We start from the raw sequence: 54,288 nt of genomic DNA, 5'->3' as shown, positions 1-54,288 counted from the left end.
GTCTTCCTGCCTGGCTGACAGCAGCGATACCCTCCTCCAGAGCTCGTCGCGCCTCCTTTTCTCTCTACAGCCGAGCTGCCCCGTGCAGGACAAACCCGCCCTTCCTGCCTCCAGCTCCGGGGGGGGCTTCAAACGTGCCCGCCTCAAACCCAGCCCCGCCGCTGTTCTGGCAGCTCGGCCGGGCCCCGCCGGCCCAGCCGGTGCAGTAACCGCCGCCCGCGTGTCGCACCGTTCACGATGATGGTTGCGCTGATGTTTTGGTCCCGGCTCTGCCCCCCCCGCTCCCTGCGGCCTCTCGCCGCCGCTTCCGCCCCCGGGGCCTTCCCCGCGCAGGCGCCGGGCTGCCCGCCGCGCCGCCTGATCCCCGCCGCGCTCCCCAACCCCCTCCCGCCGACCCCGCGGAAAGGAATAACGCTCTTCCCGGCCGCCGTGGGTCGGGAGGAACCGAGCTGCGGGGCGCCGCTGGGCCGAGGGGGTTGGAGGGGAACGGGGGGGATTCGTCAGGCGAACGCCGGGGCTGCTCGACGTAGGCCCCTCAGAGAGGGGTCCTTCGCAGGCGGGGACGCAGGGAGCGGGACGGCGGCCGCGATGAACCTGGAGCTGCTCGGTGGGTGCGGGGGGGGGGGGTGTCCGGTCAGGCCGGGGAGGGGGGTCGGTCAGGCCCGGGGGGGGAGGGTCGGTCGGGGCAGGGGGTCGGTCGGGCCGGGGCGGGGGGGGAGTCGGTCGGGCCGGGAGGGGGGTCGGTCGGGCAGGGGGGGTCGGTCAGGCCGGGGAGGGGTCGGTCGGGGCGGGGTCCGAGCCGCGGGGGCGGTGGGAGCGCCCCCCTGAAGCTGCGTCTTTGCGTCTCGTTGCAGAGTCCTTCGGCCAGAACTACCCCGAGGTAAAACACCCGCCCTCCCCGCCCCGCCCCGCGGGGCCGCCCCCGGCCCGCCCGCCGCTGCCGGCGGGGGGCTGACCGCCCTCCCCTGCGCTGCCCTCTCCCCGCAGGAGGCCGACGGCACCTTGGACTGCATCAGCATGGCCCTGACCTGCACCTTCAACCGCTGGGGCACCCTCCTCGCCGTGGGCTGCAACGACGGGCGCATCGTCATCTGGGACTTCCTGACCAGGGGCATCGCCAAGATCATCAGCGCTCACATCCACCCGGTCTGCTCCTTGTGGTGAGAAACAGCTGGGGGCGGGGTTTTTTCCCTCCGAAAAGCTGACCTCGGTGTTTACTCCCTAATGAAGCTCCTGGGCCCTGCGTGAGGTGTGAAAGGCTGTTCTCGTTTGTGTTACAAATTCTCTGGTGGTTGTGTTTGCTGAGCAGCAGGTGCTGCCCGGGTGTGGGGACTGCTGAAGTGCCAGCCCCCTGTGGGAAACTCAGACACAGCTTGGGACAGTTCCCTCTGAGAGAATTTGGAAACCTGTAATGCCCACTAAGTGTTTGGGTGTTAGGTTATTTTTCACACAGATTTGTAAGGCTGGGGGCAGGGCTTTTGACCAGGGCTTGTTGTGATGGGACGAGGGGTAATGGTTTTAAGCTGGAAGAGGGGAGATTTAGAGTAGCTATTGGGAAGAAATTCTTGGCTGTGAGGGTGGTGAGATGCTGGAACAGGTTGACCAGGAAGGTTGTGGAAGCTCCATCCCTGGCAGTGTTGAAGGGCAGGTTGGATGGAGCTTGGAGCAACCTGGGCTGGTGGGAGGTGTCCCTGCCCATGCAGGGGGTGGGAACTGGATGATCTTGAAGGTCCCTTCTGACCCAAACCACTCTGTGATTCTGTATCTAAGTCTGATAACTTGGTCTGGTCATTTGAAACTCTGGGTGTATGTTCTGCACGTGTGAGGAGTAACTGTTACTCCAACTCTGGTTACTGTAGCTGGAGCCGGGATGGCCACAAGCTGGTGAGCGCGTCCACAGACAACATCGTGTCCCAGTGGGACGTGCTCTCCGGAGACTGCGACCAGAGGTTCAGATTCCCTTCACCCATCCTGAAAGTCCAGTATCACCCTCGAGACCAGTAAGTCCTGGGAAAAGAGGGTCGAATGCTCTTATTTTCATAGAACTGGTGATTATTGAAATGTTGCAGTTGGTGTTGTTTCAATAAACCTGGTCGATGCTGCCAGTGCACCTTCTTTGTTGTGATTAGAACCCGAACTGGGTTTGTTATGGTTTGTTTTATTATGGAAACATCAGAAAGGGAGGAGATTATACAGGAGAAGGGTTCTTGGGAATGTGTATGGGAACCTCTTGTTTGCAAGTTACTGCATAAACTTGGAGAAGTTTCCAGAGAAGGAAAGTTAATGAAATAGACACCAGCTCGATGTCGTGTTGTCATCAAAGTAACAAACACAAGATAATAAAAATACAGAAGTATCCTGGATCTCTTGATATAGATTGAGCTTTTTTTTTTTTCTGCTTCTAAATCTGGACACTTCAGAGAAAAAAATAAAACCCAAAACCTCTGAATTGTTCTTTTTCTGCTTTTCAGAAACAGAGTTTTGGTCTGTCCCATGAAGTCGGCGCCGGTGATGCTGACGCTGTCAGACTCCAAACATGTTGTCCTGCCTGTGGATGATGATTCTGACCTCAATGTTGTGGCCTCTTTTGACAGGCGAGGGGAATACATTTATACAGGCAATGCCAAGGGGAAGGTGAGATGTTAGCAGGCAGCACTGGCTGTGAACTTCCTGCTTTTCCCAAGTTGCTTAAGGTTTCTGGGTTGTGTTCTTCGTTTCGATGTACAAATAAGGTGTCCTGAATAGTTGATGTCCTGCTGATAAGATCTTCTGGACAAAGCATCACACTTTATCTTTGAAGATCTCTAGATTACAGTCTTTGTCTCACTTAGGTCTTTGTCTTGCTGTTGACTTTGACCATAGTTGTTGGATTCTTTTCCAGTATAAATAAACCAATTACTATGTCACAGAAACTGCAGTTGCAGAATCCCAACTATTCCTGTGTAGATTGCTGAGGCTTCTCTTGCCAGGGTTAGCAGCTAAGGTGCAAGGTACCAGAAGGAGAATGAGATACAATGAAGACACTAATTGCCTCCTGTCTCCTTCATCTTCAGATCTTGGTCTTAAAAACAGACACTCAGGATCTTGTTGCTTCCTTCAGAGTCACAACTGGAACCAGCAACACCACAGCTATTAAATCGATTGAGTTTGCTCGGAAAGGAAGGTGAGTTACTTCACTGATCAACTGGTATCTTGAAAGATGAATTGCAAGCTATAGGATAGTCTTAACCCCCCCCCCCAAGTTGTTTAATGGAACGTATTCTGATTCTTTTTTATTTTAGCCTTTTAACCCAATATATGTTCTGTGCCCTTCCTCCTGCAGCTGCTTTTTAATAAACACAGCTGACCGGATCATCAGGGTGTACGACGGCCGTGAAATCCTCACCTGTGGACGAGATGGGGAACCTGAGCCCATGCAGAAGCTGCAGGACTTGGTGAACAGGTAGGAGGCAGCAGAATGGCTGCTCAGCCTGACATGAAACAGTTAGGTTTGTGTGCTCAGCAAGCAAAGGGGTGGGAGGCTCTGGAGGAAAGGGTGGCTCGGTATCTTGTTCAGGGTAATGGACAGATAATTTCATTTGAAACCTGTCTGCCACAATTCAAGTTTAAGTATTTGTGGGTGAAGAACAAGCCAACTCCAGAGTCCTCCATCCTCCCTGTGGTGCTGCTGTTGAGCTTGTGACACTGTCTTTGCACCCAGGACACCGTGGAAGAAGTGCTGTTTCTCTGGTGACGGTGAATACATAGTGGCAGGTTCAGCACGACAACACGCCCTGTACATCTGGGAGAAAAGTATTGGAAACCTAGTGAAAATCCTCCACGGGACCAGAGGAGAGCTGCTCTTGGATGTAGCAGTAAGAAAACTGTCTGCTCTTACTATGTTTCTTGTTATTTTGGAAAACTAAGCTTCATTTCATTTACCAATTAAGCTCCTCCTCTTTTCTCTTCCGTGTAAATCTAGTGGCATCCTGTCCGACCCATCATAGCTTCCATTTCCAGTGGTGTTGTGTCCATCTGGGCTCAGAATCAAGTGGTAAGTGGTGTATATTTTTTCCTTAAGAGGATTCCTTGGGGGTCTCCAATCCTGGTAGATTGAATGTTGAAATCCATTATTAAATCCCCATCCAACAAGCTCTTTAGGCCCACCTGCCTAACCTGACCTGTGTTTGCCATCTGGTTGAATCTGAGGAGGGGACTAGTGCTGCAGTTGCTGAACTAGTTAAGCTTTGCATTAGATCTTAAATATAATCACAAGGACATTTAATTGCCCTTCATAATAAATAAATGTCCTTAATAACAAAAAAAAAAAAAAAGTGGGAATGATGTCCTGAATGTGTCTTTCAAGTGCAGGAAATCTGAATGGGCCCAAACTAAGTGGCTAAACATGAACATGCATCTTTTCTTTTAGGTGTCATTATTACATACATTGTAATATTTAAGGAATATTGTGTCATATTTTCAGTAGGACCTCATTCCTGCAGTTCCTAATTTGCCAGGTGACTGTGGAGCCTCCAGTGAGGCTTGGTTTTTGTGATCTTGCACGTGGCTTGAGAGTTTTGATGCAGAATGAGGTGGTGATTGCAGGAGTCCTCACTGTGGCTGCTGTTCCTTTGCATGAGGTAAAAATCCCTCTGAATTTGTGGTTTAGGAAAACTGGAGTGCCTTTGCACCTGACTTCAAAGAGCTGGATGAAAATGTAGAATACGAAGAGAGAGAGTCAGAGTTTGACATTGAAGATGAAGATAAGAGTGAGCCAGAACAGACAGGTACTGCAGAAGGAGCTGCTGTGCAGCAACTGGTTTGTAATCCCTGACTGTGCAACTGTAATAAAAGTTAAAACTGGTGGTGACAGTAAAATTAAAACTGGTGGTCACAGTAATACATGTGAGTGTTAAATAACAAATCAGAAGTGGATAAATTAAGATGTATGAACTAAACAGGGTGTGGTTCCTGCCATGGAAATGCAACTTTTTTTAATTTTTATTTTTTTAGGAAAGCCTCCCCTCTCCAATATGTACTTAAGCAGTAAAAAATAGCCCTGGATCACAGCTCCTCAACAGCAGCAGTGCTGTCTCAGTCAGTAGCAGCACAACCTGCCACTTGGTGGTGCCAAAAAATTGTGCTATGGAAGGCTTGTGGGAGTTAAGCACGAAAATAAATCTCATCTGATTTAGAACTAGTTGAGTGAAAACAGCAAAACATCTAGAATATTTAAAATAATTTATCCAGCTTCATTACTGGTGGTTTGTAACAATAGGTCTATATAGAACATAGAAAAGAAAATAAATACCTGATGGATTTAAGAGGAAATACTTTAATTTTTACTTCTGTATGCTTAGACATTTAAGCACAGCCAGTCACCATCTTTTTAAGTAGTTTGTCTTTTCCTTACTGCCTTTAATTCACATTTTTCCCCTGGTTCTTAGGTGCTGATGCTGCAGAAGATGAAGAAGTGGATGTAACCAGTGTGGATCCCATTGCTGCCTTCTGTAGCAGGTGCAAGAATGTTTTATTTAAAGTTTCAATACAAAAGATACCACTAAGATTCCCTGTATAATATAGTAACTCCTAGTTTTAAATGAAAGGAAATGTTTTTCCTTCGCAGTGATGAAGAACTGGAGGACTCCAAGGCTCTGCTTTACTTACCCATTGCTCCTGAAGTGGAAGATCCAGAAGAAAACCCCTATGGACCTCCACCAGATGCAGTTCAGAGCTCTTTAATTGATGAGGGAATAGGTTCTGAGAAAAAGAGGCAGTCCTCCTCCGATGGACCTCAGGCACCAAAGAAGAAGCCCAAAACCACCAACGTTGAACTCCAAGGAGTACCTAATGATGGTGTGTAGGAGCTGCTGTTGTTTTAATGCCTAATTTTGCACTTCAGATGGTCTGAAGACCAGAAGGTCACTCCTTCACAGGAAGGAGGAGATGACTGTGCAGCAGTTATTAATGGCCACCAACTCTGTAATTATTCCTGGCATTTGCAAACTGGGAATCGTAGAGTCATGGGATGGTTTGGGTTGAAAGGGACCTTAAGGATCATCTAGGGATACGTCCCACCAGCCCAGGTTGTTCCAAGCCCCATCCAACCTGCCCTTGAACACTTACAGGGATGGGGCAGCCACAGCTTCCCTGGGCAACCTGGGCCAGGGTCTCACCACCCTCATAGTGAAGAATTTCCTCCTAGTGTCCAACCCAAATCTCCCCTTTTCCAGTTTTGATCCATTTCCTCTAGTCCTGTCACCCCACACCCATGTCCCAGGCCCCTCCCCAGCTTTCCTGGAGCCCCTTCAGGCACTGGAAGCTGCTCTAAGGTCTCCCTGGAGCCTTCTCTTCTCCAGGCTGAACACCCCAACTCTCCCAGCCTGGCTCCAGAGCAGAGCTGCTCCAGCCCTTGGATCATCTTGGTGGCCCTCTCTGGACTTACCCCATGAGCTCCATATTCTTATGTTGGAGGCTCCAGAATGGGATCGTAATACTTAATAACAGCAACATCTTCAGGAAATCATTCACTCTGGTAACAAGTTGTCTCTCCACAGAAGTCCATCCGCTGCTGGGTGTGAAGGGAGATGGTAAATCCAAGAAGAAGCAAGCAGGCAGGCCTAAAGGATCAAAAGGTAAAGACAAAGATTCTGCATTTAAACCGAAACTCTACAAAGGGGACAGAGGTTCTTTACCTCTGGAAGGAGCAGCGAAGGGTAAAGTGCAGGCGGAGCTGGGACAGCCCTTGACAGGTAAGGAACACCCTTGCCTTGCTTGGTGGCCTTGCTTTGTGCACACCCTGACTCTAGTCATAGCATTTGACCTGCCCAGGTGGCACTTGCTCACTTCAATATTTCCCTGCTGTCAAGGATAGGCAAAAATTGTGCCATTTGTCCTTTTTCCCAAGTAGAAGTGCTTGCAGGATTTCTAATAAAACTTCTCCATGCCTGTGGATATAAAGAGCATGTAGAGTTTTTAATAGAGGTTGAGCCCTATTTCAAAATGATAACAAATCTTCTGGTAACTAATCTTTTCTTCAATAATTTGTCATGGAATAGATGGAAGGGTTTGGTTTGGTGTTTTTTCCTCACACTGCTGATGAACGTGACCATCTGCAGAAGGCTATAAAGGAGAGAGGATGGTGCACTGTCAACTTTTACATGAACAGTGATATTGTTTGGGTTTTGTCTGGTCGATTTTGAGGGGGGAAAAATGTAAATAGTGAAGGATTCTGAAGCTGGAAGTGACACTTTGTGCCATCAATACAAGGCAGAGTGATAAAGAGCAGAAAGGTTCTGTCAGCAGAACTATGAAATGGAGCATCAATAATGGTTTGTTTGATGAAAAAACAATCCTGAGATAAAATTTAGGAGCTGAATTTTCTATCCCAAGCTTTAAAGCAGCTGTAGTTACCTTTCAGAAAGTGCAGCTGCTGTAACTGGGGATGGGTTTTGTGGACTTTTATCCTTTTTTTTTTGGGTCATATTTTGCTGCTCATGTACTAAACCAGGACTCCTGCAGTCACCTTTGTTGGGGACCAGGCTTAGCCTCAGAGAGTGTCAGTGTTCCCCATCTGTCTCATTTGCTGCTTCAGCTTCTTATTTTGGGAAAAGCTCATTCAAACACAGCAAGGAAAGCTCATGTTTGGATCAAGTGTTACCAGCTCCATTGTTTTAGATTGTAATGAAGAACTCGAGGTTGATGCATAAACAAAGACACAGTGTCATTGATGATTCAAATTTTGCATTTTCTTGAACTCAGCAGCTGCTGTTGTGGATTTTAAACTCTACAGAAGTGATTATAATAATTTCCACCCCTCCTTCCTTCCCTCACTGCTGGTCCTGTGCTGCCCACCTCGCTCATTGTCCTTCCTGCTCAGCTCCTGTTATGTTGCTTGTACCAGTACTGATAATTGCTATTGCCAGAAAAAGGGAGTGGGATAAAAGAAACTTAGTCCATACATGGAAAAACGTGGTGGATGTTTTCTGGGCTGCCATTTAGTCCTTTCACCCTTCACTTTTCAAAATCCAGCAATTAGAGAGCCAACAACATCCTTGGCCCTTGTGGAGTTACTGACAAACTTCTAGTGTGAGATTTACCAGACAGGGTGATTCTCTTTTGGCTTCCCAAGTCCATTAGGGGGCATCCAGTATGTTGTAAAGGTTGAGAGTAAGGAATTGGCTGGGTTGTGTGGATCCTCAGGTGTCTTTGCTGGCATCTGTTCCACATCCTGACTGCTCTGTTGTGCTGTGCTGGATGGACCAGGAGTCTCACTGTTCCTTGATTCAGCAGGCGTGTCCATTGCTTTCTTTCATGCTGCTAATTAACATGACCAAATACAAAAGGATATAAATGAGAAAGGATAGTGCACTGGAAACTCCATGTGGCTTCCAAAACGAGTTCCAGTCATCATTTGTTTTTTCTGACATCCTTGCCAAGCCCCGTTTGGAAGGATTTTTGTCAGATTTTCCTTGTACTGCTCCCATGCAGCTTTGCCAATGTGGTCTGACTTGCTATAAAAAAAATGGGATCTCAAAGACAAGTGCAGAAATACTGGAGATCTTACTTTGTCAAAGGCAGCATCTTGATTATATCTCCTTCTGGAAAAAATGTGTTCATCCAGAAAAATCTGGTTCTCTATCATAATTTTTTTCTGGAAAAGTTCCTGTGTTTGGTTGTCTCTGGTTTTTGGTGACATCTGTTTGAGTCTGGTTACTTATATTTCACTTGTCTTTGATCTCTTTAGCAGGTGGTGCAATCTCAGAATTGTTATGAAGACACTCTTTATCTTCCTTTATCTTTCCTGTGCTGGCACCATCATGTGGAAAATGGATGAAATGCTCAGTCAGAGTGGACTGACTAACACAGCAGACTGATTGTTCATGGATTCAGGGAGTGACTTTTGTAAGAGGTGAACATGGAAGAGGAATCAGCCCCTGTTCCTCCTGAGTTGCCTCTCCAGTGAGCAGTCTGGGATGCTGACTCTCAGGTTGTGCAGTTTGCAGAGAGACCCACTGGACTGCCCTTGTGTTGGTGTATGGACCTGGTCTAAAGTGAGCTGGTACCCAACACAGCCACTCCAGAGCTTATCAGCCATTGTCTTTTAAATATATATGTATATTTTTTTTTCCCCTGGATTGAAGTCTACCCAAAGTGTGTATTTTTATTCCTGATGCCATGTGACTGTGTATCCTGCAGACCTCCCTTTCTTTGCTGTTCATTTTGCTTGTGGTGAGCTGTAAGTCCCTCTGTGCCAGCTGCACTGCCTTGGCAGCCTCTCTGGGAGCTCGGTGTGATGTCTGCTGTGCTGCCATGCTCAGTGAAGTGCTGCTGCTGTGCCAGGTTTCAGTTCCTCTCAGGTGGATAGAGAATCTCATGTGAAGAATCAAGACACCCTCTGAAGTCGGCAAAGAATGAATCTTCATCTTGTGGATATTTTAGACATGAAGGATGACTCTGCTTCTGGGAGAAGGGACAAGTGGAAGTAGCTTTAGATGAAACTCTCAGTTTATATGCTTTCATCTAGCCCGTGGTATGAAAAGCTGTGTTGGCAGTTTCTTTCTGTTCTTGCAAGTGCTTTTATTCTGCTGCTTTCCTGTGTGGTGCCCTACCAGAAACAACTGGCTTCCTCCTCAGCTGGTGGGTGCTGGAAGTTAGAGGAAAATACAGAACCAATATTTCTCCACATGGAAATGGTAGTTTTTCAGGTTTTTTTTCCCCCCCACTCCTGGGTAGGAGAGGTGAATGCTGACATCTCATGGGCAGCCAGGCTTTTAACCTTTATTTTGTAATATTATCCTTGTAAGAATGGGAAGAGAGACTTTCTCTACCAGTGCCTGCAGCCTGGCACCTCTCTGTACTAGACCAACTGTCTGTTAAAATAAAGTTTTCATTCCCAGGTCCCCTTGTTTGATAGACTTTTATAGTTCCCCTGCAATTCCTTTGAGTTTTTCCCAAGATGTAATGATGGGGATTATCACTATGTATTTAAATTTTCAAAGTATCCTGCAGACACTGACAACCAAGAAGAAGAATCATAAAGAGATTTGTTAATTTGCAGTCGGAAGTGGTTGAGACATGAGCATAGGAAGAGAGGGGCTATTTTAAATCAGAAGGGTTTTTTTGGAATTGTTTTCATTTCAGGCTTTGGTTCAGTGATCTGCTTCTCTTAATGAAATCCATTCCCCCATGTACAGCATCAGTTTTCTTTGTTCTTTCAGCTTGGAGAGTGACTTGCATCTTTCCTGTGTCCAGTCCCCCCCCTGGGTGATGTGCCTGAGCCCACCAGCTTTCAGAGCTGCACAGGCAAAGGTTCTCTAGGTTGTTTGAAGGCAGATGATTTGCCACAGGCTCCAGCCTTCCTTTCTGTTAAAACTTCTCTGTACAGTGTATATGTCCTTGGTTTATTTTCTCCCATCTCTTCTTTTTTTGGTATCTGTAGGTTTGTACAATATTTGTCAGAGACTGGCTGGGTGGTAGTGCACTGCAGTGCTGTTAGTTTCTGTGTTTGTAAATAAAGATGTATGTTTTATTTCCTAAAGTCCGTGGGTAACTCTGTTTTTCCCTGCAGTGGTGATGGTTTATGTTGTGACAATGTTTAGGAATCTGACTGAGAACACAAACATTGTGTCTTCACCACAGCTGGTGGTGGTTGGTGGTTGTTTTTTTTTTTTCAGTGTGGCATTTGGTTGGTGGTCTCTTTTCAAGAGAGGGGGGTGAATCTTTGGTCTGGTAAAAGCCCTGTCCCCCCAGTGCAGCCTCACAGTGCTGGGTGTGGAGGGCACTTCCAGGGCAACTGCATGTGGAAAACACAGAGACTAGATCTTCACAAGTCTTTGTTTTTAATAGATGAAGGAGTGTTAAGCAGAGAAATAATTCTTCCACAGAGCTGTTAAAAAATGTGGCAGCCCAAGTCCTCCATAACTCCATAACTCAGTTGCTGGTGAGGAGACATTGAACTGGAACTGACTTGACCACATGTCAGTTATTTCATCAAAACCAGGTTTTTCCATGAAGAACTATTTTTAGCAGTGCATTACTCTTTTGGGATGCTTACAGACTGAGCGAATTACACTGGGATGTCCTCCTCCTGTGTTCTGCAGTGGCAGCACATGAGTGGTGTCTGTTTTGCCAGACCCAGCAGGTGAACACGAAGATTTGGACTCAGGTCTCTCTGGAGCCAGTGGCTGGATGGGAGGCTGAGCAGGGGGCTTAGGCTGGTGGCTCCTCTGTGGGATCCTGTGAGGTCCCTTTCCAGTCTGAGCGTGACTGTCCAGAGCCTAACATGATGCTGTTGTGCTGAGTCCTCATCTCAGAGGACTCACTTTGTCTTCAGGGGAATTCTCTGTTCTCCTTTGGAATGTTCTGACCCAGGCAACCAGGCTGTGACATCAGGACATCCCTGGGCTGATGGAGATGTGAGTAGCTTCACTGAGCCCTGCTGGGTGTTGATGGGGATCATCAGTGGTAAAACACTGCTCAGGTTGCCTTTGACATCAGTGCCATCAGATACAGAGTTTGAAATGTTGGTTTTCTGACCTTGGAACTTAGTGCAGTGCTTCAGATCTGGGGATATGCAAGTATCAGACAAGTGTGGGTGCTGCACAAGGAACTGGGGTGTCCTTGTGCTCAACAACACCATTTTAAAAGTTCCAGTAGTGATTACATTTATTGTTTCATAGTTTGGCTGGAAAATTAAACTGGAACTACTTTACAGTGGAAATTAATCTCCAGTGGTGTGTAAAATCTTACTGGGAAGGGAGGGCTTCATCTTTTTTAAATTGCCCTCTTACAAGAAGCGAATTCAGAGTCACATTCTGACCTGTAATGTGTTGCATCTCTTTGAGCAGTGTTGTACTTCAAGCCTGTTTTGGAGGAGTTTTCCTAATGGAAGGATTAGGTGTTGAAGATGGTGCTCGTGGGATTTCAGAAATGTCTAGTTTGAAGATGTGCAAGGAATGAATTTGTGTGGCTTTGGGAGGAGGCGTGTCTGACATGAAGACCTCGGGGAACCACCCCGTCCTTGGGGTGTTCTGCTGTGCTTTCTGTTTGCCTTTGGTAGCTTCCTTTGAAAAAGTTACCATCCCAGCAGAGCTGAGGACAGCCGTGGCAGAAATCGCTGTCAACACCACGTCCTGCAGTGTCACCTGTGGCCCGGGCTTCAAGCTGGAGAGGCTGTGCGAGGTGACTGCCACTGGAGAGAGGAGGAACTGCACCATGCGCCGCTCGGGCTGCCTGACCACCTGGGCTTGTGGCATGGTGCACTTCACCATCCCGGTGGGCAAACCCTTCCAGTTCAGCTGCCTGACCTCGGATGAGGTGGGCTTTAGGAGGGAAGTCTATTTCTATACCTGGAGGTTTGCCCAGAGCCTCATCACCATGAACGACATGATGTTCAAACCTTTCAGAAACTCCCAGGCTGTGGTCAGGCTTTCCCCTGCCAGGGAGTCTGATGCAGGGACTTACCGGTGTGATATGCAGATGGTGAAGACGTTCAGAGTCATCAAGAGGATCTACTTTGGGGTCAGAGTCATCCAGAATGAATTAGTGAATCTGAACTTCCAAAAATCCTTGACTTGGGAACAGAAGTTAGCAGCCGACAAGGAGGGAGGAAGCACAGAAAACAGTGCCCAGGAAGAAGGGCAGGAACAGCAGCAGTGCTGGCAAGGAAGAGTGTTTTATGACTACCTGGTAGGAATTGGAAGTGGAGTGATAGGGGGTACCCTAGTGGGCATGATTCTCTGCTGTGTGCAGAGGATTTTGAGGAGAGCTGCAAATAAACCAGCTAAGATTTAGTGCAATTTCTTGTCTCTCTGTCAGCACTGATGCAGTATTTCATGGCAATGTTTGTAAGGTGTGGTTTTTTTTTTTCCCACTGACACAGTTTGCTGCCAAATATTTTCTTTGGAGTCTGGTATGTTAGTATAGGGCTGTAGCACCAGAGCTTGAGACAGTAGCTCCAGATGGAGCAAGGCTTTGGTTCCACCTTCTGTAAAAGGATGATCTGGAATGGTCCAGACAGGAGCTAGAGGACACTGAGTTACAGAAGCTGCCCCCTGCTTCCTGCTGACTCCTTTGCTGTGATCCTCTAGCTGGCCTTTATTTTAACTGAAAGTGGATTTTTTAAACTTAGTTAATAACTTCTGATCCTGATTCCTGTCTTATTTCCTCATGTTTCTTCTGATTGGTCCAGAACTCTGTGGTGATGTGAGCTACCTGCTGTTTGGTAGATGGTGTTTCTGCAGCAAGAGGTGCAAAGAACTAAGGATGCTTTTGAGGTGGGCTTAAAAACCAAATTTCCTGGCTACCTGGTGTCCTTCCCATCAGATCCAAGTGGTCCAGTCTCGGGAGCTGTGGGGCAGTGTGGGGATGAGGGGTGCACCACCACTGCCTGCTTCTTTTAGGGAGATTTATCTCCCTCTGCTAGAGCCCAGAAAACGGTAAAGTATTGTTAAGTGATAATTTGGAGCTTGTCCAGCTTCCTTTGTAGTGTAGAACAGCACATTCAAACCTTCAGTTGGAGCACTGCTGCTGGGGAACACAACTGAGTGATTTTAATCATGACTCAGAGCTGAGCTCACTCCCAAAATCTTTAAAGGGGGAGGAAGGGAAGAGTTCAGTGGGCTTGTGGATCTCTCATTTTTCCTGATGATTAATAAGTATAAAACATGAAGCAACTCAGCAGGGACTATCATGTCCCTGTTGGCAGCAGAATCCACAGAGGGACCTATTAAGTGTCTTCTCTTTCTTCTTTTTGTCTCTTATTTTACAGTAAACAACTATATTTACTAAATCTATTTCCCCCCCCCTTTTTTTTTCCCTGTGAACTGATGTACAGGAATGCATGGCACACCCTATTCTGGGGAAAATAATGATCCAACTCTCCCATTAAAGATTGAAGCATACTGTTATTTCTTCTCTTTACCAGAACAACAACAAAGAAGCTTCAATATATAGAGAGATGGATATAGAAGTAAATACTTTATTTGCAGTGAATCCTATATGAAAAAAAAATCCTAATCAGACATGAAATGCAGTGAGCCAGATCTTCATGGACAGGGAAGTTGGTAATAACTGTAACAGATCAATGATCTGTGGACCCTGGGATTGTCAAGCTGTGTGTGAGTGGAGAAACAAGTCTGTCATCAGGCTTGAATCCCCAGTTTGTAGTTAGTATTACTGAGTTCCCTGTTTCTGCTGGGAGACTTTAATGAGCACAGTAACCAGCAGAAGTTTGGGAATGTTGAGGGGAACCATTCAGCAGTGACAGCAGGTGCCTTTGGGAAGATGCAGTGTCCCTTCCCAGTGTTGGAAGGGTCAGGAGGGTTGTTGCTACACAGCTGTGACAGACAGTAGGGGCTGTATGTCCTTCCTCCATCCTGTGATCTGGTCCTGTGGGTCAGAAGCTCCTGGATGGTGATCCAGTTGTCCAAGATTTTCTTGCTTCTGTACTTCATCAGTTTCCTCTGACTCAGCTCCACAATAGTGCAGTTTCCTCTGTGCCCAGTGCTGGCTTTGTCCTTGCTGGGCTGGGCCCTCTGGCTCTGCAGTGCTTTCCCCTGTTTCTGTTCCCTGGCTAGGAGCATGTGCTGCTTCCTCTGAGCCTTCTTCCAGGATTTCCCAGCTCACTGAGGGCATCCTCATCTGTGGTCAGTCCACATCATTCCTCTTCAATTCTCAAGGCCCTGGCCTTTAGCAGCCGCTTCTTGTGTTGTGTCTCCAGGGGCTGCTTGCTCCTTCCACATGCCAGTCTCCATCTGTTCCCTTCTCCCCTGCTCTGCCCTCTGGGCTCCCCGTGCATCGCCCTGGTTTTGCTGACACTCCAGCTGGGTTGCTGAGACTCTCTGCAGGAGCCTCATCCTGCAGCAAGCTCCTGGAGCTCCTGTACCATGTGTGGAGAGGAATTGTGAGTTCTGCTGGGCAGGCAGTGGGGTGGTGGGCACACAGCTCTGGCCTGTGCTAGGGGCTCATCCTCCCTGGCTTCATCTCTGTCCCTTGCTTCCTGTGCTCTGCAGGCAGAGCTCCCCCCTGTGCTGCTGCCCTTTCTCTCCTGGGGTGTATTTCCATCAACCTGCAGACACTTAGGGGGCCACTGGTCCTGTCTGTGTTGCTTGTAGCCCTTCTCCTGGCCCCCTGACCTGTGAGGCATTTCTTGTTCCCTGGAAATGGGTCCATCCTGCCTGCATCTGCTTTCCAGGAGCTCCTGAGATCCTCTGCACTGCTCTGCTGCAGAGATTGGAATCACTCAACTCTTCATCAGTGGGGAAGTCCTCTATAAGTAATCCTTTCTGTGGAGGTGTCCTGGGACCTTCCTGGCCACAGGCTGGTTCTGCTTCTGCCTCAGGCCCTGTGTTGTCCCCTGGCTGAGTGCTGGTGTCAGTGAAGCCCAGGCCACTGTCCCACTCACGATGAGGAAGCACCTGTTTTGCTGCTCCACTTCTGCTTTGACTTTCTGCCTAAAAACAAACCAAGGAGCTGTTGGGTATATTTGGGGCTGTCCTCCCTGGCTGAGCAGGAACCATCTCTCTAAGCATCCTCCAACCATATGCAATGGCAGGATTTCTCCCTTGCCTCAAGCTCTTCCTGCTCCTGCTGTAAACAGCCTGAGATGTGGCCTTACCAAGCTCCTGGAGAGCTGGTTGCAAAAATAATTCATCCCTACTCACTCATCTCATGTTTTTCTCAATGTAGAATTCCTTCATCTTGCCAAAGACCTCCCCTGTCCCTGAAGCTAGTAGCTCTACTACAGAACTAACTACTCAGAGGCTCAGCAGTGTCTCCCCAAACTGGGGACTGAGCTCCATGTAGGTAGAACTTTTAATTGCTTCCTCATTCTGCTGCAGAGGTGGGAGGTGAACTCATCTTTCTATCTCAAGTGTGCTGGGAAGATCAGTGTGAAAAAAAGGTACAATAAACTCCTGGTTTGCACTGGTTTACTGTTAATCTGCCCTGGTGATACCAGCATTGGGTTATCTGGCTTCTTTTATCTTAAAACCTGTTTCTAATCTATTTAAGTAAAAGCACAGTGAGCCTCATCTGTGCAGGCTGAAGCAGTTGCTGACTCAGCCTTTTCATCTCACACCCCGGTGAATGAACTCTGCATACGAGGAGATTTGTCCTGCAAAATTATTCTCACCCCCAGGAAGTTCTGCTCTTTCCACAGTCCCTGAGCAGGGGAACAGACATTTGATGGTTTGGGAGCTAATGGCTAAAATCAACAAAGAGGAGCTGGCCCATCTGAAACAGCCTCTTTACACTTTGTAATGTAAATGCAGGAGCTTCCATCCCGCCGGGCAGCTGCGGTTTAGAAACGCAGGAAGATGACATGAAAGGTCCAGGACAATCCTTTTTCTCACTGCTTAGCTGGGGAGGTCAGGGTGGGGGCCAAAATGGTCCTTCATCTTTTTATTGTGTCCTCTCTTTTTTTTTTCAGAGGGGAGCCAGATGCCTGGAGCAGGAAAGATGAATATATTTTTTAAATGCTTATTTGGAGATGGAGAGCTGTGATGGACAGTTGGGACTCCAGCTGTCAGAAAGGGTGGGACTTGGGCCCGTTATTGGCAGAGCTGCTGTTTGAAATGGCACTTTTCCTTGCATGGTTTTTGAGTTTAAAAGCAATCTGTGTGTTGGGTGATGTTTATAGTAGCAGATCTGCTGGGGGATGGAGGAGAAGGAAGGGAGAGCAGCCTGAGCTGGGGGAAAGAAAGGTCCCAGAGAGGGAATGGGGGAGGTTGGAGGTGCAGAGAGGTCAGGGAAAGCAGATGAAGCAAGAACCCTTCAAAACAGCAAACCCTCCCCATCCCTGTATTTCTTCTTGTCGTTTCCTGTGATCTGCATGTCTTCCCTGTTCTTCCCTGCACATCTGTCCATGTTCTTCCCAACATAACTGCAGCAAAGAGGTGTCTCTTTCTTGCTCCAAGTTGGTAATATGGTTCCTAAGCTTCTTTTCCCCACCCCTGCCCATTTTGTCTGCCTCACCTGGAGGAGAGGATGGCAGGGACTACACACAAACCCTGCCTGCTGCCAGTTTCCAGCTGGAGGGTTTTTTTTTTGTGGTACAAACTTCTGCTGCCTGCTGATGGTTCTGAGTACTAGGAAGCAATTAGTATTGTACACACTAAAGCCAGACAGATTGTGTGAGGGAGGAAGTCAATTTGCTAATGGCATTAGCACTTGGAAAGAAGGAGGGAATAACAGGGTGGTGAGGCACAGGCAGCTGTTTAAATTGCTGTTAGCTGCTGAAGCTTATCTAAATTGAATAACTAGATTGCCTGAACTGCTGGAACTTGAATGGCAGCAAAGAGGAAAACAAACCCCATATGCTGCTTTTGGAGATGGGGCTGTTGGGCTCTTCCATCCTCTGCACGTTGATCTGTTAATTCTTTCACTGGTCCCTGCAGCAGCTCCAGGCTCTGCCGGGTTGTATCGAGCTGTATCAGGGGCTGTTCCCTTCCTGTTCCCTCCTTTCCCACTCTCTGCTGCCTCTCACCTTGCTGCTTTTCCTCCCCCTGTGGGCCATTTATTCAGTATCTCGTTTACTCCAGGCATTCCCTAAGCCTCACACAGGGTAAAGGAAACAACTAGAGGCGCAGGAATTCTCTGTCATGACCTTTGGTTTTGTAAAACCTCTCTCCTAGGCTGATGTTTCAGAGCGTTTTCCAAAAGAGCACTGACCGTGGTTCTGACGCATTTTCTCTAAGAAACTGCAGCTGCTTCTCCCGCAGAACACTCCCTGAACATGTGCCTTTGCTGCCTGTCTCTGGTGGTGCTGCCTGAGCCTTGTGGAACTCGTGTACAAAGCCACAGATTCTGCTCAAGCCCTCTGAGCACTGGAGGTTTAGTTCATGCATCATCTCAGGCTGAGCATAGAAGAGCAAATTCACTTTTGTAGCACTAACCCTGATCAGGAGTGTTGTAGTGAACTCTAAATTAGTCTATGCTGAGTCAGATATAGACCAGAATCAGAGGGTTTTTGAAGGTATTTAGTTTTGATGATAATTAGTTTGTTGCTGTTGTTGTCCTGAAAGAATAAATGGCAACACCAGGATTGAATTTAATCAGAACTTTTAGACCAAAATGATTTAGCAGCATATAAAATACTCATTGTTTTGACTGGTTGGAGGTTTCTTCTTCTTGAGCAAAAGTTTTACCTTTGGCTTTGGTGCAGGTCAATAAATCAATACTGCTGAACATCTACTGAGTGCCAAAAAGGGACAAATTCTTTTTAGGCAGCAAAATAAGGTTTTAGATCTTTTCAGGCATTACTTGCTGAGTTCTATGGAAAATCAGGCTGTTGTGGTAGGTAGTAAAAGCCCGAAATCATAAGACAGAAGCAAATAATAGAGGATATTACGAAACAAACCCAACTGTAGCAAAGATTTGCACAAAGCTCTTAAGATGCTGTCCCCCCGTGGCCCTGGCAATGTAAGTGTTGATTTGGTTTTGCACCCTGCTGTCCACAGAGGGAGAGAAATCAACTCCTTATTTTTTGAGTAGGACTTTTATGAAAATGCTGTGTATGAAGCACCTTTAGAGTGTGACGAACCATCTTAGATATCTTGTCTTTGAAGATTTACTCCCAGGTGATGTACGTGTACCTTGTTTTGGTCCCAAAAGGAGAGAAGAACCATCATTTTCAAGCGGTTCCTCTTGCTTGGAGTTTCCTCCAGCAGTTTCCCAAGGATGAAGCAGGCTCTGCTGATGCTACAAACCTAATCTGACTTCCCTCTGCTGCAGCTTCCTGTGTTCTCTCCAACCAGCACCCTCTGTCCTTTGCTTCTTCTGGGCCCCTTACATTTCAAAAAGCTGCTCTTGTTTATCTCCCCGAGGCAGAATCTTTCATCACCCCTGATCACCAGGCCTGCCAAAATACCACAGCAAGGGCTGGACTCAGACTGGTTACAGCCTGAAAGCTGTGTAGGAGCCTTTGCTGGAAAGACACTGGCACTCCTAGATGAGCCTGGTTTTTGTTCTTCAGGGCAGGTGAGCTCTCCTGGGGTTCTGGTGCTGGGCGGTTCTGGGGCTGCTGGGCACGGGAGCTGCCCCAGCCCCTGCAGCACAGCTTGCTGGTTGCTCTCCCCACAGGGCTGTCAGTGCCTTTCCCGTAGGACCCTCCTGTTTGTCACTGAGCAGACATTTGTCTCCTTGAGTTATATCATCTGCAGCAGCCTTTAATGATGGCTCTTGAGAAAGCAGAAGTGCCCTTGTGGGGGATGGCCTGGGGAGGGATTCATCTCAGCCTTGGCTGCTCCCTGCTGCTGTCTTTAATGATGCTGCCCTCCCCTTTACAAAGCCCCGTTGCAGCATAAATCCCTGAGCTAATTAGGGCCCTGCTGATGAGTGGCCTGCCCTGCAGCTCTGCAGAGCATGGGGCAGGAGCCTGCCTGGGGGCTGAGCACAGCTGAGCCCGGCCTCTTGGGGACCTTTGTGTTTGGCATCTGGAGACCAGGAGCTGGGCAGGGTTAGATGGCACCCACATGCCTTGATTCCCTCAACCTGTAGCTGCTGGGAAGGGAAGGAGCTGCTCAGTGTCTGGCCGTGGTGCAGGCTGGCTCCCTGATCTGCCCAGAGCCACCCATCCCTCTGCCCTTCCCTCCACCCATCCCTCCAGCATGACTGTATCTGCCTTCATCTCGGCTCCAGTGGAGACCCCCAGGCCTGTTCTACACACAGTTGCTGGTCTCTTGACATCCTTCCCAAAGGTAGAAGGAAGACAGTAGGTATATATATATATAAAATTTTTATATATATATATATTTAAGGCCAGAAGGAAGGACTGTGATGAATTAATCTGCCATAACACGGGTGAGGTGATTTCATGCAGTGCTTCCTGCAACGAAGGAAATGATTTTTTATAATGTAAGTCAGCCTTGCAAGGCTGCTGGCTTTGTGGCTGAGCTAGTGGGTATCTTTCCTGGCAGACTCCCAGGCTTGGTTTAAAGGCTGTGATTGATGATGAAGCTTTTTGGCAAGCTATTCCAACAATCAGTTACCCTTTCTGCTAATAAGGTGGATGGAATTTTTGACTTGGAGTTTTCTAGCATTACTTCCTAGTCATTGGAAAACCAGCCAGAGGTTTCCCAGCCACTGAATTTACTGTGTCTTCATTAACTTTTGCTAAGGGGGATCCAGCTCCACGTGGATGGGATCTCCCTGGGCTCCTTGTTTGTGTTGGTACATACAACTGGGAGTCAGGAAAATACCTAGCCCTGAGCCTGGGGGACTCCTGAGCAAACAAGGTACTAATTGCATTTAAAGGTGGACAGAAGTATCCTGGACTCCAGTAATTGTCTAAAGTCTCTGAAGATCTTTATTTATGAGCTGTGTGCTACTGTAGCCAATCAATAACCACTGTGGCAGTGAGCAGGGTTTGCTTACAATGTTTCCCATTTGGTTTTCTTAAAAAAAAAATAAGGTAGAACAAAGTTACTGAGAAGAAAACTGCCCTGTTCGGGTGAGTGAAGCTGGATGGAAACCCAGAAGAGGGCTTCTGCAGGGGGCTGATCTTTGCAGGGTTAGAGCAGATGGGATTTAGACACCCCCAGGCAGTAGCTGAATGTGATGCCTGTGTTACCCAGCTGATGCCTTGGGCAGAGATGCAAGTGTCTCCCACTCAGGGCACAACATCTCATCTGTCCTGCTGCAAATGTGAGCAACTCATAGATCTGATTCAAACCCATAGGTCTGATTCAAACCCATAGGTCTGATTCAAACCCATTGGTCTGATTCACACCCATTGGTCTGATTCACACCCACAGAGCTGAGGGCTGCAGGTAGCCCAGCAGCATAAAACCAGAAGCACAATCTTCAGTGTGCAGGTTCAGTCGTGCCAGGTAGAAGATCATTTTCAGTTAAACGTGGATGAATCAGCTCTGTAAAGCTCCTCTCATTTGGGAGGCTCAAAACATCCCACCCTGGCTGTGCACTCCTCACAGCACCCGTGTCAGGCTGGTTTTACTGCTGACGAGATGGACCCTGTGAAATTAGATTACTTTCCTTATTGAGCCATTACGGTGCTGAGAACAAAACCCAGGGCACTTAACTCATGGCTGTAAGTTAATCTCTAAAGCAAATGCTCAGAGCAGTGAAACGCAGGGGAGTCTTAATGAGACAGGAAATTGATTTGCAACTTAATGCAGTCCTGGAAAGCCAGTCAGCTCTGTTAAGATGTTGAAATCCAAGTCAACCCTGTCTAGTGGGAGGTGTCCCTGCCCATGCAGGGAGTTGGAACCTGGTGATCTTTAAGGTCCCTTCCAACCTTCACTGCTCTATGATTCTGTGATTCTAAGTTTCCTCTCCCAGCTCTGAACACCTTTTAACCCTTGTGTTGTAGTTTGGGAAGCTCTAACTGGCTTTGCAGAAGGCTTCTTCCACATTTTTTCTCCTGTTGGTGGCTCTGGCTTGGCTGCATATAATAATATAGTGTTCTTGGTGCCCAGCTGGGTGTTTGAGCCCACCCTGGTTCTCTGCAGGGAACCCACAGCTGTGGGAATCCACAGGTACTTTCAAACTGCAAAGAACCTGCAAATACCCAGTGACCTGCTTGTGCCTCACTTTCCAGGAAGGGAAACTGAGGCAGTGAGTGGTGAAATAAAGGCTTGGAACCATAGATGGGGTCAGTGTCAGAGCTGGGATTAGAACAAGTGGTTGTAAGGCCGTTGTGGTTATCACCAGGTCACACCTCTTGGCTTCTTTGTTTAATCCTTAAAACATTGCAAAAGCTCAGCAGTGTGTTGATTTAAAATGCAGACTGATGGAACTCTGTGCAGCCATGATTTACGTTTTCAAAAAAAGAGGTGTAGCTTGATTTCAGACTGGAGACATTTGACTTTAGAGGAGATCTACTTGTCACCTGGAGGCATTAGAAAATACTGTCCCATCAGTTTTACAAATCAGAGAATATTCAGCCCATTTGCAGTGCAGAGATAACTGGAACACTTGAAAGCCAACTCGTGTCATTTTATCTTATATGAAATGTGCCCATGATCTAGTTTAACAGAGAAATGTATGGAAAATGTATTCACCCTTCTGGGGCAACGTTGCAGGTGTCTTTTTAAAACCCAGTGTCCCTGCAGCATTTAGATGCTGTCTAACCAAGCAGTGGAGGGTCTTCCTTTCCAACACTGTGAAGCTGGATACACCAGAGAGCCACAGGTTGCCAGACACATTTGGAAGCATCTGTTGAGATCAAGTTGCTGTCAGCCATTGCATCTCCTGCCTGGTCAGACCTAGGCTGGTGCTGCCCCTCAGCCCTGGGGTTTCACAGGAGTTCCTCACTTCACTTTGCTCTCTTCTCAGAGTTCACCCAACGTGGGGTCCATCAAAGCCCATTCTCTGCCCCACGGGTGTCTGGTGTGCACCTCTGGATGGGAATCATCTGGGTGCCTCCAGCACCTGCATCTCTGGTCAGTGAAGGCTCTAAGCACAGTGTTTGACTTTGCAGCTTCTGCTTGGTCTTCTCCTGATCCAGGCTGATCCTCCTGCAGGGCTGCAGTGGGCATCACCCACACTGCTCTGAAGGTTCAGTTATTTTATGCCTCCTACATATTGTCCTTTTGGCCACCACCAGTCCTGTGTATCAGTCAGGTAACTGGTGCCCAAGCCCTAATTTGTTTTCTTTTGAGCTAACACTGATTTCCTAATTTTTCTTTCATCCCATCTTTGGTGGGAGAAAGGTTGAAGGCCCAACAAGACAGAGGTGATAACAAAAATGCTGAATGAACAACAGAACATATTTTGCCAAACAAAGCTTCCAAACAGCAATAAAAATACTTTAAAATCTTCAAGAACATAAATAATACAAAAATATAATTTGCATTTAGCCATAGCCCTGAAGGAAGTGTTTCAGCTTGCTGGTGGGACTGAAGGGGTAATCCATGGGGAGCTGCAGAGGGACAGGGAGGAGGCTCAGGATGGGCTCCAGGGATGATGGTTCCTGCTTTTGCTGCCGGGGGCAGTGGGAGCTCTTGTCTTCCTTGTCCCACTTTATCCCAGGGATTATAATGGGAACAGTGAGGTCCCCCTTCTTTTGGCTGCAGCTGTGCTCTAAGTATTTTGACTCTTTCAAGAAGTTTATTTTTCTTTGCCTGTTTCTTAAAACATTTCTCTTGTTTGCTAAACACACAGGAGCCCTTCTTCCTGAGCCCCCAGTCTTGCTGTTTGCATCCCAGGGTGTGAACCTCCTTGCTTCCAGGGGAGGCCAGATGCTGATAAAATTGTGATGGGATATTCTGGACATATACAATAGGTATAAGTGCAGGAAGGCAGGGACTGGTGCTTGCAATCTCTCCAGTGCTCACTAAGGCCTTGGATGTGGTAGTTTTGAATTGATGAGCAAGGGCAAGGAATTGGTATCTAGTGTAGAAGCTGCACATCAGTGCCTGTTGTCCAGTCCTGCAAGTGCAGCCCCTTGCCAGGCAGTGGAGCTGAGGCTGCTCAGACCAGCAGGATTGTCCACTGGGGTAGAGTAAGGTACAGGCAGGTAAAGGTTCCTAAAAGCTTGGGATCTAACCAGCAAGGAACGTAAACCAGCTTCTCCTTAACTTGGGTAATTGCTTTACTGGGAGACAGAGAGGTTGTAATTTGCAATGTCTGTTCTCAACCATTTTAGTTCATGGTGCACCTCAGTGTCCCTGGACTTCTCAGGGGTATCAGCCCTTCCATGGGATGATCCTGAGACCTGAAGACCAGACTTACTGGTTGGGCCTCAGCCTTGCAGTCCCAAGCTGGGACTGGTATTTTGGCTGGACAGAGCTGTTTGTGTAGGGTGATGGATCTGAGTGAGTCCAGATTTTCCTTGTTGCCCCAGTGGTGGCTTCTGTGAGTCTCCAGTTCTTGGTTAAATGATGAACTGTTCCTTTTTCTTCCTCCTGTGAGACCCTCTCTCTGTTGAAATTGGATATGTTGACATCTCTGTTACTGGGAAGAACTGTCTCTCCAAATTAGTGGATGCTGGAAAAGTATCGCCTGTTTGCTTACCCCTTCTCCTCCCCAAGCACAAAGGAAAGAAGCAAAAGTTACAACAAAAACACCCCAAACCAGGTGGGATATGGGTAACATTGAACATTGCACCTCATAGTTGGTACAAACAATAGGCTGGGGTTGCAAGTTAACACCGGTGTCATAAAAAAGCTTTTCACAATCTAAACTCTTGTGTTCACTTGTCTTCAGGATGGGGCAGAGATCAATCTCTCTTGTGGCTTTATCTCCTTGGGCTGGTTGCTGCAGAATTTGGCTCATATTATGGGGGGAAAACCCCCCAGTCCTGTCCCATAACTGGCTGGAGATGGCTGTGACTGGGATTGGCATGGAACGTGCTGCTCACTGTGAAATCCTCAGTCCCCATCCCTCTCCTTACACCTCAAAAATTCACAGTACATATTAAAAAAACCAACAAAGTCAAGTTTAGCAGTCTGGTTATTTTAGTACATGGCTTTGTAAGGCAGAAAACCTACAGGATACAGTGTGTGGGGCAGTTGGGTGTCAGAATTCACACGGAATTCTTCTTCGTTTTACTCGTTTCTTTTAAAAAACTTGTAATTGGTTAAAGACCCATGTCTTGTATGAAAGCTTGAATTCTTCCCAAACAAACAAACAAAAAAGAAAAGCTGCTTCTTCCACCCTTAAAACAATGTTGTCAAATCCTTTCTCTGTAGGGCTGCTGTGGAGCAAACTTGACGTTGCAGCAGCCAAGCTCCTTGCTGGCGTGGGAGGAAGCGTGTCCAGGAGTCCCCTGCTGTGCTGGCTGTTGTCAGAGCTCCAGGTAGCTGATCAGGGCCACCATGACCAGAGAGTTAGTTGTAATGATGACAGCATGTGGCACTGGCCTCGTCACAGAGTCTTCCACCATCATACTCGTCCCTGAAGGAAAGGGAACAGGGCAGCAGTGAGAAGGTTGTGGCACAGACGCAACTTGACCTCTTGTGGAAGGAGTCGGGAGGGTTGGGAAGGTGTTAATTGTGGGGCTCTGTGTGCTCTCATTGCTTTTATCTCTGATGAGCCTCCCAGGGTTTGAAGCAAGACTTTAGAGGTGGGCCCAGGGTACTTACACCCTGAACCAAGGGAACCTGCTGGAGTTGGTGTTGGGGCTCCAGGATTTCACTCCTAGTGAGTGCAGGTTAGGCTTGTGTGGGGCCTCAAGCTGCAGACGACAGAAAGCTGGGTACAGAGCAGGCTGAAACGTTGCTCAGATCTGGGGAAGGGTTGGCTGAGAGGGGAGGAGGCCTGGCTAAGTCCTTTACTCATCAAAGAACAGTGGTAACAAAGGACAGGCAGGTAGCCCTGCAAATGACCTCCTCCCTCTGAGCTCCTTTTCCAGAGCTCTGTGGAGCACCCTGTAGAGGAGCACCCATGCAGGAAGAGGCAGGGACCTACCACTGTTTCGGAGGATGTGAACCTCTGCTGGGACTCCATCCCCCCCAGGGCCTGTCACCCTGATCTGTACAAAGGCATGAGTGAAGTCTTCAGGGATGGGGATGTCGATTCGGCTCTTGCTGGCCAGGTAGAGTGTGGGAGCAGAGTGGGAATCCTGCCTGTACAGCATCTGTTGGAAGAGACAAGGTCGAGTTTAGGTTCACTGTGGTTTGTTTTGGGTCAGTTATAAGAGAAGGCCAGCTACGTGCTGCCCATACCTTGTACCCTGTCACTGCAGACTCATCTGCCTTTGCCACCACTGGGTCCCACTTGATGCTGACTGTGGACCCAGAAAAAGTCCAGGAGATGTTGCCAGGTGGCCTCTTTGGTGCTAAGAGATACAAAACAAGACAGAGATGCAGTAAATCAGGGGCTGATGAGAAGGTTGTGCTGGTCACAGCTGTCTCCCGAGACTCTGTGACAAGCTGATGGGGCTGGTGGCTCCACTGTGGTTGCTTTAAAGGGAAGGTCTCTGAGCACAGATCTCCTCAGATCAGCGATGCACAGACCACAACTGATCTGAGGAAATTCAGGGCACTGCTTTATGGACTGCTAAAAATGGTGTTAGAGCACCAAGATAAAAAAGTTCATGGGTCAGCTGGTCCCTGGGGATGCTCTGGAGGAAGCAGCAGCCCTGGGGACTGCAGGGTGCAAAGTGGGGGGGGGGGTCAGGGCTCACTCACGTGGCTTCGTTGTCGTGATGTTGGTAGAGAGGCTGGGGGGGCCAGTCCCAGCCCGGTTATAAGCTCTGACTGACACGTGGTACTTCGTGTTGGGGTTGAGGCCTGTGACATGAGCTGATGTGACCAGCCCTGCTGTCCTCACCCTGTCAGCTGCCTCCTCTTTGTCACCATCCTTCCAGTACCGGATCTGAATAGAAACGGGTATGATGGGTTTAGTAAGGGTAGAGACATCTGCAAATACCAGACAGTCCATCCACAGCCAGCACCGGAGACCCTTGGGCAGTTGTTTCTGTGCATTTTGCTCAGTGTGTGCCCAGGAATAAGGTTTTACAGCCTGTGTGGAAAGGCAAGCAGAAAAATAAGGGTGTTTCCCTCTTTCTAGTCTGTCCTGTGAACAGTGGTGTTCTCTTGAGAGCAGCAGTGTTGGCCCCATCAGAGCCTCATGCTCTCTGTTAATTAATCTCCATCTTTGGAAACCAAGTGCTGTTTCCTTTCACCTCACTTAGCCTGGGGGAGTTTTCCTTGCTGGGCTTTCCAATCTCAGTGTCTCTCATTCCCACTGCAGGCTCGTACCTCGTAGCCCAACAGCACTCCAGTCATGTCTCCCTGCTCAACGGGCTCCCAGGACACATCCATTTCTGAGGACAGAACAGCCTTGGCCAGGACTCTGAAAGGAGCCACTTTTGGTTCTGAAAAAGACAACAAAAGGGAATCAAATGGTTTTCCATGCTCTGGGCAGCGTGGGCGCCCTGCTGAAACGAAGGGCTCTGCTGCAGCACTGCTACTGTGCAGCCAGGCAGCTGGTGCTGTGTGCGTGGGGCAAAGCCAGGGGAAGGGATCCGGGGACTTAGCAGGACAAGCAGCATCACAGCTGTGAGCTGGGAGGATCTGGGTCTGCTCTGAAGCTCTGGAGTAGGGTCATGGCTGGGCTTAGGGAAACATCTCTCTGGGTATTTGAAGTAGAAGATAAATGTTACTCTGAAATCACTGTCAGCTGCTCTTTCAGTCAAGGGAACCTGTCCTGTCATTGAGCTCCCAGACAGACACAGCTCTGCGGGGAGGCGGTTGAGGACACGTTGGTTGGTTGGATGAAGCAGGGTGGATTCAGGGTCACCACAGCCCCCTCTACCTTCCTCTGCAGAGTACACGATGGCGGTGAGGCTCTCGGGTCCCTCTCCTTTCCTGTTGTAAGCTCTGATCTTCACCTCGAAGGGGGTGTAGGGCCCGATGCTCTCGTTGTGGTAGACGTAGTGCAGCGAGTCGGCGTGTGGCACCCGCGCCGCCAGCCACCCCTCCGTGCCCTTCTTGCGGAAGGACAAGAGGTAGCCAAAGCCATCTCCGTTCTGGTAGTCCCGCAGCATGGGCTGGGAAGGGGGGCAGAAGGAGAGAGGAGCCTTGCTCAGCAAGACCTCTGGCCCAAACACAGCGTTTGGCTCAATATTATTCTTCTACCTCAGTATACAGGCAGTAGGAGGCTATTGTTAATGCTAAAAAGTATGGACAGATGCATATGCTTAAACATTTTTTTCCCCTAGGAAACCAGCTTTTGCCACCTAAATATTCTTATTAACTATTTTCCTGCCTTCATTTTTAGACTTTGAGCTAAGAAACCTAACCCACAATCCCCCGCCGAAATGGTGACTGGGCAGCCCTCGTTTCCCAAGGGAAATGGCACGTGCTGCTCCCCCTGGCCCTGGCCCAGCACGTGGCTGGTGCTGGGCTGCCAACTCACCGTCCAGTTGATGATCAGCTCGTTGGGAGCCCCTCCGCCTCCGCTCAGCCCAGATGGTGCCACAGTAGGTGCTGTTGGATCCCCAAACAAAAGCAGACAGCACAGGTTGGGTTAAGGAAACCAGAGGGATGAAGATGAGTGCAGACACTGCGCGCTCTGGCAGCAGCCAGGCTGAGACAGCTCGGGTGGAAAGAGCTGGTTTCTGCATTTTCAGTCGTGAGTATTTCAGGTGTTTGTGACAATCAGGTCTGGAATATTGGTTAGTGCCTGATGTGGAGGCAGCATGGCTCTGAGGGGACAAGAATCAAGCTCAAAAGCAGGGATGTAGAGGAGAGATTTTATCAGACAGGAGTTAATCTGCATTTGCTATGTTGAGAGCAGTTCTCCTGCTGTTCTTACACCTTTCCCCTTCCTTGGAAATTCACCTTGTCTTCTCAGAGTTGTGCTCTGTGATATAATGGAACTCTTTCCCCTTTCTAGGCATGACTGCCTGGAAGGTACAGGATTTGAAGCTAGGATTCATAATAGTTTAATATATTGTATCTAATGCAGGTGAAGGTAACTGACAGCTTTGTCTTTGACCCGTAAATGGGCAAAAAGGCAGAAAATGTTGTGATGGTGTCATCTCCAGGAGCAGTGAAGGAGATGACTGATTGTTTGGGCCCAAGGCATTCTGCAAGCCAGCCTTCCCCCCTCCAGCATGAAGGCAGAGGTACCTCTGATTCCCCTCCCCACTGCTGGGTGTATCTGCACGTACCTGCTTCTTTGGTGCGGATTTTGCTGGAGGGTAAACTGGGCTCCCCAACCCCCAGAATGTTACTGGCCAAGACGCGAAACTCGTAATCCATCCAAGGAATGAGGTTCACCACCTGGGCTGTCTCTGCGTTGCCTTCAATATTTACAGGATCTATACAATCCAACAGGACGAGAGGAGAACAAATAGAGCAAGTGGCAGGCAGTGCAGGAGCTGGTGGCCTGCAGGCAGCCCAGGCCGTGCCACCGCTGCTGCCATCGAGACACTTACTGGTGCGCATTTGCTTCCATTTGCTGGAGAGGAGGGTCCGTGCCTCGATGAGGTACCTGGCAATGGGGCTGTGGTTATCAAAGCCTCTGCTCCAGCTCAGTTGGACAGTGGTGTCACTGATGTCTCTCACCACCACGCCCCCGGGGGGGCCTGGAGGTCCTGGGATGGTGGGAGACAGATGGACATGTTACTGAGGTGAACGATTTGGAGGTTTATTGCTCTTGTATGTTGTGCGAGTCATAAGTTAAAACCAGGCCTTTCTTTTCTGGGGGCTAGGAAGCTTCACCTCCAGTTTTGGCCTCATCAGGCTGTCCCACCCAGGTCAGGTGTTAGGTTGGAAGCACCATGCCATTACTTTGGCCTCGTAAGGAGCAAGGGACCTTTAAACAAAGGAATTACCTCTGATAGTCAGCGTGGCTGACTCGGAAGCACTGTCCACAACAGTCTGGGCTGTACACGTGTACCGCCCCGCGTGCTTCAGCTGGGCGTTGAAGATGCTGAGGTCCCCAATGGCTTCCTTCTGCATGAGGAAGAGGAAGGACAGTGGGGAGAGCTTTAGGACATGCCCCATCACAATCCAGCATCCAACAGCAAACAAAGACACTGTTGTGAGTTTTTCTGCCTCTTTTTGAGGGCACGTAGTTGCCCTTTGTACTCACCAGGCTGGCGCGCTGGTAGTGCCCCTCAGACTTGTCGAAGTCAATGGGGAAGTCATCTAGTGACCAGGTGAAGGTCAGGTCCATGGTGGGATCGTGGGACGCGTGACATTGTAGAGTGAGGTTTTCACCGACGTTGATGTCAGCACTCGATGGTGCCAATGTGATCTTGGTGGCATCTGCAGAGGCAGAGCAGGGAGGGCTATTAGCTGCAAATTTTTTTTTACTGTGAGAGTGACAGAGCACTGGAACAGGCTGCCCAGAGAGGTTGTGGAGTCTTCTTCACTGGAGACATTCAAAACCCGCCTGGACACGTTCCTGTGTGATGTGCTCTGGGTGACCCTGCTCTGGCAGGGGGGTTGGACTAGATGATCTTTCGAGGTCCCTTCCAACCCTTAGGATTCTATGATTCTATGTCCAGGTCCCAGATGTATATTAATGCTGCAGAGCATCCAACCCAACTAATGGTTTCCAACTTGTCATCTCTCTCTAATAGCTGGAGCTTTATAGAAGGAGAATGAGGGATTATAGTGGTTAGAAAATGGAAATAGTTTCCTCAAGGACAGGTTGGTGGTGGGTCAGTCAGAAGTTTTACTGCTCCACAGGCTGAAATGTCTCTGGTTTCCTGAGTATTGCATTTATTTTGGGGAGTATTAGGAGAGGAGAAATAGCACATCATGGCATTCTTAGATGATTCTTGCTTGATTAACCCCAAATTAAGGCAAACATCTCTACCTCGAACAGAGAGGATTCCAGTGCTGTTGGCTTTGCCCATGAAATTCTCAGCAAAGCAGGTGTACTTCCCCTCATCAGACTTGCTGATATTCTGGAGGATCAAGGTGCCATCTGTGGTAATAGTCACCCTGGAAAGGAAGGAGAAGCACACAAGAGGAAGGTTAAAGTGTCTTGTTCCCTCTGTCCACCCAACAATTTCCAGCACTTGCTGATTTTAGAGAAACTGGTGATAAAGACAGGGCTGCAAAATGGGAAGTAGGAGTTTTCTAAGGAAGAAACCAGAGGAATAACAAAGTGCTTCTGTTCAGGGATGCAGCAGCACACTTGGCTCATCAAGTCCAGTCTTCTGGCAAGGAAAAAAAACAGTGATTTTAGGTATGGTTTCTAGGTAGAAGCTGACTCTGTGCTGCTACCTGCTACTGTTGATCAGGAGCTCAGTCCCTTTGGTCCAGAGCACAGTGGCTTTTGGTGCTGCCCTTGGTTGGCATGGGATGATGACCTTCCCACTTCGAGCTGCAGGTATCAGACGCTTCACTGGGTTTAGTCTAAAATCTGGTGCTAAGGCTATAGGGGGAAAAAAAGAGGATTAAGCAATGATTAGAAAACCCTGCTGCGGGAGCATTTTTTATCTGCCACCTAACTAGGTATTGATTTGTTGTTCGATGACTTGGTAACAGAAGCATGGCAATATCTGGTGAGCAAGATGGAGGGGTTCCTCTGCTGCTGGGGGGTTTCTAACACCTGCCAAGGCAGGTGTTTTGTGACACACGTCGTATGTAGCAATGGGAGATGACCCTAACAAGTGCAAGGTCTTTGAGAGACACAAGAACAGCTGCTTTTGAAAATGTAGAGGATGTTCTCTTCGATATCCTGATCAAAGCTGCCAATGCAGACATCCAGCTTGCCTCAAACTCCTCCTGGAATTGCGGAGACAGAATTGGGTTTTATCTTTGCCCTCATGCGTTGCAGCATGTTAATGCTGAACAGTTAATGCTCAGGGCCTTTAATTTATCTCTGGTATCTCCTGACCATGAGGAGATAAGCTTTTAGACTAATGTGGAACAAGTTTGGCATCATTCCAGTCCCAGTCACCATCCCTCAAAGCAGGCTGGATGGAGATTAAACTCATTTATTTTACACTTTCCTCCAAAACAGAGGAGATAAGCTGTGCAGTGGAAGAGAGCTGCTGCTGCTGCCTGTCCTGTACACTTTCTGTACCTAAACAGATGTCCTTGTTCTCTTTCAACATTACTGAATTTACGCAAGATTTCAATTTTAAAGGGTTGTAGAGTGTCTTGTTGAACCAGTAACTATATTTCAATGGTGAGTGAAGCAGCTTTTGTCTGCTCTTGTCTTACTCTGAGATTGCAAACATAGGATGTTAGGAAGAGATCTGAAATGCTTCAGTGTCCCATTGAAAGCCAGAGCACTGGGAAATGAGAGATTACCTTGCACTGTTAATTCAGCACTTGCATAAACTGTGCCATGCTTGTTCTCAGCCACACACTGATACATGCCAGAGTCCTCCAGGACTAACTTGGAAAATCTCAGCTCTCCACCGCTCACTTCGATGCGGTTCTGTGCAAACAAGAGGATGAACCCATTAGAGGAGGAAAATGTACAATGGAACTCAAGCCTGGTGTGTGCAGGGTTGAGTTTCATTACAGACTCTTGGTCAGTTTGAAGGTAGCCTGGTTTTCCACGGGAGAAAACACAGGGCATTTTTTCCTGTGTGTCCAGTCACTACCCCACATCACTGCGCTCTGTTTGCTGAGACTTCTGAGGGCCTGAGCAGCAACGTGCAGGTCATACAATGACAGGTAGAAAGTGCTGTTTATCTGCCCTGATAACTGGCTGCGGGTTCCTGTGGTTGCATGAAGCAGTGGCTGGGATGGCAGTGACAGGAGAAGGGACTTGCTGCCGGTCAGGACTGTGGCATCGCTCTGCAGCCTCATGGGGGGCACATGGAATAGGGATGCGGGGTGATAAGAGAGGGTTGAGATGCTTTTGCAGCGAGGCAGGAGAAGGGGGCTAGGTCTGGAGCAGCGGGTTGAGGGCTGCAGGTTGTGCTGTGCCCCGGGCCGGGCTGCTCTGGGGGTCAGAGCTGGGCTGTGGTACCTGGGAGCTGAGGGGCTGCCCGTCCCGAAGCCACCGCACGCTGGGCCGGGGTTTGCCCGCGGCCGCGCAGCTCCAGCGCAGGTCGGAGCCGATGTCAGCCTCCGTGTCCGTCACCACCTTCAGCCACTCGGGCTGAGCTGCAAAGGAGGGAGAGAGGTGGCAGAGCCAGGGAGATCAGATGAGAGGTTTTGTTGCGCCAGGCAGGCAGAAGGACGCTCATTGTGTCATCTCTGCTGGCAGACTCGTCTCTCACAGCAGGTTCTGCCGTAGTAACAGCCTCTGCCTTTTGTGCAGCCAAGCAAGGCTGAGTCCTCGTGGGGCTGGCTGCAGATGGGCATGGGGACTGCACAGAATCCCAGCAGAACCCAGCTCTGAGGAGAAGCATGATGGTTTCTCTCCTGAAGAGTTAATGCAGTCATTGCTGAACTTCAGGAAAGGCTGGATTCAGACTAAGATAACCAGGATAAGGTTTGTAATTTGACTAGATCTGATTAATAGCTCCAAGCATTAACTCTTATGGAAGTACTGCAGGTGTGGAGAGGATCTTGGTTGAGAGCCAAGTTTGGCTTTTTACCACTCTGCTTCCTTCCCTGGTTTCCTAATTTTTGCTAGAATTACTAGAGCAAGTCAGGAGGTGTCTCTCTCCTTGCTGTAGCCTAAGTGTGACCACTGAGGAAAGGCACCAGTGATCTCTGCAAGTCTTTGTTAGGGCTTTGGAATAGCTTTAATTGGAGCTGATAGGAGGCAGGATCAGAGGTTGTGGTTTCACTCCCCAGGGCTCAGTCAGCTCCTGGGGCACCTTGCTGTGCTCTGGAAAGGCCCGTGTTCCAACCTGTTACCTTGAATGATGATGCGGCCCTGGTAGGTGTCTCGCCCTTTGATGTTTTCAGCCTCACACTCGTAAGTGCCTTCATCCTCAAAGCCAACCTCCTGGATCTGCAGGAGGGGCTCACTCCCGATCCACTTGGAGGACTGAGAGCCATCCAGTTTCCTCCACTTTATTCGAGGAACAGGGCTGTGTAAAAGGAAGACATCAGATGAAGGAGCAGGACAGTTGGTTTTAGCCAATTCTTCCCTCCTCCCATTCCCCCTCCACCTCTGGTCTGCAGCAGACCTGCTGAAGAGAGGGGCTGTGAAAGCTGCAGGTTCTGCTGTGCCCTCCCCATCCCCAGCCTGAGTGACACAGACACTGCACTCACTTTCCAAAGGCAAAACACTCCAGAGTCACCATCTGCCCAGCCAGAGCGTAGGTGTCTGCAGGAAACCTGGCCTTGATGCTGGGTGCATACTGCCTGGCATCTGTGGAAAGGAAAGAACTGTTGAGGGCTTCTGGGTGACTTTAAATGGGCACACGTGAGGTCTTAAAGGGCAGAGGTACCCACAGGGTTACCCTGCTTTGCAAAACCTCCATGGGTTTGGATAATTTACAACTGGCAGAGGCTAAGTTTCATTTTCCTCTTAAAACAGCTCTTATTAAAGTCTCTAAAAACCCCTTTACAACATCTCAGGACTGCTTCTCTTTAATTTCCTGCCTGCTTAAGCCCCTTCACCCTGCCCAAAGAAGGATGTTTTCCTGCACCTTTATCTGCAGGGTCACCAAAGGCAGAGAATAGATTCAGGGATGTGCAGAGGCTGCAACTTCAGCCACTTCTCTTCTACAGAGAAACCCCATGGATGGGGTTTGCAGCTGCACAAGCAGTGAAGCCTGGAGAGAGGGCTGCTTCCCCCAGGTCAATCAATATTTTTGTAAGCTCTTAAGCTCCCCTGAGAGGCTGGTGGGTGATTTGTGCACTGCTGGAGTCCCGTGGAGCCCAAGTGCTTTGTGGTGGTTTGTTAATTTTGCATTTTATCCAGTCTCCTTCTGATAATCCAAGAGCACTGACCCTCTGCAGCCAGGCTGAGCCGGGAGAACTTGCTGAAAACACTCTTGGTGATGAAGTCAATGTGGCTGGTGGCAAAGCAGGAATAGTTGCCCAGGTCAGAAGCCTCTGTCTTGGCAATGTAAAGGTTTCCTGTGGTCTGAGAGACAAAACGCCTTCCGTCGGCAGGGATGAAATTGGGAAACTCATTCAGGAGCCATCGATAGGACAAGCCTGGGGGAGAAAGGAAAAGGAACAAGTTGCTTGTGGCCTCCCAGGTGGGACTAAACCCTGTGACCTCCCCAGGCGGGTCTAAACCCAGCTGAAGTTGGTCCAAGTTGGTACTTGTTTTCTCCATGTGCTAAGTCCTACCTCTGCTTTGTTGCTTTAGAGAGTCTGAATTAAAACCAAATTTGTTTCCTTAAAGTTCCCAAAGAAAAGCAGGGGGTGCTTCAGATGTCAGGGAACCCCTTGTTCTGGTGCATCTCTCCTGCTGTGGTGCTGCAGTGCAAACCCTTACCTGGGTAATGGGGAGGAGGGCTGCAGGCAAACATCACTCCCCAGCCTTCCGTGATCTTCACGGGGTCTCGCTCTTCTGCAGAGAATTCCTGCAAAACTAAACATGCAAAGTGAAACCTGCCTGTGGGTGAGAACAAAAGCAGCTGGAGGATTTACTGTATTTTACCTCCCCTGCCTCAGGCTGGTCTTTTTAGTGGTTTTGCAGAAGGAGATCCAAAAATATTACTGACTTTCTCTGTGGTGTGTCACATTTCTACCGTGCCCCCATGTTATTGGAAAGGGATTTCTCCAGGTGGTGATTTGGGTACCAGGCACTGGAGAACTTCTCTCCTACCTTGATAAATGTGAGCAGGGGGGGTCTGTTTACCCCCAGCATAACTGTGGCTGCTTCTCATTTACCTTGTGGAGACAAACTTACAGCCAAAGCGGAGGGAGGCTTCCCTGCTGACCACTGTGCCCCTGGAATTGGATGCCACACACTGGTAGGATCCAGCATCCTTGGCTTTCACTGGGTTGCTTATCACTAGGTCACCTGCAACCAGCCTGTAACGGGAATCTGGCTCCATCTTTATCTCTGTGCCATTCATCTTCCACCTGCCAAGAGCAAGTGTAAAGAGTGAGAGGGGTAAACAGCCATTGCAGCACTTCTGGTGGTCGCAGGAGTTTGTTTTTCCAGCTGTGGTGTGTTGGGATTTGAGTCAGATTTGGATCTGTGACCTGGGAGGGATGGCAGGGGGAGACGAAGAGGCTGATTCCCATGTTCCTGATTTTCTTTAGATGAAAAGTGGAGAACAGAAAGCCAAATTCTGCTTGGTTGTGTCCCAGTGCAGAGAGAGCAGGTGGGCTCACCTGTAGGTGGCAGGGGGACTGGCTCTTGCTCGGCAAGCCATGGTGACCTTCTCTTCTTCTGAGCCTTCAGGGAAGAGGGTGTGGACAGGCTGCTCTTCAAACACTGGCCCATAATTCCTTGTGCTACTCTGTGCTTGGCACCAAACTGCAAGAGAGGGAAAACCTGCTCAGCTCAATTTAGCTTTTTCTAAAAATTCCCACGTTTAGTGCTGTAGGGCGTCCCTGGCAGTGTCAGAACTGCCTCGAGAATAAAAGAAGGAGCAATGTGAAAATCACAACCCATCTGTCAGCACAGCCCAGCCCCAGTGGCTTGGAGCAGACAGTGTGTGTTTCCCACCAAGCATCTTGCATCATCTCTGCTGTGCCAGAAGCACCAGACATGCTTAGGGATGTGCAGGTGAAGGGACATGGACACACACCTCTTGGAAAGCTGTGCAGAGATGAGTCTGGAGCTGGGAACACTTGGATTCCCTCCTTGTCCCTGGCAGTGAGGATGTGCTGGTACCTCCTCTGTCTGTACAAACTTTGGCTGGTTGGTTCCTCCTAAGTCCTCTCCAGGGCAAGGGAGGAGGGAGGAGAACCTGGGTCTTCACAGGATGTTCTCAGCTCTGCTGCAGCCTCCCGGCACACGCCTGGCAGGTCCCCTCCCTCCATCCCTGGGTCTGCACGACTCAAACCTGCTCCTTGCTGGTGTGCAGCCCAGTGCTGCAGGTATCAGTTCTGCTTTTGAACTAACAGGATGAGCTTGAAGCTTCCCCTGCAGTGTTCAGGCTACGATCTTGTTTGATCAATCAATCAGGTTTGATTCTGATCTTGCTGTCATGAGTGTGGCTCAGGCAGAGGCACAGGAGGAATGTAAGAACCTGCCTTCTCCTCTGCTGTGCCTGGGCCAGCCTTTGGCATGGTGGTACTTCATTGGGAAGTGCCAGCTGTCTGCAGTGAGTGACTCTGTGTCTCTGATAAGTGACAAGTGTTAGCAGACCCTCTTCCACCCAGGCTTTATGGAAATGGAAAAAGCAGAAGCTGCCTGGAAGTCTCTTAGCTGCAGAAGTGGCTGGTGGGATAATGATGGCCAGCAAGCCTGCTCTCTCCCTGGCACCCTGTGAAATGTCTGTCCCCCAGCAGGGCTGGAGGCACGTCCAGGCAGTGCTTCCCAGCACAGGCCCCCTCTGCAGCCCCAAGCTCTGTGATGCTTAGCTAGCCCCAGGATCCTTCCATGCTTTGTCATTGAATTAATAACTGTCTTAAAACTGCCATGCCAACCAGCAATCTGTTTCCTCCCCTACAGTACACAGCAGGGTCACTAGTTAAATTAAGGGACTCCAGTAAGTGTGATGTTTTATGCAAGAGCAACTTCCAGCAGGGAATGGCCAGCTCAGCTCCCCTGGCCCCGGGGGGGAGCAGCTCTTTACCTGTAGCTCCTGGGGTTCATCTCATGTTCCGGCTGCTCTTGAGTGTGGAGATGAGGGGCAGACAGGAGAGGGGCTCCACTAATTGGCTCGGAGGGTTCAGAGCAGCTGTTGGCTGCTCCTTGTGTCCCAGCCCCAGCCAATTACCCCGGCCCTGGGCTCCACAGCGGGATGTGCTGCTGCAGGGGAGCTGTGTGCTCCCTGCTGGCACAGGGAGAGGGGCTGCAGCCCTTTGGAGTAAGAGAAAAGCAGCATTTGGAGGGTTGTGTTCTCTCTGAATCAGTGAAGATGCCATTTTCCTTTCTGGAATAGTGATATTCCAGCTTGTGTGAGCTTCTCTCAGTTGGGTCAGCAATGGGTGAGCAAGTGTCAGCAGGATGTGACTTTGCTGACCAGCAGGTAGAATAATAATGAGTTAATAGAGAATTAATAAGTTGTGCATTCGTTGTCTCCTGATAGATGGTAAGGAATGGATTAAAGTTTAACAGCTTTACATTTTGAGATCAGTAGGTAGCATATGGTAAAATATTTCTAGTTATCAAATAATATATATAAAAAAATATAATTAACACTCCTGTGCATGCCCGTTCTCGTGGGATGCTCTGTCCCAATCAAGCCAAATTATGCTAATCATCCTTTCTGATTCCACTCAGAGTCTGCACCCCGTTGCTGTCTGCTGCTGTCCCTTTTTCTCTGCCAAGGTTATGGACTAAACTGCCAGGCATTGATTTTCTCAAATGTAATCAATGACAAAAGTTATGACGAGCTTTTAGCTGCAGTTCCAAGGTGGCTGGCTGGTGGTGGGGGTGAAATGCCTGGATCTCACTCATTAAGCAAAACAACTGTTAGATTGAAGTGATCATTAGAGTTGCATGTTCAGGATATGGTTAGAACTAAGAATTGAGGGCAAAGCAGGGCTGGAAATCTCAGTACCCCTGAGACTGATCATCTGGGCTGCTTCTGGCACCCCAGGACTCTCATTTTTAATGTTCCCAGAACAGGTGCCTTCCTTGGGCTCTGTCATTTGGGTAGTGGGGAGAAGACAAATACAAAATAAAGGTCTCCAAGCCTGCAAGAAGCAGTGTGACCTGCTCAGAACTGGGCCTGCCTTATGGAGCCCTACTTTCTGTGTTAAAATCCAGCTAGGAGAGCAGAAATTAGGGTAAAGGTGCTGCTGTGCCTCTCTAGAGCAACATTCGGTATTAGGAAAAATAAATATTAACACCAAATTAAATAGGAGAGAGTGGAAATCTGGAAATTAAGATTTGGAAAAATAGCTCCAGAACTGCTTGAAGGTTTCATAGAGTCATAGAAGATGCTGAGTTGGAAAGGACCCATCGTGTCCAACTCCTGTGCCTGTGTAGGGCACCCCAGGAGTGACTTGTGCTGTTGTCTGGGAGAGAAAAATACCATCTCATGAAATACACCAGCAAGGACACAGCAGCCTCTGTGTGTATGGAAACAACCCAAACTTGATATCAGATATTGCTGGAATAGACAAAGCTCAAACCTCCTTTGCCACTGCAGGGAGGTGAGTGCCAGGGCCTCCCTCGTGCAGGGACACGGGCTTGTTCCTGCCTGGCTGGGTTGGTATCATTAGTAGTATTTTGGAATCTGCTGAAAATCAGCCCTGGAAAGCCCAGGTGCCCAGGAGGCTGAATGCATTCCCTTTGTGCCCAGCTCCATGAGAGCTTTTGGAGATCAGGAAATGATGTCTCAGCTGGCTATTTTCCAAGCTGTATTCCAGCAGCAATCCCTTCGTGGAGCACGGGCAGCACTGACCACAGCCTGAAGCCTCAGCACATGAGGGAGCTGGGCAGTTAATTGGTTTTATAGGGAAGCTGAATGCACACACACATGTGCACAAAATCAAAGTGGTTATTTTTAAAGAGCAGCTCTCTGAGGAACAGAGGGTTATTTTTAACGAGCAGCTTTCTGAGGAACAAAGGGAGGGTGCTTTGGCTGGCCTTAGATTTCAAGATTTTCCGTGGCTTTTACTGAATGAAGAAAGACCAGAGAGGTTTTTACTTTCCTGACAGCCTTGCTCACTAGGCTGTGTGCTTCATAAACCTTTATGTATTGCTGGGAATTCATCCTTTTGGTGGCATTACCAGCCCGGTGTCCCAGGGCTGGAGCTGACAGCCCAGAGCTGGAGGCTTTGGCTCTTCACCTGCTCCAAAGTGTTTCTTTGAGCTTCTTCTAAGCTGCCATTATTTTGTCCCTGGTCCCTCACTCGTGTTCCCAGTGAGGGTTTCTCTCTGTCCCAGCTGGCTCCTGAGATCCATTGCATCACCAGCCAAAGGTCAAGAGAAAATAACCCTCACAGGCTTTACAGTGAGTCATTTTTTGGTGGGCTCAGCTTGGACAGGGGAGCAAGTTGCATGAACCCAGCTGGTTAATGGGAGAACCCAACTCCATCTCGCTGCTTCTCCCAGATTTGGGTCAGACCAATTTCCAAACGGGCTAATTGCCTCCCAATCTAGGGCAGCCACCCCTCCCTCTGCCTCCTCAGGGATCAAGAGAACATTAAAAGGTAATTAGATATTTATAAGGACAGGCGAGCAGTCTCTGGCTGGGGTGATGAATTAGCTTGAAGACATTATCTAATTCTCAGTTGCCTGAAATGAAATGTCTCCCTGCTGAAAAGGGACCTTCAGAGTGCAGCTCCCTGAGATCCAGAAGTGGTCCCTGATGAATGGGGGAATCTTTACAGCCAGGGTAGGGCCAAAAAGGCATCCCCAGAAAACTTGGGAGGTGAAGTGGCTTCACCACGAGCAATTCCCACTGGCAGGAGGAAGTTCCTCCTTGTGCCAAGGCCAGGCCAGTCCTGGGCAGCACGGGCTGCAGGGGGACACTGCTCCTGCCAAGGCTCTGCCCAAGGATCTGCATCTCCTGCCTTTCACCTGAGCTTGAGTTTAGAAAAGGAGAGACCCGTGTGTCAGCTGTTCCTGTCGGGGTCCAAAGAGAGGTTGGACAGACACAGAGCACAGAGGGGTGACTCCTGTGGGATCCTCCATCCTGGCGAGGCAAGGGGCTGTGCTTACCCAGGATGGTGAGGCCAGCCAGGGATGTGCAGAGAAATCCAGTGGTGCTTCCCATCCTGCACCTCCTGCCGGGCTATGGAGCCTCTGCGGGCGGGGGGACAGCAGCCCTGGAAGGGACAGAGAGAGGAGTTACCTGTACATGTCTGAGGATCTGCTCCATGTCCAGCTGCACATCCCCTCTGCCCACGGGCCTAGGGTGCCTGGTAAGGAGCACACAGGGGTTTGAAGGAGCTCTTCTTCTTTGCAACACAACAAATCTGGTTGGGAGACTGTTGTTCCTCCCCCCTTACTCTCTGTTCTTCTTCCTCCTCCCTCCAGAAACGATGCTCCCTCCCTAGCATTTTTATTTGAAAGCACGAAGGCAGAAGCACACAGGATATTAGTCGGGGGAGAGGAGGAAGAAAACCATGTGTTCTTGTTATTTTGTGGAAAAGGCATCATCGATTGAAAACTCCTCGTGCAGGGAGTGACTGCTTCTGGGTGCCAGCCCTGAGTCTCTAGCTCTGGAGAGGTTTTGGGGACCCAGCTCATCCCTGTGCACTGCACCCCAGCTTGCAGAGCATTGAGGGGCAGGGTGGAAAGGGAGTGGCACAAAGTGGCTGCAAAGGGCTGGGTCATTTCCTGCTTCTCTTCTAAGTTTAAAGCATTTGAATAGTTAATCGACAGATAAGGGGGCTCCGAGGCATCTCCTGAGGCCCTGAGACGCGTTAGTAGGTGGAGCTGTGATTTCCAGTCCCGTTTGCAGGCTCTTGTCTTCCAAGAGTTCTCAAAAAAAAAAACAACCAAAAACAACCAAAAAACAACCCCAAACAAACAAATCATGGGGCTGTTTGTGCAGCCCCTGGTCCCCGTGCTCTCCTGCCTGATCCCACCCACACATGCACCTCTTTCCTTGCAGCTCTGGCAGGGATGTTGAGCTGGCTTTTCTTTCCCTCTTTTGTTAACAAATACTTTTGAAATCATGCAGGATCCCCCCCCCTGCCCTCCCAAATGTGCACCCCAGTGAGCTGAAGGTGCTGCCAAGAGCCAGGCTGCTCCTGGGCTGCCAGTGCTGCTTATCCCTCTGCTCCAGCTGGTCCTTCTTCCACCCTGCTCCCTGCCCATCTGTCTCCCCGAGCAGGCAGGGCTGCTCCTAAGCTCCTCCGAGCAGGGATTAGCTTTCTGTCCCGTGGGATGCAGCCCCCTGCCCATGGCTGCTTTAAAATATCCAGTGCCTGGCTCGATTAGCAGCCACCTTGGAAGGCTCCTGAGCAAACAGTGATTGTCCCGTGTTTGCTTCACATCCTGCCTCTGGGGACACCCTGGCTGAGTGGAAGAGCCACCTGGCCTCTTGTGTCCTCACCCAGAGGAGATTTTGCTCCCAGCACTTGAAAGGAGAACACCCTGTCCCAAATCCTTGCTTTTTCTCTTGCTGGGGTCAGAGGGCTGGATCCTGTGGGTCTGGTGCTGAGCACAGAGCCCAGCCTGCCCTGAGCCAGCTCATGTCCTGCTTCAATCATTGGGGTATGACCAACCCCTTAAGAAGGCTGGTGCTTCATTGTACTGTGTGACCTGGGAAGGATGATGCTGTACAAGAATGGCAGTGCTGGGAGGGAGAGGGCTGGGCTGTGTCACAGAGCAGAGATTTTGGGGATGAAGCAGAGAAGGGAGACACATGGAAGCTGCTCCCTGGGGTTGGTTCCAGCAGCCCTGGAGTGACTCAGTCACATGAAATCACTTGATGTCAACGAGAATCATGCCCCAAATGGTGTCCTGCACCCACGGCCTTCCTGCTAACACTGCCTCATTGTTCCCCTGCCTTCACTCTCTGCCTGTTTCTCTCTCATCTGCCTTGTGCTCACATCGTAAGCACTTTGGGACAAGGACCAGCTTTTAGCCGGGGCTGTTTTGCAGGCAGCGCAGCGATGTGGGCTCGCAGGCAATGCCAGCCCTGCACTAATTAGTAAGTTGACTTTCCCAGCTCTCTGCAGTTTGGTTTCTTCACCAGTGTGTTCCAGTGCCCAGGGTTTGTGAAAGGCAGCAGGCACTGAAGCTGTTCCTACACCCAGTGGCAGCAAATTAAAGGAAGCTCCTTGCTCCGTGGCTGAGCCCTCTCTGCGCCCTGGGACCTGCCCCCGGAGGCACAGCCCGGCTGCAGCTTGGCTCTCTTCCATTCCTTTCCCCCCACCTCACTTCTAAAACAGATAGGAAAGAGTGTAGGAAAGTTGGATTTTGTTATTTTTGAACAGGAGCTGAGCTGGGATCTGGGCAGGAGGGAGAGGTGGGTGAGGTGCCGTGTCCTTCTCTGGGAATACTTCTGCCAGCATCCCCCTTCATCTTCCTTCCCTGCAGCCCAGCAAAACTGGTGTCTTGCAAAAAATGAAGCTGATTAGAATTATTGAATTAGCTAGAAAATAATTATTTATGATGTAAACTACATCCCTCTTTCCACCCTGACCTCCACATCTGGTCTGATCCCTAATGTTCACATCGTTTTCTCTCCTGCCTCCCTTGTGTCCATCCCTTCCTTTGCTCCAAAATCCCCCTCACACACGAGGATGTGGATTTGCTCCCAAAACGCCCGGGGCCTTTTCCAGAGATGCTGCTGCTCTGCTGGGAGGTGGGACATGGGGAGGCTGCTGTTTGGCCCTCTTGAATCCAGCCTCAGCCCAGCCTGTGCTTTTAACTCCTTTGTAAAAAATCAGGGATGTGATATCCAGGGAGAGCTCCAGGTACAGTCCAGAGCAAACGAGCACCTAAGACAGTAGCAGAGCTGGTTTTACAAGTGCTGACACTGATTTGGTGGCAATTAGAGACTGGATGAAATAATCCTCTCTGAAACTGTTTTGTGTGTTCTTGATTGTCTTATCACCTCAGTGCTGGGATCGAATTGTGCCCAAGGGCCTGATGCTGTGAGACTGAGATCCCACCTGGGGCTGCCCTGGGACCCTGGGGGCATCTTCAAGCTGTGACCCCAAACTGTGGGTTCTGCATCTGACTCTGAACTTCTCTGGGGTGTGGGCTTGTGCTTTGCATCTGATGTTTAGGCCTGCTCTCTGTCCTTAATTAGGAGAGGCCCCACGGGGACTTTCCTTTCCCCTCTTCAGAGGGTATTTTGACAGTCACTCGAGAGCCTTCTGTTGTACTGAAAGGGGATCTGTCATCCCTGCTAATGGATGCTGTCATTAATACTTCCAGCAGCAAGGGAGGGATGGGCACACTGGAGAACACATGCATTAGCCCTCTCCTCTGGAGCCCCTGGGAGCTGGGAGTGATCCATTATCGTGGAGGCAGAGTTAAAGAGCTGCAGAGAGATTCTGGGTCCTCCTGAGCCTCCCTGGGAGAGGAGGTGCTGCCTGGTCCAGCACCCACAGCTCCAGCTGGGACTGTGGAGCAGCATCATTTGCAGGAGGCAACTCCAGCAGGACTCTGGGTGTGGGGTGAGAGGGCCAGAAAGGGCTTTGGAAGGAGATGAGCTTGAACAAGAGATGCCATGGCCAGCACAGGCAAAGTGCACTCCATTACCAGGATAACTGGGTGTAATTCAATCTCCTGTGGTTGGGTGAGGAGATGAGCATTTGGGTCTAAGTGGGGCAGCCCCTTCTGCTGCACCACTCCCCAGGGAAGGATTCCTGAGGGTGGGTGATGCAGGAATTCACCCTGTGCTGTGAGTGTGCCTTCTATTAAGTGTTGTTGCTAAGGCTGGAAAGGGCACACTTTTGATCTTTGCTGGGTTTTGGCTTGCAAAACCTGTTCAAGGTTAGGTACATTTTGTTCATCTCCAGAACAGCATGTTTCAGTGAGCTGCAAGTGCTTGTGCTGTAATGTATCTGTCCTCTTGTAAAACTGCCTGTGGTCAGGAGAGGTTGATTTAGCTGCAAATTCTGGATTCAGACTTTCCTGAGCTTTTTTGGGTTCAGATCTGCCGGTGGCTCCAGGACCTGCAGCAGCTGCTGCTGCAGAAATCCTTGGACCATCCAAAAACCATCCTAAGCAGTGAAATCTGGTCCAAATGAGGACCAGAAGCACCCTCCGAGGGGTCCAGACCCCCACGGTGGAGTTCAGCCCCTCAGGCATCCCATAACAGCTACCAAACACTGTCTGCAGTTCCTGAGGGGGCCCTGCTCCCCACTTCGGGTCAGGACCTGGACCTGCTCACTCCCATGCCTGTCCTCAGCTGCAGCAGAGATGAGTGCCAGAAGTACCTTTAGCAATAGCTGGGGGGTCCTGTGTGCCCTCTCTCCTGCCCAGGTGGGTTTGGGTCACTCCTGACATGTTAGAAAGTTCCCAAAGTCTCTGCCTCTGCACAGGCCTTCTCTGCTGTGCAAGCTGAGGGAGAGGAGCAGCAGGAGCTGCTTTCCCAGCCATCAGCTACACCCTCCTGTCCCCATCTCACCCTGTCACCCTCACCCGGGGCAGAGCCCACAGGGTGGCTGCTGTCAGCACTGCAGGGACAGTGCAACGGGCACACTCACCTGCCCTGGGCTTAGTGCATCCCAACAGTGCTCCCAGGACCTGGGCAGTGGGACAGAGGCAGGGCACAGAGTGGGGACTTGGAGGATGAGAGCTCAGCCCTGGCTGTGCTTGCATGGAGGAGCTGAGGCTGGTGCAGGAGGCTCAGAGCCCCCAGCCAGGGGCTGTGGGAGCAGATGGTGCTCACAGCCCGGCCTCCTTCCCTGCCAGCAGCTCCTCCACGTCCCCCACAGCAGGGGCTGGAGCTGGGGCTCTGCTGTCCCCATCCACTTGCTATTGCCTGATGAGCTGAGGTGCCACCCTGGGGACACCCCCACCCCCCCCAGTGAGGTGTGTCCTGCCTGCGGGGGCTTTGCTGCAGCCCTGGGTGAAGGAGGCACCTGTGGATGGGACTGCATGCCCAGGTGGGGTGGGTTAGAGCAGGTGTCTGCAGGCTGGCTGGCTGGCTGGCTGGCTTGCCTGCCCTCCCTTCTGTGCTTGCAGCCGGGCCAAGCTGCAGCAGGCAGGGAGGTGCAGTGCCATGGTCACCATGCTCAACAGCCTGGCCTGGGGACAAGGGGGACAGTCCATGGCAGAAGGTCTGAGCCCTGGGACAGGAGCAGAACCACCAGGCAGGCAGCAGAGGGGCTTGCAGAGGTCAGGTGGAGCTGGAGCCCCCTCAGTGGGTTCCTCTGCCCTGGCCCCAGGCCCCAGGTGGGAGCAATTCCCAGCAGCCCTCGTTAGTATAATTGCAGCAGGGCCAGGCTCTGCACTCCCAGCCCCGGGCAGAGAGCAGTGAGGGGGATGGAGGAAGGTAAGGGGGAAAGACTTCTGGCTCTGGACAGAAGATTAATTTGGGGGCACCCAGGGGGAGGAGAGGTGGGGAGCTGCAGTATAGTGGGACCCTCTTGGGAAGGGTGGCCTGAGCTCCCTTGGGACTGGGGTGGCTGGATGCTGGGGTCACTGGGTGCTGGCCCTGTGTGTTTGTTTGTAGTCCTGATGGTTGGTGCTGCTGTGTTGCAGGTTTGCTGGGTGCTGCCAGCTTGGGGTGCCCTGCCCTGGCTGTGCTGGGGCCTTAACCCCCAGCATGACTGTTGTGTCCCTGTCCCTTTCCTAGAAAGAGCCTCCAGCTCCTGCCTGCCCCTGGGAGCTTTTGGCTGAGATCTATTGCAGCTGTAGAAATGAAGCCAAGCAGTAAATACCAATCCAGGGGCAGTGCTCCATGCAAACCTGCTCTGCAGGCTGCTTGGAGGAAAGTGAGTTGCATTTATTTGCTGAGGTACCTCTGAAGCTCAGGGGTGGGATTTGATGCGGGGTTTGATTTGATTTGGTTTGGATCTGGTGATGTGTCTTTCTGCTGGAGGGGCTGGGTGCCTTGGGCCTGCCTGGTGGGGCTGGGCAGGGATGCTGCAGGTCTCCTCCCAGAGCACTGCAAACCAATTTCCATCTGGAGCAATTCTGAATCACTATATCCATGGAAACTAACGTGCTTCTCCCTTTGACACGGAGCATCCAGAGCTGTCCTTGCTCCCGTGCAGAGCAGACCTTGCAGGGCTGCAGCCTGAGGGGGGGACATGGGCCCTGATAAAATTTTTGGGAGATTGCAGGAGGCTGTAAGATTTGGTGTGTGAAAGGGGTGGGAGGGAAAGAAAAGCTCTGGGCTTCTCTTTCCCAGGGCTGAGAGACCAGCTGGGGAGGGGGATGCATGGGATGGGTGCTGTCTCCCTGCACCAGCCCCTTGGCTGTGCTGCTGTGTCTTATCAATCACTGATTAATTTAATTGTAAAGGAACTGGCTTGATAAGGATCAATATTTGATCAGGGGCTCCTGCTCTTTCCTCCCGAGGTGGGTGAAGGGAGGGGAGTGGATCAGAGCAGTGGGAGAAGAATTTCTGTGAGGGAAGGGAAAGAGAAAGCCCTGCCCGTGGGATACAGGAAACTTGGCTTCAGCAAATGTGTCGCTGGGGTGTGTGGGGAAGGGACTGAGGCTGCCCAGCTCGTGCTTTTCACATCAATTTTTTGGTGATAGATGGACCCCTGTTTGACCAAAGCAGCAGGAGAAGAGCTCGTGGGCTGGGTTTCTTCTGTCCTGCTGCCTGAGAGCAGCTCCTGCAAAGGGCAGGGACAGGGTTTGCTTCACCTGGGGACAGAAAAAGCCCCTCTAGTCCTTCTCATCATGGCACAAGGAGCAGATATGGCTCTCTGATCCCAGCCCAGCAGGATGGCTGCATTAGAGGCACAGTCTTCCAGCACTCTCTGTTTTCTCTGTGTCTTTTAAGTGCTATTTCCTAATAACTGGTTGGTGTGTGTGTGTCTCGCGGGTCACGGCACCTCAATGTAAGAGGGTCTCGGTGGGAGTTTTCTGTTGCTGTCCCACCCCCAGACAGGCAAACCCCTGTGGTTGTGCACAGCTCAGAGCCTCTTTGTGCAGGAGACAAAGCCAGGATCTGCCTTCAGCCCTGAGACATGGACCAGGAGCATGTGGAGACACTTGCTGGGGGCGTGTGGGGCAGCGGGGGGTGCCTGGCTTGGGGCTGCAGTCATAAAATCTGATTGTAATAAAGCAGGTGATGTTATGAGTGGGCCTAAAGAAACACTTTTAGCTGCTGTTCAGTTGTGTTGGGCAGTTTACGTTTTAGATCTGAGCTTTGTAGCTAGTGCTTTTCCTTTTTTTTTTGTCCTGACCTGGCCAGATCTCACCTCTGGTTGCCATCACCTTAGTGCCTTGGGGTAGTGGGAATCCAGCCTGAGTGATTCTCAGCTCTGCTGCAGTAAGTGGTAAATCCCCTGGGTTTTGGAGCTAAGGTGCTTGCTGGGACCCAGAGGCTTCCCTGCAGCCAGACCTAGCTCGTGCCACCTCCAGGAGAGACCTTGGGAATCGCTGCCAGGGTGGCTGCAGCAGCTCAGCCCTGGGGCAATGATGTGGGGACCAGCACAGGGTGTTAGGGAGCAAAGGAGACCAAGGGAAATGGCTGGGAGACCTTCCCATGCTGGCTCTGACCCCCAGGGGCAGGAGGATGGAGGGAGCTTTGCTGGGAAGGGGATTTCTCAGCGAGCTGCCTCACAGGCTGGGCAGGGCTCTGGTGTTTGGCCAAGGCTGCCAGAGGGCAGCTCCTGAGCTCTCCCTGAAGTCTTGTGTTTCAGTCGATAGCAGCTGGAAGGATGCTCAGAGCCTTTAAAAAGAAGGCCATGAGTGACCCCAGTTTAGCACTCGGGTGTTTGAGAGATGGTGTCTGTCTGAAACCCTCGTTTGCTCAGCTTCCAAATATCGGGCCCTTCTTGCAGCCATTGCTGACTGACTGTATTGCAAACCCTTCTGAGCACAGCAGAGCACAACCTTGCAGCCTCTTGGCCCAGGAAATGCAGCTTATTCATGTGGGGGTGCCCAGAAGCCTGAGACAGGCTGAATGTTGGGCAGAAGGGGTGGGAAGGGAGCAGAGATCTGCCTGTCTCTGCCATGGTCTCCCTGGAATGAAACTCCAACATAAAGCTTCATGTTGCAGGCTTTCCTTTCCTCTTACAGCACCAAGCACTGAGCACCCACAGGGCCCTGGGACATCCACAGAGCTGCACCCTCACAAAGCCACCCACTTTCTGCTATTAGTGCTGCTGTGGTGGCAGCAGCAGCAGCTCTTTGATGTGGCACTGGTATAAATAGCTCCCTACCTGCCATGGAGCCTGGCTCCATCCCCTCCCCTGACTGGGAAATCACTTGGCAGGATCTGGTCCCAGGGAGAGGCTGTAGTGAGGAAAAACAGGTGCAGAACTTGGGGAAACCTTCTGGCTAACACAGCCCCAGGAAGGTGATGGGTTGTATGAGGGAGCCCCAACATCTACCAGCCCCTCACACCAGAGCTGCCCTGTCTGTGTGCTGGGTAAGGTTGTGGCAGTCCTGCTGTGCTGAGAGTCCATGTGTGGCACCAGGCATCTGCTCCAGCCCCACGGAGCTCCTCAGCCCTCACCTTAGCCCTGTTGCAGCACCGGGGGCTGGTGATAGATGCTGGGAGCCTTCGGGGTGCAGGCTGCCCAGGCAGAGGGGACCTTGGTTAAGTGGTGCTATAATCCTCTCCCTCCAAAGAGAAGGTTGGGGTATCCCCTGCAATGGTGTCATATTTATTTTGCTCCTTGGAAGACATCATCCCCATGTCTGACCTCCTCACCTGTCTTTGTTAAAGTGGTTTTAGTATTCAGTCTCCACACAGAGCCAAGCTGCTCCCTTCTTTATAAAGACAAGCAAGAACCAGCACAAAACATACATCCCTCTTCCTTCCTCCAGCATACACTCCCTGGTTTATGGCTCTCTGGTGCAAGACTGACAGCTCTACAGGCTGTACAATAAATAATACATGTAATAATTTAGGATCTAGACTGCTGGGGTGGGGGGGGTTGGGTTCAATATTTCCATCTGGCTGCAGGTGGGAACACTTCTGCTCCCTGAGGTCTCAGGACATCTCTCTTGTGGTTGTGTTAAACAGCTGGTAAGATCCTGGACCCTACAACTGTGTTGTGACAGTGGGGCTGAGGGTGTTTGTTATAGTGAAGAAAGCATTTTGGGTTCAAGGAAAGAGCTTTTGTGCAGCTGAATTTGTTTCTGTGTCTGCTGAGACCTATTCCTTCTCTATAGCTCCGCAAGCACCTAAAGACATTTAGTGTCAAGAAAAGACAAAGTGTCTAGGAAGAGCCTGATACAGCCTATTGCAGCAGATTTTAATGTTTCTTCCCTTCCATCTATGTTTTTATCTCTTAAAGGGCTCTCTAAGGAAGCCTTATCCATCCCTCTGTGTGTCAGTGCTTTAACAGCATCTCTGAAAGCCCCTGCTCAATGCTGGGTTTTCCTGAGTGAGGTGTTTGTTTATATGGCCACACTGTGAGCTGACCTGGTGGCAAAGGAAGGTGATGTGGTCCCATTGCTGCAGAGCCCTGGGCTTGCAGAATGGGCATCAGCCCATCCCAAAATCTTCCTGGGCACTGGAGTTCCTATCCCTGGAAAGCAGGGCTGCAAGTGCACCGTGCTGATCTAGGGAGGAGAGAGATGTGCCTTCAGCTGTCTGGGGTAACTACAGGCTGTGCTGGGTTAAGCTAATCCCCACAAGACAGAACAGAACCCACCTGTTTTAAGCAGAAGGGCAGTGCTGGGAGCCTTTCTTGTGGCCACTGAACCTGCCCTGTGGCCACCGAGCCTGGGGCTCACTGGCTTCTGGCAGCTCTGCTCCAGTGAGCAGGGAGCACTGTGCTCCTCAGCTGGGGAGCTGTTGGGAGCCTCCCTGGGGATGTGATGTGTTCCAGGTGACTGAGTGGGTTTGCTTTGTGCCCAGCACCTTCAAGGGAAACTCTCAGGGGCTGGAGCAGTGGTGCACTCATTGCCAAACCACCAAGTGCTACAGGAGACCTTGGGGCTTGCAGAGGTTGCAGCAGGGAGGGGACAGTGAGGAAGGCAGGGAGGTGTCTGCCTTTCATCAAGATCGATGGCTTTTCAGGGAGAATTTGGACCTACACAAAGCACACAGGGTGGCTGCACAGCCAGGCTGTGCTTTAGTGCATGTGGGCTCAGTCTCCACGTGGCCAGACCCTCCGTGTTTAGGTGGGTCTGGTGCGTGCGTGGGAGGTGCCTCCCTAATGGTTGGGGTTTCTGCCTTTTGTGGTGTGCTTGTGATAAATATGCAGGGAAAATAACAACACAGGCCATTAAATTCTCTGCTGATGTTTGGAGTGACAGAAGTCGTGGCTGCTCTGTGGGATAGTGATTGATCAGGTGATGCATTTTAGCATCCCTTTGTCCCAAACTACTGGTGCTCCAGGGAGAGTGTGCAGATGGGCTGGACCTGACCCTCTTGTCTCCTGTTTTCTTTAGTCATCCTGATCTACCCCTGGAAAGAGCAGTTATTTCTAGAAAGTTGGGGACCTGCTGCTTTCCTGAATTAGCAAAGCAAGAGGCTTTGAGGGGGGGGTGTGAGGGGGTGGTGATGCTGTCAGGTGTGCTCAGTACCAAACAGGGAGGTAGGCTGAGAGGTTGATCCGTGGATGCAAACCTGTTCCCAAAGCTTGTGCAAGGGCTTGTGCTTAAGCTTTGTACCCTCAGAGCTCGCTGAGGACATGCCTGCAGGTGGCCTGGGAGGAGGAAAAGCTGTTCTTGGGGTCTGGCTAAAGCCGTGGGCTGGGGATGCTGCTGGAGAGGGCTTGGGTTGTTTCCAGCTCTTGGATGTAGAGCCTGCTGCCTCCCACCCTCAAAGCAACTAGTGTTTCCTTAGAGAGATGACAATCTCTTATGAATGCTCCCCAGTCCAGCCAGAAAAATAATGCTGAGGCTTGTGGGAGCGATGCAAGCCTGGGGGAGTCAGTGGGTCAGTGTGGGCGAGATGCAAAGGGAGGAGGGAGCTTGGGAAGTCTAAGGAACGGGAGCTGGAGCCCTGCTGAGCACACCCCGGCCTGTCCTGCCCGCGGCTGCTTCCCTGTCCAAGCACCCGTCCTGCTGCGGGTGGCAGGAGCAGAGCAGCTCCCTGCCTGCTGGTGCCCCCTGGCCCTGCTGAGCAGCCCTGGGGTGGGCAAGCTCTTGTCCATGGCTTTGCCCCGAGCCCCTCCAGCTCCCCAGTGCCCTGAGCTTCCCAACGCGCTGCGAAGCCCCTTCCAGCCTCGGACACGGCGATACCCCCGTGTGCCCCCAGCAGCCGCAGCTCCCACCCCTCACCCGAGGGGTGCACGAAGGGGATACTTGGGTCACCACAGGCTTCCTCATCCTCCCTGGATCTCTTGGGCTGCCCAGGGCTCTGCCAGCCCCAGCTGGAGGTGCTGAAGTAGTTTTGTGCAGCGAAAGCTGGGCGAGCCCCCCCCGCCCCTCCCAGGCGTCGCGTTCACGATGCCCGACCCCACCCGCGGGCTCCCAGCGCCCCAAAACGTAACCGGAATCGTTGGTCATAGTGACACAAGTAATCCCAGACTTATTCCAGCAGAGACATTTCTGCTGACAGCCGTGTCTACCTCGGCCACAAGTGACACGGCCGTAGCCCCCCCTTCCTCCCAGCTCCACCCCCGGCCCCCGTGCCTCCCCAGCGCGGGCAGAGCCCGCACGGCCGGGGAACCCATCGCCCCAGAAATGCCCAAACCCACCCCCTGCTCCTGCCTCCCCCTCCCCTCCGGAGCCGAGCGGGAACTGGCAGGTTCCCTCTCTCCAGAGCTCAGCCGAGCACGCCTGCAAGTTGGTTCCGATGGGGAAAGGAGCCCTCAAACCCGCAGCATCTTTTCCTCCCCCTGGGATGGAGGAAGGAGAGAGGAGGCGCTTACCTTGTCCCGGCTGGATGCGGGTGCATGGGCCGGGGGCCGGAGGGGCCCCGGGGCTGCCGGAGGTTGGGCTGCGAGGCAGAGCTTGGCTGGTGCCTGCCCGAGTGTGGATGTGTGTGCCCAAAGCCACTGCAGCATCTCTGCATTAGGATGTGCTCCTCCCTCTCCTCCCTCCTTGCGTGCGCGCTCCCTCGCTCGCTGCCAGCGGCCGCGCCGCTCCCTGGAGAGGGGATTTTTTTCTTCTTCTTTATTTTTTTTTTCCCCCGTCTGCCTTTACCTCACTTGCCACAGCCCAAGGACCAGTCAGGGAGGCAGAGTGACTTGCAGCATCATGCATTATTCATGCCCTCCCCCAGCCCCCAGCAGGAACCCCCCTCGGCTCGTCCCGTCCCCGGGGCTGGAGCAGGTGTGGGGACAGAGTGGGGGGACTGGGGGGGGGGGGGAGACGAGCAAGCAGGGGTCTGCGGGGTGGCAGCAGGGAAGGGAGCAGCCCCAGCTTGGGGGGTGTCTGGGCAGGGGCAGCCACCTCTGTGTGTGTTTCTGTGCACACGCACCCCCCGCGCCCGGATCTGTGTGTGTATCTGTATCTGCACGCGCAGCCAGGCTCGTGTGTGTGCTGGGAGATCCGAGCAACGTTTTGGGAAGCTCGATCCAGCTGAGCTTGGCTCTCACAGGAGGTACCCAGCCTGTGCTGTGCGGGGGAGGACCGGCTTTCCTTGCTGTGCGTGACCAAGAGGGATGGGGGCGGTGGGATGTGTGTGTCCCCCACCCCCACACACCCTGGCTCAAATCTGGGGTTTTTGGATGTGCAGGAGACACCTCTGGCTGTGGGCCGAGAGGTTTAGGGCTGGGTTTGCCCACTCTGGCAGCAAATGGTACCTGTGCCCCCCAGGAGCTGCGCCCTGAGCCCTTCCCGAGGGGGAATCTGACCTTTGCTGGGGTCTGTCTTCCAGGGGGGGTCTGCCCGGGTGGAGGGGTGCTATGAGATGTGACAGGGGTGCCCCAGGAGCCCTGACACCCTGTGGCCACTGAGGTTTGGGGGAGAGAGAGATGCTGCCGATCCCATTGCTTCTGAGTGGGCTGAGGTGCAGAGGACCCTGTGGTGGGGGGGATCTGCTGAGGGTGGAGGGTGTCAGGTTGGTGCCAGGCTGTGTGCAGGGAGGAGGGGATTCGGGAGCCTGGCAGGGACCACCCTGCCCTCTTCCTCCCTCCCAGTTCCAGCCCAGACCTTTTAATGATGTAAGGAGATCAATGGGCACTGGGGCTGTCCACAGGTTAATGGTCTGCAATTAGAGAGAAGTAATTAAGGCATTATTATCTCTATTGATTGGCAGAACTCCAGCGGTCCAGACTCCCAGCAGGCAGGAGGGTGCCTGTGATGGAGCGGGACATGTTGCTGATCCCACCCTGCTTTCCCTCTCCTAGCTGTCCTGTCCTCTGCTCCCAGCTGCCGTTTTGGGATGAGACTGGGAAAAAACCAGCCCTGGCCCTTCCTGCAGACCTCACCTGGAACAGCAGGCACTCACATAACTTTTCCACTCACTTTTGCTGTAGAGAAAGGAATTACAGGGCTGGATCCTGACTCCCAGGAAAAGGACTAATAGAGGGACCACACAGAGGGAAACCCAGGAGAGGCGATGAGCCCTGTCCTCGGTGGAGGGGGGACCTGCCCTCTGCCCCTCTCCTCTGTGTCTCTGCTACCAGCAGGTCCCTGAGGGTCTCTCTGCAGGTGGCAAGAGCATTGGTGACCTCTCGGGTGTTCATCCTAGTGCAGACAAGTTCTGAGACCCCAGCTGGGGGAGGAAGCAGCTCTGTGAGGGCTCCCCTGGGTGTTCCCTGTGGCGAGGGGACAGCTCTTAGCTGGGGTAATGGGCAAGAGGCTGAAGCTGCCTCTTCGAGGAGAAGGAGGGGAGGAATTGGAGGCAGCCTGTCAGCATCGATCCAGCCCCACTGGGCAGAGGTCAGGGAAGGAGTGGGTGTCATTATCCCTCCATGAAAAGGGACAAGTGCTGATGCCTGCGTGTCTGCCCCGTATCGACCCGTATCAAGGGTGAGGGTGGGTCTGTTGTCCCTGGCTCCTGGATGATGGGAGTGCTGGGAGCAGCTGCCTGCACAGCCTGTGTGAGGCTGAGACCTCGGGCCCTGCTGGTTCCCGGGATGGTGGGAAATGGTGGCTTTGAGGGACTGGGGGTCCCTGGGTTCCAACTAGCTCGAATTTCTGCACCAAGGGCCACCTGGGAAGTCCTTCCTCACGTTTCCTTGGGGCAGGGACTGAGGGGGGCTGGTGCCTCCCTCAGCCCAGTCTGTGTTGGGGAGCATCCCTGGGGGCTAAATATGTTTGGTTTTTTTTTCCTCGTTGCTGTTCAAGTAAGTGGTAGGGAGGGGGTGGATGAAGCCCCCACTGCAGGCCTGGAGCAGGAAGCACTAAGACTTTCATCCTATTAGTGAGGTCTGCAGCAATTACCTCTTCATTAGCCAAATAGGCTCTACTGGTTTTTCCCCCCTTCCTTCAGCCCATTCTCGGCAAGGCTTTGCACCAGGGAGCCTCTGCTAAGAGCCATTCAGA

At 50.8% G+C, this 54,288-nt stretch overlaps 3 protein-coding genes across 4 annotated transcripts; 2 read left to right on the top strand and 1 right to left on the bottom strand.

Moving 5' to 3' along the window:
- Positions 1-550: 550 nt before the first annotated feature.
- On the top strand, positions 551-10,519 carry RBBP5 (RB binding protein 5, histone lysine methyltransferase complex subunit). 2 transcript variants are annotated; one of them, XM_051638958.1, is made up of 14 exons: positions 551-607; positions 855-880; positions 988-1,160; positions 1,860-2,000; positions 2,472-2,634; positions 3,054-3,163; positions 3,323-3,442; positions 3,701-3,854; positions 3,962-4,033; positions 4,649-4,766; positions 5,427-5,496; positions 5,606-5,835; positions 6,537-6,731; positions 8,726-10,519. In XM_051638958.1, the coding sequence occupies exons 1-14, from the start codon at positions 589-591 to the stop codon at positions 8,752-8,754; spliced, it is 1,620 nt and encodes a 539-aa protein (XP_051494918.1). In that variant the 5' UTR covers positions 551-588; the 3' UTR covers positions 8,755-10,519. The 2 variants fall into 2 exon arrangements, with proteins under 2 accessions (XP_051494918.1, XP_051494919.1); XM_051638959.1 differs by having other exon boundaries at positions 565-607; positions 6,537-6,614.
- A 1,454-nt stretch (positions 10,520-11,973) lies between these two features.
- Positions 11,974-12,774, top strand: TMEM81 (transmembrane protein 81). Its single transcript, XM_051639329.1, has one exon. The coding sequence runs from the start codon at positions 11,974-11,976 to the stop codon at positions 12,772-12,774; it is 801 nt and encodes a 266-aa protein (XP_051495289.1).
- A 7,487-nt stretch (positions 12,775-20,261) lies between these two features.
- Positions 20,262-51,761, bottom strand: CNTN2 (contactin 2). Its single transcript, XM_051638961.1, has 23 exons — positions 51,726-51,761; positions 40,018-40,124; positions 35,565-35,709; positions 35,134-35,309; positions 34,717-34,812; positions 34,221-34,430; positions 33,537-33,636; positions 33,177-33,352; positions 32,338-32,474; positions 31,668-31,797; positions 30,633-30,783; positions 30,220-30,347; positions 29,488-29,663; positions 29,228-29,348; positions 28,829-28,987; positions 28,562-28,711; positions 27,805-27,875; positions 27,202-27,436; positions 26,646-26,761; positions 26,073-26,259; positions 25,608-25,720; positions 25,351-25,519; positions 20,262-24,837 (listed from the first exon to the last, which is right to left on the bottom strand). Exons 2-23 carry the CDS (start codon positions 40,070-40,072, stop codon positions 24,728-24,730), a joined length of 3,111 nt encoding a protein of 1,036 aa, XP_051494921.1. The 5' UTR covers positions 40,073-40,124; positions 51,726-51,761; the 3' UTR covers positions 20,262-24,727.
- Positions 51,762-54,288: the final 2,527 nt, after the last annotated feature.

This window comes from Apus apus, chromosome 23, assembly GCF_020740795.1.
Source record: "Apus apus isolate bApuApu2 chromosome 23, bApuApu2.pri.cur, whole genome shotgun sequence".
NCBI lineage: Eukaryota > Metazoa > Chordata > Aves > Apodiformes > Apodidae > Apus > Apus apus.
Note: the sequence above shows the minus strand (reverse complement) of the source record. Positions and strands in the feature narration are given on the sequence as shown.

Excerpts from the sequence above, each read along its gene's own strand:
- RBBP5 (XM_051638958.1), top strand. Across the intron at positions 4,034-4,648 it reads TCTGGGCTCAGAATCAAGTG|GAAAACTGGAGTGCCTTTGC; the intron begins GTAAGTGGTGTA and ends TTTGTGGTTTAG. Across the intron at positions 4,767-5,426 it reads GAGTGAGCCAGAACAGACAG|GTGCTGATGCTGCAGAAGAT; the intron begins GTACTGCAGAAG and ends CCTGGTTCTTAG.
- TMEM81 (XM_051639329.1), top strand. The coding sequence starts at position 11,974 with ATGAAGACCTCGGGGAACCACCCCGTCCTTGGGGTGTTCTGCTGTGCT.
- CNTN2 (XM_051638961.1), bottom strand. The coding sequence starts at position 40,072 with ATGGGAAGCACCACTGGATTTCTCTGCACATCCCTGGCTGGCCTCACC. Across the intron at positions 30,348-30,632 it reads CTCCTGATCAACAGTAGCAG|GGTGACTATTACCACAGATG; the intron begins GTAGCAGCACAG and ends CTTCCTTTCCAG. Across the intron at positions 26,762-27,201 it reads CGTGTACTCTGCAGAGGAAG|AACCAAAAGTGGCTCCTTTC; the intron begins GTAGAGGGGGCT and ends TGTCTTTTTCAG.